We start from the raw sequence: 72,089 nt of genomic DNA on the forward strand, positions 1-72,089 counted from the left end.
AAGATCTGTTAACTTGTGGGACCAAAATATCTCGACCCACTTGTTCTATTGTGCCAGGTCTTTGAATATGGTATCCAATTAGTCCCTGCTCTTTCCCCTTAGGCCTGATTTTCATTTGTCCCTTTCAAGTATTTATCCAGTTCCCATTTGAAAGTTCCCTCTGACTCTTTTGGCAATTATCTTAAATCTGTTATCATCTGGTTATTGATCCCTGGACAGTGGAAACAGTTTCCCCTTCTCCACTCTAATAAAACCCTTCATAATTTTCAACACCTCTATTAAATGTCACCTTAACCTTCTCTGCTCTGAGAACATTCTCGCAGTCTCCCTTGATTAATGAAAAAACATTTTTCAGAAATCTAAATGAAACAACAAACAAAAACAGATTGTATTTTCTTTGCTTCTCGTTTAAAAGGTACCATTATTAAGCACTCTCTCCAAAATAGAACCTGCTGATTACATAGGAAATTCCATTTCCTTCTTCAGTCCCTCCCTTCCCTGGAGGGACAGGTAGTATTGAGGAGGCGGGGAGGCTGCAGAAGGATTTGGACAGGTTAGGAGAATGGACAAAGAAGTGGCAGATGGAATACAACGTGAGGAAATGTAAAGTCATGCACTTTGGTAGGAAGAATAGAGGCATAGACTGGGAGAGAATTCAGAAATCTGGAGTGCAAAGGGACTTGGGAGTCCTAGTCCAGGATTCTCTTAAGATTAACTTGCAGGTTCAGTCGGTAGTTAGGAAGGCAAATGCAATGTTGGCATTTATTTTGAGAGGACTAGAATATAAAAGCAGGGATGCGCTGCTGAGGCTTTATAAGGCTCTGGTCAGACCACATTTAGAATATTGTGAGCAATTTTGGGCCCCGTACCTCAGGAAGGATGTTCAGGTCCTGGAGAGGATCCAGTGGAGGTTCACGAGAACAATCCCAGGAATGAAAGGCTTAACATATGAGAAATGTTTGAGGACTCTAGGTCTATACTCAATGGAGTTTAGAAGGATGAGGGGGGATCTGATTGAAACTTACAGAATACTGAAAGGCCTGGATAGAGTGGACGTGGGGAAGATGTTTCCATTAGTAGGAGAGACTAGGACCCTAGGGCACAGCCTCAGAGTAAAGGGAAGACCTTTTAGAACAGAGATGAGGAGAAACTTCTTTAGCCAGAGAGTGGTGAATCTATGGAATTCATTGCCACAGAAGGCTGTGGAGGCCAGGTCATTGAGTGTATTTAAGACCGAAATAGATGGGTTCTTGATTGGTAAGGAGATCAAAGGTTACGGGGAGAAGGCAGGAGAATGGGGTTGAGAAACTTATCAGCCATGATTGAATGGTGGAGCAGACTCGATGGGCCGAATGGCCTAATTTCTGATCCTATGTCTTATGGTCTTATGGTCTTCCCCTGTTTCTGTTTGCTATTCACTGTCAGCGCCTTTCAGGTTCTCTGACACGTATCTCTGGATGCAATGATTTATTAGAAGCCTGAGCTGTTTCTATTGTTCTGTTACACCATTACATTGAAAATTGCTCATTTGTTTATTACACAGCAAAGAGCCTCTAAGGTGTGTGACTATCAGTCTTAATCGAAAGAAATTATTGATTGTAAATGGCCAGTCAGAAACTATTAAAAAAGCTTTGCAGATCTCATGTGAAATAACTAAGGAGTGATGCAACACTTTAAGGAAAGGTTTTGGTGGCATTACACAAATTTGTTTTGGATATGCGACAGAATTGTGCAGTGTAACGGATTATGTGGTTGTGTAAGTTAACCACAGAGGGTGGAACTGTTGCAGAATTGCACTAAGTATGGTAGAGGGTGTGAAAAATGACATTTCACCTGCTGGCCACAGGTTTTCATGCCGGATCGTCCGCTTCCCACCTCATTAATTATGCAGCCACAGGAAACACGCTGTCTCGCTGGTGGGCGGCCTCGGAATCGCCCGTTACCTCACCGTTTCCTCCCTCCGGGTGCCATATCTAAACTGCAGCCACGCACACAGTTCTCAATGCTGGCAGCCCAGAACTGCTCCAGTGAAGACATGGCCCTGAAAGCCAGGAAGAATTCAGTGACCCATCACTTGAATGCCTTTTGGAGATCCGCCATAGTGTCCGCCACCCTCACTCTGGCTGCAGGAGGTCCAACAATCTCACCACTCCAGCTCGGGAGTCAGTGGCAGTGGTGGTCAGTGCAAACGCTGCACAGAAGAGATTGATCATCCAGTGCAGAAAGAGGATGAATGAACTTATCCTTGCCATGAGGGTAAGACAACTATCTCATCACTCTAAAGTCACACACTCACAAGCCCATCACACATTCACTGGCATCTCACTCACTGTCAGCTCAAGGGACATCACCACTCACTCTCTCACACACACCCTCACATCCCCATCTGGCCTCATTTCCTCTGGAGACTTCTTTCTCAGCCCTCACCATCTTGAGGCCACTTGCACAGATCAGTACATGGCCCCACACACCCCAGGATACCCACCCCCTTACCCAGTACAGCCCTCACCCAGCCTCTTCCCTTGCCTGATTCCACTTCTCCCCCTTCCCCAAGCAAGCCTTAGTCATGCAGCCATTGAAAAGCCTTATGGCTGGTCTGGTAAGTATAGAGACCCACCCGTGAGCCCCCCTAAATGTGATGTGGTGCTGCCTGCGAAGCCTGGCGCTGATGACTGCAAGTGCTGCCCGAAGCAAGGTAGGCAAACAAACCTCGAAGTCCAAGCAAAGTGCAGCTTGCCAGGTGCACATTGCTTATGTACAGTTGTGAAACACATCAGCAATCACACTGACATGCCCGGATGAACCAGCATGGAGGCATGATTATGGTGAGCAGGGCTGATAATGTGATGCTAAAGTATTGAAATTAGGTTCCTGACATGCACGGCAGAAAAAGCGGCCCCACCATTGACCTGTGGAGCGGATGAGTGCAAACTGGTTTCACAATGGCGTGAAGCCAATTTTTGGCTTTCTCGCCATATTGTCCTCTCACACCGCCAACAGGAGCAGAAAATTCTGCCCTGAGGTTTCCTCAATAGAGCTGGATTCTGTGAACAACCCTGCTTTAAAACCCACCGGCCAGTCAGCATAAAATCCAGCCCTGAATCATAAAATCTCCAGTACAGAACGAGGTCGTTCAATCCGCCATATCTGTGCAAATATTTCCTGTTGGAGCCAAGGGATCGATTTTGACCTTGAGGTGGGTTTTAGGCAGGTGTTAGCAAGGGGTTGTGGGGGAGGGGAAAACAGTGAAATTATTCACTGCTGGAAATTTGATTTCTGGGACATGTTAACCGCCAAACCTCATTCAAATTTGACACCCAATTTGTGGCTGAACAGGAAACCTGCCCAGTCGTTTAGCGCAACTTTTGGGGCCTCTCCAGAGGTCGGCTAAAAGCATAAATACATGATCCTAAAGGAAGGTTGTATTCTTTGATCTCTAGAAATGTCTGCAAGGAGGATTGGGAAAAATTAACGAGTTACAAGCAAGCCCCAGATTCTCAGAAAACGCCCTGGAGATGCTGATGGAAGACATGTTGGTGAGGATGGAAGACACATGTCTCAGTGTTGAAGGGAGAGTTCCCAAACATACATAGGTACAGTGGGCCATGTGGTGTCTTTTCATGCAGCGTCATTCTGTTCCATTTGTGTAGAGATGATTTGCTGGCAGCAGCATTGGAGACAGCCTGCTGACTCTGCTGTCTTGTTGGCCTTGATGACCTTGGCGGTTGTCCTTTGGCCAGTGGAGCCTGTACTGGTCCCACCTGGGGAAGAGCGGCCAGTGCCACGGCTGGCATCTCCCCAGTCAGCGCAGCCTCATCAGATACCGTGGTCACTGGTGGAGGGGCGGAGGAGCTGCTGCTGTCATCCAGAGCAACCTGAGAGGAGCCCGCAGAGAGGACATGCAGTTCGTGCACCAACATGAAGTCGCTCTGAATCTCCCTGCAACTGTCCAGCCTGATTTATCTTAATCTATTGTCTTATTTCTCTTTACTCTAGATGCTTCTCAACAGCTTCAGAAACCTCAGAAGAGGACATTCTTTCAGAGGAGACACCCTCATGCACTGCATCACTCCCAAGCACCAGCACAATGATTGATACCAGACTAGGTTAAGGAGTAAATTAGTGGGGTCTGTAACATGGAGATGCATGCCGAACTAATGAGCATCAGCAGGCACTGGTGGCAAGGATAGCCCAGGACACAGCTCTCCAGAGAGCGAGGTCATCTCCCTTCTCTATTTGACATCATCCAGGACAAAGCAGCCCCCTTGGTTGGCACCCCATCCACAAACATTCACTCCCTCCACCACCAATGTACAGTAGCAGCAGTGTGTACCATCTACAAGATGTACTGCAGAAACTCACCAAGGCTCCTTAGACAGCACCTTCCAAACCCAAGACTACTACCTCTAGAAGGACAAGGGGAGCAGATACATGGGAACACCACCACCTGGAAGTTACCTTCTAAGCCACTCGTCATCCTGACTTGGAAATATATCGCCGTCCTTCACTTTGTCGCAAAAGCATAATAATTCTCATAATGTTATTGTGATTTATTATCAAAGTAGGTTAATATTGGGGTTTGGATAATTTCTCTGTGTGTATGTGTAGGATTTAATTGAATTGGAGACAGCTGGTCTTGATGTTTTGACTCATCAAAAGAAGCTAGGTTTGAAATGCTAAATACGAAAACATGGCTGAAGTCTTAGAATGTGCGGTGAGGAGAATTTGCATTTTTAGATAAATCAGGGTAGTTTGAATTTCAAAGAGATGATAGGATGTTACACCTAGACAGAGAAGCTAGGCCAAGCAGTGTATTTATTTTCCCAAAAGTTACTGATAATAATAGCAACATGAAAAGATTCATATTATGAGAAAGGTAAAGTTCCAAAGGCATATGGGAATAATGCGATTTACATTAAAAGGGAGAAACATATATAAAGGAAAATGAGGCAGTGTGTCAAGGAAGGCATTGTAAGCTCTAAAAGAAGTGTGAGAAGCCTCCAGTATTTGTGCATTAAGCCTGCTGTCTACAGAAACCGAAGCTGGGAAAAGCCACTTTGAATTCTACTGTCCAGTGTATTGCGTTAACTCGCTGGCATCTGTTTAAACATTTTCTATTTCTTTTACTGTTGACTTAATGGGGTGCAACTGGAAGCAGATTAATTAGGGGTTTTAGGAGTTATTATATCATTAATTTGTAGACCTATTTATATGCTTAAAATCTTTTTTTTTGTTAATAAATATTTAATTTAGTTTTTTTAAAACATTTCTGAAGTCTTGGTAGATTTAGTACTACTGAATTCAGGGCACACATCTCAAAATAAATACAAATTGCAAAACTGTTGTGATAGCAGGATCGAGTTTCCCTTGTGGATTCGATCTGCCTAGCACACATCATCTGCTATGTCATAACAATTGTGGCTGGGTCAAAATCCTGGAACTCCCTCCCTAACAGCACTGTGGGTGTGCCTACACCACATGGACAGCAACAGCTCAAGAAGGCAGCTCACCACCACCTTCTCAAGGGCAATTAGGGATGGGCCATAAATGGTGGCCTAGCCAGCGATGCCCACATCCCTTGAATGAATAGAAGAAAAATAAAGCTGTCGCGGTTTCTGCCAGCGAAGCTGGTATAGGCTTGGCTTATCCTTTTGTGATGTTCACATAACGGTTATACATTAAAGGAGCAAAATCCCTTTTGTTTCCAAAAGCTCCTTGCTTGTTCTCTAGTGCCATGATAATTAGATGAGTGTGGTCTAATATACCCTGGACATGAGGGAAGTCAGATACTGCTGAAAATTCCTGAGCCTCTATTTTCAGCTGCTGTTGTCCATGGGAAAGGTAATGTGCTGGATGACATTGGCACAGAGAGATGTCTAGTCCAGTAACCAGCAGGCACTGTTGCAACAAGTCACATAGATCAGCAGCAGCCTACCTGATGAAGCTCAGCCACCTGCTGCAGGGGTCCTTAGATACAGGAAACAAACTCTTGGCCTATGGGCGCTGTATGCTGAGTGAGGCCTATGAGGAGAAGCCTCCCTCACTTGCTATCTTATAATGAACCCATCTGCTAATTGGCCTGGTTGTTCATGCCACCCCTATAGGTGTGGCTCCTCTTCCTCTGGCTACTCCATCATAAAGCAAATGCTTCCAGTCATGTCAGTCAGTTTGTAAAGCTAATGCTGTGAGATTTTACTGACCGGGATAGGCGCTGGGTGGTTCTTCTGCCTCGTTAAGTTAAAATCCTGTTGGTGTCCTTAGTGCATTACAGGACCCCAATTCCCATTCATTACTGAGAATCTGCCTCTTTCTGACAGGCATATTTGCTACCAAAGTCATGTCCTAACTTTTAAATAACAATTGAATTTCTAATGAAAACAGGGTGCTAAGTCGGTTTTCCTTGTTCTAATGACACACCTACTCCATTCCCATTGGGTAGGTTGGGTTAAAATCAGCCTACAGATACTTTAATCTCACTTACGCACCTTTTTCCTGTATTTTTATATTCTTCATTTTCAAATACTTGTGCAATTTTTTTTTAAATAATATCAACTGCTGCTTGCGGTAAAACATCCTGATAACCCTCTGTCTTACTTTTTTTTATCCTTTCCCATTGGTTTTTCTAGTGACAATCCTGGGTCCATGCCCGGTGTTACAGAATTGCTAGTCTTCTATCTTCCAACGAAAAACCTCTCCTTGATTTTGTCCTTTATCCTAAGCTGGTCCAATGAAAAAGATCCAACTTCCTGAGCATAAACAAAATGGTCTGAAATTCATAAGTCAACAATGTAGGTTTTAATCAACAAATGAACCTCAATTGAATATTAGGTGTAATCTGCATCAACAAGTTACACATAGGTACATTTCCTACATTGCACTTTGTTACTTAAATAACAGTAACTAATCCATTTCATCACTGAATTGATATAATCCTTTAAGCACATTTGCCAGCACACTCACACAGCAGGCTTTATCCACTCCCATCTAAGATCAACATGCCCCTTCTGTTCATTGTGTAGTGCTTTTGAGGTGTGGCTCAGAATTAGCTTCCCTTCCCTGTCACTACTTTAGTGCTTACTTTGTAAGGCAGAAACTGCTTTAATTTTAAGTTTGTGATGACTAGAAAGTGTTGTGCCCATGCCTAGCTCTCAAGAGGCAATTTTATTTTATTTTTATGGGGGTAGAAGAGGGGAATTCAGATGCTCATAGGGAAGGTGTTTAGTGCTGGGGTTGATACTCTACTTCTTTCAAATCAAAGTATAAAACACTCTCAGATCTGTATAATTCAAGTTAAAAGCAAAACAAAGGAAGCTTCATTCACTCTTCTCAGCTAGGTACCTTAGCCCTGACTTCAAGACATTGCTCTCTGTCTTGCAGTGACTACACTGGAAGAAACCCAATTAGCTATAAAACACTTTGGAATGTTATGAGATGCTATATAAATGCATGTTTTGCTTTCTTTCATTATGATTTTCCCCCTGCCTGCAGTTATCTTTAAGTTATGACCAATTTGGAATTTGATTGCCAAATTGATGACATTCATTGACAAATTATGAAATATTTAACATTGTGGGACCACCAACCATCCACCAGAAGTCGTCTTGAAATTGTTTGACTCATTTGCCTTTGTGCTAAGGGATTTAATCCCATCAGTCTTAAGTAAACCTGGAACAAGAGAAGTGAGAGGATAGAATGTTAACTCACTTTTCCTTTAAAACCCCATTGGAGAGTTTAACTTCGTTTCCTAGGCAAAGATATAATTTTGACTTCTAATTTATACATTCTGGCTTCCTTTGTCAGTCACTTTCAGAAAGGGTTTTTGTATCACTGCCCAAATTACTGTCTCATAATACTCAGTAGAAAATATACTTAGTGGAGTGAATTAGAATTCCCTGCTAAATCCTCCCCTCAACTGTACATTATAAGCACTTTGTGACTGTAAGGTTGACTACAACATATGAAATCTTACCAAGGACAATTTGTTGTGGAGTTTACTTGATAGAAGTTGGAACTTCAACTCATGGCCTCTGAGGGTAAGAGAATGATTATCTATTAGAATCACAGAAATTGCAATACAGGAGCAGGCCATATTGGCCATGGCATCTGTACCAGCACTAGCTCTTCAAGTGGAGTTATTTTAATCCTTTCCTTTCTTGAATAGGGACATTTTTTATCCTCTGTCATAATTTCCATTGTCATGTCCTACTTGCAATGGCCAAAGAATAAAGCTACCCATTTGGGTCTGTGGAACTTGACAAGTAATACTGCACTGTGAAGGGATCAAAATTTTGTCCTCAGTGTGGCTGAGCTCTTGGCTTCAGTTTTAAGTGTCTCTGCAAATGAGAGCTGGCCAAGTGCAGTACTGACAGTGACTAGCCGAGAGTAGTGTATTCTATATTCTCAGTTACAAGAACTGCCTCGTCTGCAAGAGGAGGAGAATCAAAGGCACAGAAAAAAAAATAATGACGTTTGGCTATATACCTCAAGGGTTCACTTGATTCATTACGTTCTCACTAGAGGCAGCTAATATATTCGAAAGTAGGTTTAACAGGTTGGGCAACTTTGATGCTTGGCCAACATAGTAAATAAGAAAAGAGAACTTTCAGACATGCTGCAACCAATTACAGACAAATCGATGGTATGAATGTTGACAGACTCTTGGTATGCACCACAGTTACAGAAGGAGCACTGAAGAGAAGAGATCGCTTAATTGAAAGAAGCTTGACAACACGTGAGTCGGGTAGAAGCATTCTATTTTGGGAAAATAATGTTTGGGGGACAGAGAAGGAAGGAAGATTTGTTAAAAGAAACATTTAGGAAAGTTAATAGGTTTATGAAAGAATATACTTTAGAAACGCCTTTTTTTTAAAAGTGGTATTGTGAAAGGAAAGAAATATAAAAACAGACAACAAGAAAATGTGCTATTAGAAATTGTAGAAAGTGGGAAACCATTGCCTATGTACCACAGGACCTGCGCAAGCATCTTTTACTGTAGATATTGGCATCATGTGGCATTCATGTTGGCATTTGGTGGTCGAGTTGCTTTATAAATCGTGTCAGTTTTTGCTTGATATAGATAAATGTTTGCCTTTTTCATTTAATATAAATAGCATTGTTCTTGTTGCTTCATTCTCCTCCACATTTTCTTTATTGCAAATAATTTTACCAATTTTAACAAGTATTTTCTTCTTTTGATTTTAATCACTTCGGCTTAAATCTTGTTATTTTTAGTGACTCTGAAACTCATTGAATTTTACAGCCTAGAAAGAGGCCATTTAGCCCATTACTCTTGTGCCATTTCTCTGAAAGAGCTAGCCACTTAATCCCATTCACCTGGCTTTTATCCATACCCTTTTAATTTGTTCTTTTATTTACGAATTATACTTCCATCACTGCTTCTGATAGAGCATTGTATGTAATCTAATATTTCTAACAATCATCTGCAAAAAAATGTTTCCCTTAACTGCTCCCTTAATTCTTTTGCTAGTGGTCTTAAATTTATAGCTTTTAGAAATTAGCTGATCAATCAATGTATTTCCTAATTAACCTTATCAAAGCCTCTACCAGATCTCCACCTAATCTGGTTGTTTTAATGAAAGGAGCCCTTTATTACTCTAGTCTATCCTTTTAACTAAAGCCTCTCATCTCTGTTATCATCTCATTAAATCTTTCCTGCAGTTTTCCATAGTAATAACATATTTCCTAAAGTGAGCCATCTAAAAGGGAGAGGGAGAGAGAGAGTTGAGAGGGAGATGGACAGAGAGGAAAAAAGCATGAGAGGGGGAGGGAGAGGATGAAAGAGTGTGTGGGGCAGACTGTGTTTGTGGGGGCAGAGTGTGTGCATAAGTCTAGCTCACTCCCATTATCTGGGTTCTCATTCACCCTCACCTCCACACACCAGCATGCATTCTCATCCACTCTCACAGTGGGTGAGGGTGAGTGAGTGAGCAGCCAAGACTGTGAGTGAGCGGGACACACACACTCTCACCCTTTTACACTCTAATGGCCATCTTTATTTATTATTCATTGTTTTTTTGCTCAGTAAATTGATTTTTTTCACACCTCAGTATTTTCTAAAACTTCATGTTTATTGTTGTGCCAAACTTTACCTTTCTGAAATGTGCTCGTCAGCCCCATGAGTGAGAAAAAATTTGAAATGTGGACCCCCCCCAACACAAAAAGATTGAACAAGCCTGACCTACAGCCACACTCCGCTGCTACATGCTGCTACCTTTTAAGTATTGTGTAGTCCAGTTTGTCATAAATGCTATTTGCAATGTTAATTAGCAATGTGCCGTCATATCAAACAAGTTACTCTCTGTTTCATCAAGCTGCATCTATATGAACTATCTGCTGCACATGCAGTACCCAGGGAAAACTTGCTTTTGCCACATGTGTGATTTTCTGAAGTTTAGGAAGTTAGGAACATATAGGAACATGAGGAGGCCATTTAGCTCCTTAAGCCTGTTCCATCATTCAATGAGATCATGGCTGATCTGCCACTTAACTTCATATACCCTCCTCTGCTCCATGTCCCTTAAGACTTTGGGTTAGCAAAAATTCATCAATCACAGTTTTAAAATCAACAATTGATTTAGCATCAATTGCCATTTGTGGAAAAAAGTTCCAAACTTCTACCACCATGTAGAAGTATTTCCTAATTCCACTCCCGAAACATTAGGCTCTTATTTTTAGATTATTCCCCCTAACCCTAGATTACCCAACCAGCAGAAATAGTTTATCCCTAACTACCCTCTTTTTTCCCCTGAATATCTTGAAAATTTTTGATCAAATCAACCTGTATACTTCCAAATTCCAGAAAATACATCCCTAGTTTGTGTAATCTCTCTTTATAATTTAATGCTTGAAGACTAGGTATCATTCTGGTAAATCTATGCTGTAAATCTGCACTGCAAGTATTCAATTGAATCTATTCAGGCCCTCATACAAGGCCAATTAAGAGGCTTACGTCAGCTACAAGGGATCCCATTCACTTAACAGAGATATTAAGGATAATTTTGCAAGGGGCCACCGGTGTAAAACTTTGCTAGGCAGTGGTGTCTGTTTCAGAACCAGCCCAACAATATTATAATCCTGTCCCTGACCTACGTTCCCATCTATGGAGACTCCACACTGGAAATCAAGCTCGATAAAAATGATTCAGACAGCCTGTCAACGCCTGATAACTTAGCATTTCACAAGATGTTATTCTATTTATGCTCTTCCTATTTAAGGAAATATTGTTTGCTCCTTTTCAGCAAAGGTAACAGCATAGATAGGTGGCTTCTTGGAGACTAACACTGTGCTACTGTAACTCCTGCATCTACCAAAGATCCCCACACTGAGAAAGAACAAGCCGAAGTAACGGCAGCACATTCAGTATAACCCTGCTGCAGCAACTTCATAGCAATGGCTTATCATTTGCTGTCAAAATAATGGCAACGCTAATAATGCTCGCTATTACATACACAAGAGTGCTACATTAAGTTCAGATGAGGACAGATGCAGTTAAACATGGAAATCCAGAGGTTGCCATCCGAGTAGTGATACTTCACCATTAGATTCACAAAAACTGCATCTTACTATCTTCCTCATCATTGAAAACATGGAATGGTGTGAGGTGGCTGTGTTTTAATGGTATATCCAATTTAAACTTGTCCCAGAAAGTTAAACCTTGTCCATTTCAGCCTAAGTACACTTTTAACAAAATGATTATTGTTCATTATTGCTCATTAACCTGTTTGTATTGCAAATTAACCATCACAAGAACTGAGTTTCATTTCTTTAGGTTTTAATTGTTGGAAAGCTTAAAAATGTACAATTGTGTACCTGATTTGACATTGCATTCATCCACGTTAACATACTCTTCATGTCTTACATTGTTAATTTCACAATCCTTCAATCTGATTGGTTAAGGAGATACTGTTGCTTGCCCTGTTCACTCAGGTCTCAGATGCTCTGTTTCCCTCACTGCAACGTTATCAGCTCGCACTTTCAGCAACTTACCATATAAAACATTAAATGTACGATGTAAGGGATGCATAATTTGCTGATGTGAGACAGTTTTTTCCATTCTTAAAACTAAAATGGTGTGAGCGGTTTCTCAGTAGTAACACTCTGACCTCTTGTGGGTTCAAGCTCCAGTCCAGGGACTTGAGCACAAAGTCAAAGCTGACAATCCAGTGCTGTTTTGAATGAGCATTGCACTTCCAGAGGTGCCATCTTTCAAATAAAGTGTTATAAGAGCTTGTATTTATCCACTAACTTTAACATGCCAAGGTACTTCACAATAGTGTTATGGAACACAGTTTGACCCACATAAGGAGATATTAGGACTGATGAGATGTAGGTTTTAAGGGGCATCTTAAAAGAGTAAAGTGAGGTAGAAAAGCTGAGAGGTTCAGGGCCTTAACAACTGAAGGCTTAGTTGTCAGTAGTGGAGTGATTAAAATCAGGGATGTCCATGAGGCCAGAACTGGAGGACCTGAGTTATCTCAGGAGGTTATAGAGCCGGAGGAGATTATGGAGATAAGAAAGGCATGGAAGGATTTGAAAACGAAGATGAGAGGCATTGCTTAACCAAGAGCCAATGTACGTCAGTGAACACAGGTATAACAGGTGAAAAGACTTGGTGTGAGTTAGAACACCGCAGTAGAGTTTCTGATGACTTCAAGTTTATTGTTGATAGAGCATTGGAGGCCAGCCAAGAGTGTGCTATAATGGTCAAGTCTAGAGATAACAAGGCATGAATGAAGGTTTCAGCAGTTGATGAGTGGAATCAGGGGATGTAAAAGGGGTGGTAATAGGTAGTCTTAGTGATGGCTTGTACATAGAAGTCCATTTCAGGGTCAAATAACAGCCCGGTTTGCCCTCAGACAGTTGCCAAGAGAGTTGGAGTCAGTGTCTAGGGAACAGAATTAATGAGGGGGACTGAAGTCAAAGGCTTTGGTCTTCTCAATGTTTAGTTGAAGGAAATTTTGGCACATCAAGTACTTAATATTTGACAAGCAGCCTGACATTTCCGAGATAGCGGGAGTGTTGAGAATGGTGATGGTAAGGTAGAGCTGGGTGTTGTCAGCATGCATATGAAAACTGACACTGTAGCCAGAATTTTCCAGCCCCTCATGCTGATGGGATTTTCTGGCCCCGCCAATGTAAATAGAGGTTTCATTGCTCACCAGCACCACCGCGGGGGACCTCGCTGCGGTGGGGGTGGGGATGGGGGTGGGAGTGGTGGGGTGGCTGGAAAATTCTGGCCTGTGGTTTCAGATGATGTCACCAAGTTGCAGCACGTAAAACGGAAATAAGAGGGGCCAAGTATAGATCCTTGAGATTGCCAGAGGTAAGGGTGTTGGAGTGAGAAGATAAAATATTGCAAGTGATTCTCTGGCTATGACTGTTTAGATAAGAATGAAAAAAGGTGGGTCCAGTCCCACCCAGCTGGAAGAGAAGCATTGAAGGAGGATTATGTGAATGAAAGGCTGCAGGCATGTTGAGAAGGATGAGGATTTTGCATTGTTAATGCTGGGAGCTGACTCACTGATACCAAAAAGAATTTTGTCGCTCCAGTTCTGCTTTGGGCAATATTTGATTCTGGCCTTAAATAGTTTTGTTAAGTGAATGTATATAATAAGTTGCTGATCACATTCTATTCCTTCTCTCAAATGAATAAACATGGCTGAAAGGAGGTGAAATAACTTGAACTCAGTTCAAACTATAAGTTTTATCAAGTTGACATCCCAGAGCATGTACACGCACTTCTTGTCAATTATTGTCATCTATAGAAAAACTCAACTTGTCAATCAGACAAACTGCAGGTGATCTGGAATGTTCAGTGGAAGCAATCTGCTCAGCAAACCCTTATTCAAAATGTTGGCAACAGAACCATTAATTTTCTTATGTGTAATTTGAATAGACAGCAGTACTGGTAATTCTAACGCCCTACTGCTTAAGGAGTGTCACTCTTTTTAAAAGTGCTAAGAGAGTGCAAGATGATTATGATAAAGGAACACTTTCAGCTCATCTTAATTCATCCAACAAGAAAGAATCTGAAGTCTGCCCCGTTAATGCATATAATTATTTCTGAAATAATTCCAGGGACTTTGCTTCTACAACTCAATCTGGGAGTTTATGTTAATCATTCTGTGGGGCAGATTTTGACCTGGTGTGATTGTGTGAAGCGGGCGGTAGTGAATTGGCAGCTCTTTTTACCAGTCTATAACTAATATTGGCATCGAAGATTCTTACAGAGCAGGAAACCATATCCGTTCAGCACAAAATAAAATAGTACAGTTAATGGTTTTATTTTCTTTTAGTTTTTATAATCTGAATATCCTGTGGATTCTGTTACAGTTGCAGAAATGAATGTCGCTGTTGACTTTCAATGTGAGAAGAACAACCAAGAGCACAGGACTGCTGAGATCGACACCACCCGACTGATAGTCAGGAGGGGACAGTCCTTCCACATCACATTGCAATCCTACACTGATGAATATATAGACGACAGCACATCTGCACTCAGTGCTGAGACAGGTAGTTAGTCATGAATGAATTGAGGATGTTTAATGACTTATATGAAGGTTAAACATCTCCATAGTTACTCAAACTCATGCCCCACCTTTCTCAATTTATTTATAATATGTGTGAATGCACTAGTTTCTGTAGCTTTATGACAGCAAGTAATGCACAATGACATCAACGCATACCACAATACACTGTTAGATGGTCCCGTTGGTTCTTGTAGAAACTTGCAATGATGACTACAATGCGAAGGCTTAAACACTCCCCTGAAAGCAGTTACTATATACAAGAGTGAAATCAAGAAGCATTTTTCCATACAAAAGAATTGCTTACTCCTGTTCCTATCTTCTTATATTCCTATGTTTTATGCAACCAGTGATGGTGTAAACCTGTGAGGTCTATATCTCTTGGCTTCTCAGACATGGTTAGAAACAAGCTAGCCCTTCAGGCAGCAAGTTCCTACTTATCCTTTGCCTCCAACACCACCTACCCAGTTCACCTGAAGAAAGTCCTAGATTTGTTCAGGAGAGACTACTGACCCTGAGAGGGTCTCGGGAGACATGAGACACAGGCATTGGAATTAACTCTTATTATACATCTGGAAAAAGTAAAGATAAAGAAATGGGTTGCAATGGGTGAATCTCATATAAAGTTAATTCCATGGGAATTTGTCACATATTACTGTCATTGGTTGCATGTGAAGGACTGTCACCTTCCCAATTCCCAACCCCATCCACAGCTGCAATACTAAGTGATTTGAATATTTTTAAAAGATTTGAGGAGACAGTGGCTTTGTGAACCCCTTCCTTCTGTCTGCTCTTGTCTGTTGTGCACAATGACAGACCTTGATGGTAAGCACTGGCTTAGGTGACAGATGGCCTGAGGTAATGTGCCAATACACTTCAGAGAATGTAATGGTTCTTGAAGCAACCTTTGCAGATGTTGTGAGGTCTTAGGCTTCTTGCTGACTTCCAAAATCTTTTCTCCCTGTGGATCTCTGCATTGAGATGTGTGACCATGCCCTGTCAGGCATCTAGCACTGCATTTCTGTGACCCCATGTTCAAGACATTGCAGTCCTCCTATCCTACATTTGGTTGAGTCACAGCCCCAGACTGAAACCCAAACATCTTCCTGCTGCTTCCTTAGCTATTTCCTTTTGTCTTGCCTTACTGCAATGTGGATGTTAAGACACCTCCACAAGCAAAGCACGATTTAAAACCCAACTGCAGGGTGATTAAGCTAGCAACCTACTGGATACCCTACCACAAAGCTGTGAGACCCAATATTGTAGTTACGTATATCAGGAGATAACTTGATTGATATTAATGAAATAGGCCTTGGCGATCTGACGGTTGTGTACAACTGTTAAGTTTATAATGTTATCAAAATTATATTACAATAGGAAAAATGTCAAGTTTATGCAGAAATCACCTTCATTATCTTGCTATCAAAAAAGAACACAAAATATATTTTAAACAACTTTTTGAAACAAATTTCACATTTTTTGTTAAAATTGAAGAAGGTGAAGATTCTCTAGTAAATAGGGTTGACTGATTTGTTAGCATACAATTGCAGTCTTGTTGAATTTGGGCTTGATTCTTGTCTTACTTTAGGGCCAAAACCTTCAACAACATCTGGAACCAAAGTCCTGTTTGTATTGAATTCATTTAGTGCAAATGGTTGGAGTGGAAAAGTTACTTACAACACTGGAACCAGATTGACCTTGGACATATCCTCATCTCCAAATGCCAAGATTGGACGATATAGCTTATCTCTTCTAACTACAAAAGGAGGCCTAATCAGCAGCTGCAAACTTGGGGAGTTCATCCTACTCTTCAATCCTTGGTGCACTGGTATGGATCCTTTTAATACAGATTCAGAGAGATTTAGAACCAGGTGGTAAATGAGAAAGGGCCTATATTAATTGAAGAACAGGCCAACTTTGTGCAGTCCAGTTGTTAATGCAACATGTGTGATATACTAATGAGACACAGTATACATTATCACAGGGAGTGATGCAATATCTCGTTTTTGATCTCGATCTTGTTTTCTCTTTTAGACCTCATGGCAAGCTGAAGCCACTGTAAGATAGTCTCAATGAAAGTTAATGTATTCCTTGCCTCAGCAAGCTCTGTAAATATACTGTGTTGGCACAACGAGACCAAGAATATTAGAAAAACTTGTAGCCATAAGCATAGGCCTGGAACTTCAGGTCAGCAGAGGCATACACCGCTGACAGTGTTTAAAAGTGCACTTTTACTTTTGCATCTGGGACTTCCTCTCCTGGCTGCTGATTGGAGCAACCAGTGAAGGGATTCGCGAGCAAACAAAAACAAAAAATGCCGGAAAAACTCAGCAGGTCTGACATTTGTGGCAGGAAAGACAGAGTTAACGTTTCAAGTCCACATGGCTCAATAGTCATACTGAGTCGAAACGTTAACTCTGTCTTTTTCTCCACAGATGCTGTCTGACCTGAGTTTTTCCAGCATTTCTTGTTTTTGTATCAAATTTCAAGCATCCACAGTGTTTTGCCTTTATCCAGGGGTTTCACGAGGCCTTGTGGCAAAGTTTTAAGTGGCTTTTAACTAATTCAATTCTTGAAAACACTTTCCATTGCTCTTGCCTACAAGTGTTTACAAGTGATTTCAAGAGCTTACAAATAGTTTTGAATGCTCACGAGTGTTTACAGATGCTTTCAGGGTTTCCTTTATTCAAAATTTTAGTTCTAGCCCCCTTCCCTTCCATGACAACCTGGCTCCGTTCCTCCATCGCCCCCCTGCAAACTCTCCTCCCCACCGACCCCTGGCTCTACTCTCAACCACCTCCCCCCATCCCGGGCTCACCTCTGACATTATTGGGACTAAGGACCTGAGGGTGAAATAAGCAGAGCCAGGAGATGTGGTGGTGAGGAGGTGAGCAGAGCCAGGGTGGTGGGGGAGTGGAGAAGCCAATCTATACCTCCTTCCTGAAGCAGTGAAGAAAGCAAAGCAACATAGATGCACTGCTGAAATTTTAGTTATAAATGAGAATTGGGGAATGTTTCAAAATTCTGAGAGTTGAATTTAAAGCCTATTATTCCAGTATTTACAACCCCATCAAAGTGTTACACATGGATTCAATGCTGATGAAACCTTCATTTTGAATTTTGCAGCATGTCACAACAACAGATAATTGTGCAGAGTTCCACAGTTCTGAAATTATGGTCTCCCAGATTATGCAGAGTGCAGGTGATGGTGGAAAAGCCAACGATAATTTCCAGCCTGGTATCTCAAAGTGGACATTTAATTATAAACCCTACTTCCCAAACACACTGCCATTGATAGTAGTCATTATTCACATAAGGTCAATAATGCAAGTTCTTATGAAAGGTCATTGAACTGAAACATTAACTGCATTTCTCTCTCCACGCACACTGCCCAACCTGATGAATATTTCCAGCATTTTCTGCTTTGACTTCAGTTTTGTTAGTGTTTACTCATCCCCAAGGGGAGATCTACCTGTCAGATTCCTTACAATCGTTAAGCATATCCTTAGACACCAGTGGGCAACACCACAGGTTATATCACATTGCATTGGTTTAAAACTATGGGGCTAGAAGTTGGTTCGCATCTGAGTCAGAGCAGGATCTTGGTGCAACTTGTGTGTGTGTGTGTGTGTGTGTACCTAAGGAGGCAAACTGCTCCACTGGCCTTATGAGGATAGAACCAGCCTACCCTGGGTGTGGGAGGACCAGCAGAATTGGCTGCCTCCGATGCCAACTGAGGACATCAGGTGAATCTGGGGAGAAGGAGGTCATAGTGCATAGTTTGGGGTAGGACATGGCAGGCAATAATTTTAATGTGGAGAAGACAGGAGCATTTCAAGTTCTGCAATAACATAAGAGAATTTTTTTTTAAATTTTCCTGTCAGATGGCAGCTTCCCGCAATCCCTTTAAGAACCACAGATTTTTCTGCTGAAGAAACTGGCTACAATGCGCAGGGTGCATGCTGTGACCAATCACAGTCCAATTTTGCATGGGATCCTGAAGCAGGACTTAAGCATTTGCAATTCATCTAACTCTAGTTTCAGGCATATACACTTGACAGCTATGGAGAAGCCCTAACTATTATGAAGGGCAGTACGTATGAGCACAAGCACACCATCTTGGGCTCTTTGGCATCTTTTTTATGTCTGTAAAACAGCGACAGCATAATCCTATCTCTGGACTGTAGGTGTTTAAAAAATAAATGTAGATTTGTAGGATTGTTTTATTCAAATATCCTGTCAATTTGCTGATCATAAATGTTATTCCTCATATTCCTGCTATTGAAAGTTCTAATTCCTGACTTAGTCCTGAAGAAATTTTTTGTTAGTTTTTTTATTTCACATCTACAAATTACAAATGATTGGTGTCTTATTAAATCTATGCTTTCCCCTGTCAGGGGATGAAGTTTTTCTGGACAGTGAGGAACAACGAAAGGAATATGTACTGAATGAAGATGGGATCGTCTTCATGGGTAGTAATCGTTGTATTCAAAGTCGCTCATGGTACTTTGGACAGGTATTTGAAATCCTTGAACAATTTACTATGGATTTTTGTTTAAAAGTGAGCTGCATCATCTGTCAGTTTTCAAACTTGCCCCAAGTCCCATTCACTCATCACCCTTGTACTTCCTGACTTACATTGGTTCCATGTCCACAAATGCTTCAATTTTAGAAATCTTTAGATGGCACTGAGTCCAAACTGTAGCCTCTGCCACCATGAGCTATATTCATCCCTGTTTATGGAGTAGCATTAAACCTCTTGCAGGCTCAGAGAAATTTATCTTTGAATGTGTGCAATTGAAATTGCGACCTCTTGCAAAGGTTCCTACCAGTGATTCCAAAGTCAATTAGAATGCATTGAAGGTAAATGTAAATGTTGCAGGTGTTATATTGAATATAATTTTGCATCCCTCTACCACAAAACTGCAGCCCACACATTATTGTGGGCGATATTAATTTAACACCTTGGTATTACATTCTTATGTCTGTTTTTTTAACAGGGGCAATAAGCTATTTAAAATAAATCGGTCAATGCCTACATCAAATTGGCAAACAAAAAAATACATTTTGATCACTGATGTTGCCAATAGTAATTTCCAGGCATTTGATTTTTCCCCAAATTCTGCAACCAACTGCTCAATAGCAGAAAAGCTGACATTTCACGGGATGCAGGAATCCTTACATCTGTGTGACTAATAGATCCATAACAGTGATGGTTGAGAATCTAGTGATGTAACAGATCAAGACTGAAAAATGAGCCCCAAAACTCCTGAACTCTGGGAGCATTCTGGAAGGACAGTGCATTGCACTGTCGGTTGAAGTGAATTTGGAAGGATCCAACATAGGCCAGTGTTCCAATCCTTTTCATTCCCATCAGAATCCCAGCATTTCAGGGGCGGATACATAGTACCTCCACACATCTCCACACACGATGGGTTGAAGGGCTTCTTTCCATGCTGTAAAACTCTTTTGGGAATTTTCATCATTTACTCCATTAGAAGCCCTAGGTGCCAAGGACATGCTGAGTTCCAGTGTCTAACATTGGTAGAGCCATGAGGGGTGGGGGTGGCTTGCGAGGAGTTGGGCGTTCTTCAACATTCTTCAACATTCTTCAACATGCTGGTTTTGCAGAGGCCAATTGCATTGTTGAATCGGGCAAGTTTCAAGAGCCCCAGGAGCTGGTTAATGTGGCAGCGGGTGTCACAGCAAAGCCCATCCCCACCATGTTCAGGCAGGTACCCCAGTTGTGCCCGAAGTGCCTGCCAAAGACATTTAAATGACCTTAAACTTAGGGATTTTGATGGGGTCAATGTCAAAGGAAAGATGAAAGTTCCACTTTGCCTCAGATCTACACCCTATTGCTGGTTTTATCAGGTTTTTCAGGGTAATATTGTCAGATCTATTATGCTGTTTTTGCTTTTACAATATTATTAATCATTTGATAGTAGAGAACTTGAGCATTGCTGAAAATAGACATTTTGTCAAAACTTTTTGTCTTGCACCAGTCAGGACAATCTCAAAAGTACCAATGTCAGGGGAAGCAACAACTTTATACTGTATGAGAAGAGAATTGGTTGGAAAGTAAACTCTGATTTGTAGAGATGTTGCCATAAAGAATGCACTAGAAAACAGGGACCAATCAGAGTCAAGCTGCCTGGTTTAAATTTCAAACAATGCCTGGCAGTTAACTGTCAGTCATCATTAACTGCTGCATTCTCCATGGCAACGCCCCTAGCAATCAGAGTCCACTTGCCAACCAATCAGCACTCTCTTCCCATACAGTTTTTTTTATTTGTTCATGGGATGTGGGCATCGCTGGCTACACCAGCATTTATTACCCATCCCTAATTGCCCTTGTTCAGAGGACATTTAAGAGTCAGCCACTTTGCTGTGGGTCTTGAGTCACATGTAGGCCAGACCAGGTAAGGACATTATTGCCCTAAAAGGCATTAGTGAACCAGATGGGTTTTTGTGACAATCGACAATGGTTTCATGGTTATCGTTAGGTTTTTAATTCTAGATTTTTATTGAATTCAAATTCCACCATCAACTGTGGTGGAATTGGAACCCGGGTCCCCAGAGCATCACCCTAGGTCTTCTGGATTACCAGTCCAATGACAATACCATTATGTCACTGCCTTGTTTCTTCCCTGACATTGTTATTCTAACAACTGTCCTGATGAGTGCAAGACGAAAAGCTTTGACAAAATATCTTTTTTCAGCAATTTACAATATTATTCATTTTGCTCTAAATGTCACTTATACTTCCACAGTCTATAATATATCTAACTCTAGGTCATGAATAGAATATAAAACAGTCAGGATGAAATTTCTGTGCTTTGTGGCCCTTCCGCACAAAATCATCACCACTATTGATGATTTAGACACCATTGTTGCCACCTCTAACCTCACCCTCAAGCCCCTGGTGAATTCATCTTCCACTTTTAGCCAACAAGGTTTCTGCTAAAAGAAGACCTTTATTATATTCCTTCAGGAACAAATGATTACATCTGTCACAGAGAAAAGATATACAGGCAAATCAAAGAACCTGGAATCATACTCAAGGTGGAATCGTTTTGTGCTGTCAATGTTGGTCCCTTCAGCCAAATCTTCCCTGCAAGTTATTAATGTACAGGCCCCACACCCCATTGATTGCTAATTACTCTCTTCACTTGTTGTAAGATTTTGCAGCGGATCCTTCAGAAATCTTGTACCCTGTTTTTGCACATAATGAGATATCAGTTTTAAAGACTTGTCCTTTGAGTTCTTAAATGCTGAATCAATGTTGAAAATAAAACTTAGGAAGGCTGGTATAATATACTTTAATATATTTTACCCAACTGAACTGTATCTGTCTAAAACTGGCTGTGTTATTAGCATATGATCCGTCACTCCCAATTTTCTTTTATGTGCTCCAACTATGTAATGCTCTACATCCAAGTGCTCAAGAAGAAAATTGTTGCATGTCATGAGCGCATACTGTGTTGTGGAAGACATTTGCTGAGTGTACTGTGCAATAGATATCCAATGTCTCCAGCTAAGCGGGCTACTTGGCACATAGGATTTCTGACAAAAGCGAACTAAAATTTATTTAAATGAACTGATTGTGGAAAATCTCCTGGGGTTGGTTCATGGCCAAAGGGAGGGCATAAAGCCTGCCTTATCACACTTTCAGCTGTGTAGATGCCTCAGTGGAACCGCCTGGCCAAGATATCCCAGCACTGAGAAGCGAACCTCATAACAATATCACTGAATGTCATAGCAACTGAATATCAATATAACATTGAAACTAAGCGTATATTTATAATTGAATATAACAATGGTAGATATAAAAGACACTATCATCGCTGAACAATTTTTGAACAGTATTCGTGGAGTAAAGGAAATGTTCTTTCTTTTTTAGTTTGAAGAGAAAGTCATAGATATCTGCCTTATGTTATTGGACATGAATCTCAAATGCCTGAAATGCCCAGGGAAGGACTATGTACGCAGAAATGACCCTGTTTACATCAGCAGAGTTGTGACAGCTATGGTAAGCACTGTTAACATTACAGTTGATAGTGGTGAGAGTAATAATTCGTAGATAAACAATGTGATGCCCTTCACTAGGGTTTATTTTAAGTTTTCTTGTGTTCTCTAGTTTAATATTTCTGTCTGCTTAATCCCTTCTTCGAGATCATAACAAACATTGTGAGATTGTGATGTCAGTTGTGGTTTGGTTGTCCTTTGAAACACTGTAACCCACAATGAAGCTTTAAAGCCTTGCTGGACACCCTCCATTCACTTTTTCAGCACTCCCTTGGAAGTGACATGGAAATGTCAACCTTGGATCAGTCTGTAGTACTCTCAGCGCTGAGCCACAATTTTCTGATTCAAGTTCCATTTCGAAGATTTGAGCACAAGGTTTAGACAGACTTTTGGAATACAGCATTGTTGGATGAGGAATTAAACCAAAAATTCATCTGCCCATTCAAATCGATGTAAAAGATCCAATGGTGCCATTTTAAAAAAAAAATTACAGGAGTTCTCCCTGATGTCCTGACCTATATTTATTCTTCAATCAGCATCATTAAAAACAGATTGTCTGGCCATTACTTCATTCTTGTTTGTGGGGCATTGCTGTGGACAAACTGGTTGCTGCATATCCTACAGCAGTCACTTCAATGTAGTAGTTCAAAACCTATGAAATACTTTGGGACATCCTGAGATTTTGAAAAGCATTATATAAATGCAAGTTCTTCCCTTTCTCTATAAATCACCATGAAAGGTAATGGAAAACAAATCAAAGAGATATTTGGAAATATTAGCATTTAGTCTTGTTTGAATTATCCAGAGGCTCTATTTTGGTTATTCATTGATCAAAAGCACTGTCTTTCTAGCCACCTTGCAATCTGGCTCTCATTTATACTTCCCTTCCCATCTCTTAGTTCCTATTCTTGCTTTATGAGTTTATTTCTGTTGTGCTTGCTCAACCCTTTTAATATTTAAAAAGAAAATGAAATCTAAGGTAAAAATGGCCACTCAGGCAATCAAGCTCACTCCTTTTTTACTGTGGGCCTGGAAGGCTCCAGTAACCTGATTTATTGTGACTGTGTGTAATCTGCATTTTATAAAAATAATGAAACAGTCATTCAACATAATGTAATTCAGCATCATTAAATCTTTTTACAAAGTTTACTGTCACTCTTTCAGATAACAGCAGCCTTGATCCTCAGTTTGAGATAGGGTGAACTAGTCAATGACCTTACAAATTGCAACAAAGAGCCAAGAACCTTGCAAGTGGAGAAGTGTGTAGTTCTCCCTTCATACCATGGGGGAATGAAGGAAAGACTAAACTCATTTTGATAAAAATTTAATGAAAGGCTGTAACCTTTCTATTGCAATAACCTTATGATCACATTGTGTAATGGATTTCATTGATAGTCTCAAGAATAAAAACGACATTACAATGTTTGTACAGATTCACTGTTCTAACTTTTACAGGTGAATTGCCATGATGACAATGGGATACTTGAAGGCAGATGGGATGGCCCATATACTGGAGGGGTGTTGCCTTGGAATTGGAATGGAAGCGTTGCCATCCTTCATCGGTGGCACAATCGTGGCTGTCAAAAAGTTCAGTTTGGGCAGTGCTGGGTGTTCGCAGCGGTGGCCTGCACAGGTACAGAGGGGAAGAGGGAAAAGCAACTTTATTCTGAAATGGAATCTAATTTTAAACCTCTACATGCTGATGGATTGAAATATATCTTAAAGCATTTGAAATATATTTACATGACATATTCAGACGCTTAGGCCAGGATTTTCCACCCCCACCAGTGACAGAAATCGTCTCGGGCGGGACCAGAAAATTTGGAGAGCGGCCAAAATTCCATTGACTTTGGGTGGGAATTTCCAGTCCCACGGTTGGCGGGACCAGAAAACTCTGCCTTTAGATTCATTTACATGTCATGGAATGTGTGTTTATGAGAAAAAATATTTTGTAATTCTTTTAATAGTGGTGATTCAGTGACCCTTTGATTGTTAGATTAGAAGCCCAATTTATCACCAATATCATGAACTGGTTCTGGAAACACAAACATCATGACCTAAATTTTTCAGACAGCGGGTGGGCTCAGTGCGAGCAGGCAGGGGCAGTCGCGGAGCCAATCGCCACCCGTAATTGGCTCCGCAATGCTATTTTACGCAGGCGGGCCAATTAAGGCCCGCGGGGGGGGGCGCTCACAGAAAACTCCGAAGACTTCAAAAGTATCAAATAAAGATTTCTAAATCCAGTTTAAAAAAAAATGTCCACATAACACAAGCAGTCACCTGAGCAAAGACATTATAAAAATTCTATGCATAGATTTTTTTTTTACTTTAATGATGGAAACCTCATCCCTCCCTTGGATGAGGTTTCCTGAAAAATGCAAAGGCCGCCTGGCCAATTTGCCCACCAGCCAACCATAACATTGGACAGGAAGCAATAAAGTCCCAGTTCATTGCACCGTTAATGGGCGTAATAGCCCTCTTAATTGTCGGCGGGCGGCTTTCGAGTTTTGCACACGCCCGCCGACCAACAGATCGTGCGAGTGCGCAATGACGTCTGGGCGGTCACCCGATGTCATCGCGCATTATTTTACACACGAGCATGTCAGGCGCGCACCTGCATGCCGAGCGAAAAATTCTGCCAATAGAATCATAGAATGGTTACAGCACAGAAGTACGCAATTCGGCCCATCATGTCTACCCTGGCTCTCTAAAGGAGGGTTTCACCTGGTGCCACTTCCCTGCCATTTTCCCGTAGCTCTGCAAATTTTGCCTTTTCAGATAATGACCTAATTCCCTTTTGAAAGCCTCAATTGAATCTGCCTCCACCACATTCTAGATTCTAACCACTTGCTGCATGAAATCTTTTTCCTAATGTTGCCATTGCTTCTATTGCCAATTACCTTAAATCTGTGCCCCCTGGTTCTTGATCCTTCCGCCAATGGGAACAGTTTCTCCCTATCTACTCTGTCCAGACCCTCATGATTCTGAATACCTCTATCAAGCCTCCTCTCAATCTACTCTCCTCCAAGGAGAACAGTCCCAACTTCTTCAATATTTCTATGTAACTGAAGTTCCTCATCCCTGGAGCCATTCTTGTGAATCTTTTCTGCACCCTCTTGAATGCGAACCCATCTTTCCTGAAGTGTGGTGCCCAGAACTGGAAGCAATACTCCAGTTGAGGCCGAGCTAGTGTTTTATATAGGTTTAACATATCTCCTTTGTTTATGCCCTAAGATAAAGCCTAGAATGTTGGATTTGTTAATAACCATGCTCTCAACCCAGGCCCCTCTACTTCTGGCCCCCCTTTAGAATTGTACCCTTTATTGTACGTTATCTCTCCACATTTTTCTGACCAAAATGAATCACTTCACACTTCTCTGCATTAAATTTCATCTGCCGCTTGTTTGCACATTCCTCCAACATGTCTATCTCATTTTGAAGTTTCCTCCTCATGGTTCACAATACTTCTAAGTTTCATATCATCACAAATTTTGAAATTGTGCCCTATACACCAAGGTCTAACATATAACACGAAGAGCAGGGGTCCTAACACCAGTCCCTGAGGGACTCCACTGTAAATGTTCATCCAGTCCAAAAAACAATCATCTAACAACTATTTCTTGTCAGTCGGTTACAGTTCCTTTTATTGCTACTGTCCTTTTTATTCCATGCACTTTAACTTTGCTCACAAGTCTGTTGTGTGGCATTGTATCAAATGTCTTTCGGAAGTCCATATACACCACATCAACAGCATTACCCTCGTCAACCCTCTCTGTTACCTCATCAAAATGTCAAGTAGGTTAGTTAATCGTGCTTTTTCCTTAAGAAATTAATGCTGGCTTTCCTTAATTAAGCTGGATTTGTCTAGAGACTATTCATTTTTTTCCCCAAATTATCATTTCTAAAAGTTTCCCCACCACCAAAGCTAAACTAACTGATCTGTAATTGCTTGGTTTATCTTTACACTTTTTCTTGAACAAGAGTATAACATTTGCAATTCTCCAGTCCTCTGGAACCACTCCTGATTCTAAGGAGGATTGGAAATTAAGGCCAGTGCCTCCTCAATTACTCGCACTTCCCTCAGTATCCTAAGGTGCAAGTCATCCTGTCCTGGTGCCTAATAAATTTAAGTACAGACAACCTATTGAATACCTCCCCTTATCAAATTTAAACTCTTCAAGTGTCTGAACTGCCTTCTCTTTCAGCATGACCCAGGTAGCATCTTCTTCATTGGTAAAGACAGATGGAAAGTATCAATTTAATACCTCAGCATCTATGCATAAATCTTATTTTTGGTCCTTAATCAGCCCCACTCTTCCTGTTAATATTTATCTGCCTGCAGAATATTCTTCGATTCCCTTTTACGTTAGCTGCTAGTCTCTTCTCATACTCTCTGTTTGTTTCTCTTATTTGCTTCTTCAAAACCAATATTCGGTTTAGTTCCCAGTTGTGTTATCCACCTGATATCTGTCGTAAGCACACATTTTCTGCTTTATCTTACTCTCTATCTCTTTCATCAAGGAAGCTCTGGATTTGTTTGCTCTACTTTTCCCCTGCATGGGAATATAGCTTGACTGTACTCAAACTACCTCTTCTTTAAAAGCAGCCCATTATTCAGTTACAGTTTTGCCTGCCAACCCTTGATTCCAATTTATCTGGGCTAGGTCCGTTCTTACCATCATTGAAGTTGGCTTTCCCACAGTTAATTATTCTTATTCTGGATTCTCCCTTGTCCTTTTCCATAGCCAACCTAAACCTTATGATATAGTGATCACTATCCCCTAAATGTTCCCCTGCTGACACATGATCCACTTGGCCCACCTCACTCCCAAGAATCAGGGCTAGAGTGCCTCCTTTTTGTTGGACTGGAAACATTCTGTTGTAGAAAATTCTCCTGAGCATACGCTTGGAACTTTTGTTTTTCGCTGCCCTTTATACTATTATTATCCCAGTTTATATTTGGATAATTAAAGTAACCCATTAAGTGTAAAACCCTGTAGAAACCTCATAAACACTGTTTTAAACTCTTTCACTAGCATTTCTGTCGCGCTTCCGCTGAATGGTGCACAATCGGGGGAAACCTACAGAAGGTTTAGAAATTTATAGCAAAAAAGTGGTGGAGGGTAGGGGCAGGGTGCAGCGGGGGCTCATTTAACCCGTCATACCTCTGCCAACTCTCTGAAACAATAGCCACTCAGTGCCATCTCCCTGCCCTTGCCACATTTCTTTTCAATTATTTATTTTTCTGTAGTAGGATACATGCAGGCTATAGTGATAACACCATGGAACTAATGGGCTTCAGTTTCATGAGGGCATTGAGAGCGACACAAGTTCGATACAGCTTGAGGAGGAGAGTGTATGTTGCCACAGCAACTTGGCCTCCCCGAGTTATCTGCATCATCTCCCATCCATTTCTTTTTCAAATATTAATCCACTTTTCTTTTCAAAGCCGATGTGAATTCTGCTTCTGTCATTGTTTCTGGTTGGGCACTCCCATTTCACCAATGCTCGGTAGATAAAAAAATCTTCTAGCCATTCCTTTTATTCTTTATTAAATTCACGTCTTCGGGTTATTGATTCATTGGCTGGTCCCAATGGTTTAATCCCTATTTGGCTGATCAGAACCTCTCAAATTTTAAAGAGTCTATCAGATCTCCTTCTACTGAAAATAGTCCCAGTTTCTCTAGTCTTACCTCATAACTGAACCCTCTTATACCTGGAATCATTTGGTAAAGCTCTTCTGCATTCTTTCTATTGCTGTAATATCCTCCCTAGAATAGGGTTCCTCAAACTGGCAATGATGCCACACGTTTTCCCCTTATTGAATTTGAGTGTATTAGACCTCCTGGTTGCAGGACAAAGAGAAAATTGAGTAGGCTTTCTAACCAAGTGCACTCCTACCTATCCCATATTCCTCTATACACTGCACTTGAGCCAATAGCTATCAAACAACCACTCCGGCACTCAAAATTAACTTTTACAAGGGTGGAGTCTCATCCCTATATTGTTATTGCAATGCTCCTAACTTCTCTCTGCTGTGCCTTGCTGTTAATTTGGGAATGCAGATTTCAATTGGGTCCCCCTTCAATCAGCCCACAAGTGCAGTGGTTGATTCCTCCCACAAGCTCTGACAGCCCTCCCCTGCAGAGTTTTTTTCATAGTTTCTTTTTTAACTTTGCATAGTGTCAGGGTGGAAAATGGTGGTGCTGAGGTTCTACTACCAGACCAGCTTCCACCACCCCCCGTGTGACTGTGGAAATCCCTCTCATCATCCTAAAGGAGCATAATTTACGGGTTATCCTCCCTCCATTCACTCTCAGCAACCTCCCCACCACCCGCCCCTCCAATCCTTGATCCCATTGTCATTGTGGTGAATATCCCTGTCTTACCTCCTGAATACTTTGATGTTGCTGTGCCCCATGTGGATCTGACCCCGCTCCATCTCAAGGCTTATTGCACAGTCACATATAGGGACCCCCACCCCCCCACACACATGCCATGAGACACTGAGTGCCCGCCCCCAGATTATCTGTTCCCAATCTATAGGCAGCAGATGCCTCCCCTGATTGTGACTGTGCCACCTGCGGCCCAGTTTTATTCCCAAAGCCCCATGGACTGGCATGTGTGAGGTGTGCACACACCATGCTAGGTGCGACTGACAGGCCCTCCCCTCCCTCAACTGGGACAGGGCAGTCTTTCCAAGCTCAGGCATCTAAAATGTAGCGCTTCTGCACAGGACTGGCTTTCCATTCTGGCCCCGTCTAGCTTTTGGACTTCTGCACTAGATTCTCCATTCTGGCCCAAAGGACATATAACCCACCCCGGTCCCCCCAGTCATGTGTCTGAGTGCAACCTTACCCAGTCTTGCCTCCCCCTCCAGCCCCTTCCTTTGCCTATATCTTGTCTCACACTCCTGACATCCCACCCACCCCCCCACCCCGCAACCTTAGTCAAGCCTTTGCCTTCCATCACCTTCTCTTGTCTCTGTTTTGTCTCACACCCACCCCAGTCAAGCCTTTGGCCTCCAACACATTTCAACCCACCCGGCCTTACCACTCATCTGGTATGTTTTGGCTCTCAGATGCTTTGGCTCTCAAATGCCCTTGAAGTTGTTCTGGTCTTGCCTGTGCAGCCTGGCATGGAGTCAGAGCAGCCTCGAGCACAGCACACCTTGAAGTCACAAGTGAAGTGCAGTTCGCCAGGTGTACATCAATTATATCCGATCGTGCATCACGTCGGTCCAATTAGGCACCGGTGTGGCCTTTTGATCCGGAATGGTGGCATGAGCTGTCTTCATAATGAGCATTCATGATATTCTAATGGCAGAGTAGGAGACGCGTGCTGCTGTTAAAGTCAGGAGTAGGCAATTGCAACGTGATTTTATGTTGGCGTAAAATGGATTTTTGAGATTCCTTCATGTTTTCCAATCTCGCCCACCATTATGCCCGCTGCTGACACGACTGGAAAATCCCGCCCATGGTCTGTGTAACACTACTTGTAGAAGCGCTATGTGAGCATGTTTTTTCCCACTGCATGACCGGGAATGAATTTGGAGGTGGTAGCCCCGCCCATCAGCTGGAAAGTCAATGATGAGTCTGCCTCTCCTGGGCCTGGAAGCCATGATGATATTTTTCATGGCTCAGGTGATTCATTGCTTGAAACCCTGGCTTTCGCCCCCATAAGCAGGATGGCTCCCCTCCAAGAGGAGCCAGCCCAGAGGGCCATCAACTCTTCATTCCCTGCAGCACCATTGGGAACAGTGGCCATTGCTGGAACCGCAGCCAGTCTCTGGCCCAGACACAATGGAGGCTTGGCAAGTGGACCAGGCTTGCCAGTGTCAGTCAGGCAGGCCCCAGGGTAAAATCAAGGGGGCCTTGGTGATCGGGAAGCCAGGGTGGGCGGTGATCAAGTGAGGACAGCCCTCTCTGCCGGGAGGATCCTTGGTGAGCACAGAGTGTCTGTACAGGAGGGACCCCTTCCCCCTCCCCGCAAATTGCCTACCATGTGCAGCCAAGCCATTAAATCCAGGAGTGGACAATTGCACTGTGATTTTATGTTGGTGTACAACAGACTTTTGAGATTCCTTCATATTTTCCGATCTCGCCCACCATTATGCCCGCTGCTGACATGACCGGAAAATATATACCAGGGTATACCAGATGGTTTTGCCATGTGGCGGAGGCACCTCTCTTGCTGGCAGCGGGAAGAGATCCTTAAGTGGCCATTAATTTGACACGTAAGGGCCTCCTTGGCCCAAGGGCATGTGGGTTGTCTGACACCTACTCTGCGCAGGTACAACAGTGAATGTAGGTAGATGACAGGCACGGCACCCCCTGCTATCCTGCCCAATTTTACACATTCCCCACACACTGGCCAGCTGCTCGCAAGGGTGGGGGTGATGGGGGTGGGGAGTGGGCATAAAACTCCAGCCCATGTCTCAATCAGGATTCTTCAATCTGGTTGAGGAGACATACCATAGATCTCCTTTAGAGGACACGGTGTAATTTGAATCATTAATTACTACAAAGCACGCTGTAAAAGCCCACAGAAATTCTGTAACCTGCTCTACGACCAATGAACCATGAGGTGAACGCCCCTTGTTCTCTGGTGGTGCTGTGTTACAATTCACTCAGGGGGTCTGAGTTCCTGTGGCAAGATGCATTTTTACATCCCTGGTGTAGTCAGAGCTACAGGTTTTGATGGTAGAGGCTCCAACTTTCTTTACATCACAAGGAAGACCAGGGATCTCTCCTGCTGTTACTGCCTGGCATTTGCTGAAGCCTGCAGGTTGATACTCAACCTGTTTGGCCACGTTATGAACTCACCTTCCATGGCTATCAAGTCCTGGACTGGGAGTCAAACCCACAGCTTCTGGCTCAGAGGTTAGGATCCACCCACTGCTCCACGAGACCTCATCCTTTGTTCTCTACTGACCACAACATCCAAGCCAGTATGTTCAAGTTTTATAGCAGAAAAATCTTCCCCTTACTCTAACTGAGGCCTAACCAATGATTTACATTGTCTCACATTACCTCTTCCCCTACTTATAAGTGTTAAAATCTTTTTTTCACACTTTTATCAACTAAATTTTCCTATATATTTAAGCTGGAAGTCAAACAACATCTCCACTATGTCTCCAGTTAACCTAGAAGCCAGATAATATCAAAACATGGGTCACTTTATGCAGACTTAAAGCACAGATTTTTGCACAGTTAGATTATTTAAAGAAGCAACTACATAGACAGTTATTGTAAAGTACAAATACTAACCTAGATTACAAACTAGAATGATGTATTTCCAAAGAGAAATCATTCAGCCTCTTGCTATGATATGTGATTAATTATCTGCAGCTGCACTTAGAGCTACTGCATGTTGGCAGTGTGACAGAAATGTCAAGCACTGAAATAGTTATGCATAAATTTGTTTCAAATACAAGGGATGCATTTAAAGATTATCCTTAGCAGTAATTTTGACAAGCTTAGCAAGTCAGTAGTAATTAGTAAGGTCGACAGTTGAGATATTCCCATGACAATCCCAGGAAAGAAGAAAGAAATCTTGCATTTATATAGTGCTTTTCACAGACACTGGATGTTTCAAAATAATTTACAGTCAATGAAGTACTTTTGAAGTGTGGTCACTGTTGTAATATAGGAAGTGTAGTAGCCAATTTTGCACACAGCAAACTTCCACAAACATCACTGCTATAATGACCAGATCATCTAGTTATGTGATGCTGATTAAGGGTAAACATTGCCCAGGACTTCAGGGTTAGCTTCTCTGCTCTGCCTCGAAATTGTGTCATGGTACCTTTTACATCCCACCAGAAAAGGCAGATGGGGTCTCGGTTTAACATCTCATTCTAAAGACAGCACCTCCAAAGTGGATCCATGTCCACCATACCATACTGCGGCTGTTCACCACCTCTGCGACCTCTAGCCACACCTGTTTGGTGAGGCCAACTGGCATCCTCTTGCCATCCTCTGGAAAGAGCATTACCCCATCCCCCTCCCCACCCTGTGCCCAGCTTCCAGCATTCCCTTACATATCACTCTGTGAATCACTGGGCTGCCTTTCCCCTTCTAACATCCAACTTCCACTTCCTTTTATCTCCACAGATTTGCTGTTCAAAATGATTTGTGCAGCCCCTGCCCTAGCAACTGGTTTGCCATGAAATGCACTGTCCTCAGTCAGGGTTCTGACTGCCCCTCACGCCCACTGCTCCTAATAGGATGCCCAAAAATGCTCATTACTCGCAAGTGCAGATTTGGTCCCAATACACTGCCAGATTCTGAGTGTGTAAGATTCAGCCTATTGTCTCCCTAGGCCAGTCTATACAATTTGCTCAATACTCCACTGTAATTTATCTGCATTGTGCTACCCAATTCTCAGCTATGTTGTCACAAATGTTAATTCTGCTCAATAACAGGAAGAATATAGAAGAATATTTTGAATGGGTTAAGTTTGAAGACTCTGCTCTTGGCTCAACACTTTGTTAGATGCAGTGTGAGTTTTTAAAATTGGGCTAATAATTTACAGCACTAAGCCTGTCTAACATCACTGCTATTTAATAAGCTTGCACATCAAGAGGAGACAAGCAACATTTACCCAGTTCATCCTACTACAAGATTCTAATGTTTCTCATGCCAGATGTTGGTGAGAAAAGTGGCTGTTGTTAGATGTCAGCCTTGGCTCAGCGGTCACACTCTCACCTAAAGCACAAGGCCCTAGGTTCAAGCTCCAAACCATAGATTAACGCATGTATCCTAGGAAATACTGAGGGAATACTGCACTGCTGGAGATCCTGCCTTTCAGTTGAGATGTTGAACTATGTCTGCCAGCTCAAGCTTGACGTCAATGATTCTCTTGAAAGAAGAGCAGAACATCAGTTCTCCTGATGTCTTGCCTAACATTCATCCCCCAACCAACAGAACTAAAACAAATTATGTGGTCATATCACTCATTGCTAGTTGTGCGAGGTTGCGGTGTGCAGATTGGCTGCTATATGTATCCTTACATTAAAACATTAAGACTACAATACAGAATTCTTATCTGTGAGTCATACTGAGGTTGTGAATGGTGCTATATAAATGAAAGTTCTTTCTTGTTATATTGATTGGAGGTTCATTGATTTAAAAATATTTTAAAGAAACTAATGTTCATTTTTCTGAAAAAAAAATCCTAAATTAGCAAATACTGTATTAAGATGCTGGCAGCTTGCTCAGATATCTGATACTGCCACAATTATAAATATGTGCAATTAAGCTATGATGAATTAATTGCTCTTTTTATTCCTTTTTTAGTTTTGAGGTGCTTAGGAATTCCTACTCGTGTTGTCACAAACTTTAATTCTGCTCATGACAGCAATGGGAATTTAACAATTGACACATTATATGATGAATATGGGAGAAAACATGGAAGACAAAGTGAAAGCATTTGGTGAGTCAAATTAGTGTAAAAAATACAGATATATGAGTGCAGCATATAGGTGAGGAAGAAGAGAGGACCAGGAATGAATCCTTGCAGAATTATTAAGGTGCATGCCTGGGAAGGGAAGCCATTGCCAGAGATACTCTAGCAATCATCAGCAAGGTCAGAGAATCAAATGAGCACAGTGCCACTGAGCAGGACAATGGAGAAAGGTCATTAGAAATGATGTTTGACCATGTCACAGGTTGCAGAGAGATTGAGGAGGACAAGGAGGAATAATAAAGCATTATTACAATTACAGGGAACGTAATTTGTGACTTCGATTAGGACTGTTTTGGGGTTGGAAAGCAGAAGGATCCTGAATGGAGAGATTCAAACAAGAAATTCTGCGAGGAATGGGCAAGGATTGTGGAGGTGGCAACACATTGAAGAAGCATGAGAGAGGAAAAGGGGCATGGGGATGGGATAGTAGTGAGGTCAAAGGAAGCATGCTTCTGAAGGGCTTTGAGAAGGTTTAGACATAGAAGAGGGGACTGACTGAAGGATCCATTTAGAATGTCTACAATCATGGAAGCCAGGAAGGGAAGTTAGGTGATCAGGAATTAAATGACAATGGAGTCCATTAAACAGCAGGTAGGACTTGTGAAAGAGTGGATCTTGAGAGGCCAATGGGCGAGATGGGTAGGAAAGAGATTGGGGAAGATTAGCTTAGTTGGAAGAAAACAAGGTGGAAGTAACAGAGGCAGCTGAATAGATAATTATTACCTTATTGAAAAAGAAATATATGAGCTTCTTGGATTTCTTAGAGGGGATGATGGAGGAAGCAGGTGAAAGGAATTTAAGGTAGCAATTGGCAGTAGAGAAAAAAGCTTATGGATATTTTTTCCCTCCAAACTTCTAGAGTAATGGTCAGTTTTTAAAAAGGAGAACTTGATGTAGTTGATTCAGTTATGGGTTAGTTCTATTTTTATTTTACTAAAATTTATTTATTTTTGCCAGTCATTTGTTTACAATTAAAACTTGCATTTGTATAATGTTTTTAATACAGTAAAACTTCCCAAGCCGCCGCACAGGAGCATTATCAGACAAAATGTGACATTGAGCCACATAAAGAAATACCAGGATCCAAAAGGTGGAGGGTTTAGAGTGTCTGAAAGGAGAACAGTTTTAAAATTATCTTTGATTGTTCCTCTCCTTTTAATTCTGATACCAAACCTAGTTATGTTAAGGACACTATTTTCAAAGAGTTGGAATATAAACTGGATAATTTAATTGAATTTCAAAATATAACAGCAAAACACTTTGTAATAGTGATCACTGATATCAAGACAGATCATGTGTAGATAAATCATAACTGACCTTATAAAATTGGAATGACTGATGGTCACTATTAGATAGACCAAGTGTTCATCTGTCTTTTATTTCCCTAATTAAGCACACAAACATAACAAAATGATTTCTGTCAGAATTTTAGTAACATGGAGATTTTTCACTGTTGCTGCACTTTAGGAACTTCCATGTCTGGATAGAGAGTTGGATGGCACGAAATGATCTGAGGTCAGGTTATGATGGTTGGCAGGCATTGGACCCAACCCCACAGGAGAAAAGTGAAGGTACAGAGAGGAATTCCAACATCATAAACTATAATAGTGCACCTCAACCAGTTCATACCTTTTCTCTTAGTAGTGACTTAATTACTGTTGTATTGAATGTGCTGTGTCATGCATTAATATTCTATTGGCCCAACATAGGCCAGGCAGTTGGGCAGCATAAGATTCTCAGGGGGTAAATCAGGGAAGGCAGTGGTGTAGTGGTATTGTCACTGGACTGGTAAACCAGTGACCCAGGATAATTCTCCGGGGGCCTGGGTTCAAATCCCATAATGGCAGATAAAAATCTGGAATTAAAAGTCTAATGATGACCATGAATCAATTGCTGTAAAAACCAGTCTGGTTCACTAATGTCTGGCCCACATGTGATTCTGAAATAGCCTAGCAAGCCACTCAGGTGTATCAAAGCACTAAAAAGTCAATAAAAAGGAATGAAACCAGACAGACCACCCAGCATTGACCTAGGAACCAGACCATCCCTGTTATGCCCTGTCACAGTGGTATACAGCCAGAAGGGAGTCAGCATCAAAACCTCCAGCTGATTACCATCTATACCCCCACCTGAATCAGTACTCCTCCTATGTTGGGAAGCACTGAGGGTGGAGAGGGCACAGAAGGTATTCTGGATGGGGGACTCCAATCCCCATCCAAGAATGCAATACAGAGCTGGCAGGTGGTAAGGGGAAAAACATACTTATCCTCACCAACCTGCCTGCTGCAGATGCATCTTTCCATGACCATCTCCCCAAGGTGGTCACTCCTACTGATACTAAGTCCTGTCCTCACATTGATGATACCCTCCATTGTGTTGTGTGGCACTACCACCATGCTAAATGGGATAAATTTTGAACAGACCTAGCAACTCAAGACTGGGCATCCATGAGATGCTGTGGGGCAGCAGCAGAATTGTACTTGAACAGAATCTGTAACCTCATGGCTCAACTTATCCCCCACTCTACCATTACCACCAAGCCAGGGGATCAGCCCTGGTTCAAGAAGATTGCAGAAGGACATGCCAGAAGCAGCACCAGGCACACTTGAAAATGAGGTGTCAACCTGGTAAACATGGGATTACTTGCGTGTCACACAGCATAAGCAGCAAGTGATAGACATAGCTAAGTGATGCCACAACCAATGGATCAGATCCAAGTACTGCAACATCCAGTCATGAATGGTGGTGGACAATTAAACAACCTCCTGGGGGAGGAGGCTCCACAAATATCCCCATCCTCAATGAATGGAGGAGCCCAGCACAAAATTTGCTACAATCTTCAGCCAGAAGATGATCCATCTCAGCCTCCACCGGAAGTCCCCAGCATCACAGATGCCAATTTGATTCAATCTACGTGATATCATGAAATGGCTGAAGGCACTGAATACTGCAAAGTCCATGGGCCCTGACAATTTTCTGGCCATAGTACTGAAGACTTGTGCTCCAGCATTTGTCCGTGGCCCTAGCCAAGCTGTTCCAGTACAGCTACAACACTGGCATCTACCTGGCAATGTGGAAAATTGCCCAGGTATGTCCTGTACACAAAAAACAGGTCAAATCCAACTCAGCCAATTACAGCCTTATCAGTCTACTCACCATCATCAGAAAAGTGATGGAAGGGGTCATCAACAGTACTTTCAAGCAGCATTTGCTTAACAACAACCTGCTCGCTGTTTGGGTTCCACCAGGTTCACTCAGCTCCTGACCTCATTACAGCCTTGGTTCAAACATGGACAAAAGAGCTGAACTCCCAAAGTGAGGTGAGAGTGACTGCCCTTGACATCAAGGCAGCATTTGACTGAGTGTGACACCAAGGAGCCCTAGCAAAACTGGAGTCATTGGGAATCAGGGGGAAAACCTGGTTGGCTGGAGTCATACCTATCACAAAGGAAGATGGTTGTGGTTGTTGGGGGTCAATCATCTCAGTTCCAGGACATCACTGCAGGAGTTCCTCAGGGTAGTGTCCCAGGACAAATCAAATCAGCTGCTTCATCAATGACCTTCCTTCCATCATAAGGTCTGAGGTTGGGATGTTTACTGATGATTGCACAATGTTCAACACCATTTGCAACTCCTCAGATACTGAAGCAGTTCATATCCAAATGCAGCAAGAACTGGAGAATATCCAGGTTTGGGCTGACAAGAGGCAGGTAACATTTGCACCACATAATTGCCAGGAAATGACCATCTCCAACAAGAGAGAATCTAACCCTTGCCCCTTGACATTCAAAGGCATTACCATCACTGAGTCCCCCACTATCAACATCCTGGGGGTTATCAATGACCAGAAACTGAACTGGGATAGCCATATAAATACAGTGGCTACAAGAGCAGATCAGAGGCTAGGAATCTTGCAGCTAGTAATTCACTTCCTGACTCCCGAAATCCTGTCCACCATCTACAAACATAAGTCAGGAGTGTGATGGAATACTCTCCACTTGCCTGGACGAGTACAGCTCTCAAAACGCTCAAGAAGCCCGACACTATCCAGGATAAGGAAGCCTGCTTGATTGACACCCCATCCACAAACATTCACTCCCTTTACCACCGACAGTGGCAGCAGTGTGTATCATCTACAAGGTGCACTGCAGGAACTCACCAAGGCTCCTTACGCAGCACCTTCCAAACTACGACCCCTACCATCTAGAAGGACAAGGGATACGTGGGAACACCACCACCTTGCAGTTCCTTTCCAAGCCACTCACCACCCTCACTTGGAAATATATTGCTGTTCCTTTACTGTTGCTGGGTCAAAATCTTGGAACACCCTTCTTAGCAGTACTGTGGGTGTACTTACACCACATGGACTGCAGCAGTTCAAGAAGGCAGCTCACCACCATCTTCTCAAGGGCAATTAGGGATGGGCAATAGATGCTGGCCTCGCCAGCAATGCTCACATCCCGCAAACGAATAAGAGAAGTCCTCTCATCAATAGAGATAGTGGAATAAATTATTAAGCATTATTTAATCACACTATTTTCAGTGTTTCCTACCATGAGGTTCTCTCTAAAGTAACTCAATTTCAACAAAATTGCATGGCAGAGGAAGCAAATCTTGAAAAATAAAAACAAACAACTATATTTTAATAAAAGTGTATAATTTTTGAATAGACTAATGTGAGATGACTGTAAGGGCTCCTGAAAGATTTTATTAAATCATGGTAAGGATCATTTAAGTTCATTTGGGTTGTTTCTCAATTTTTTTTTGTTTTTTAGGAATTTTTTGCTGTGGACCAGCTCCAGTCAATGCAATCAAAGAAGGAGCTGTGGATATGAAGTATGACGTTCCCTTTGTTTTTGCTGAGGTCAATGCTGATCAAATATCTTGGATCGTGCATAGAGATGGCAGAAAAAAAAAGATACATGTTGAAACTCAGCATGTGGGCCAGAATATCAGCACCAAAAGTTGTAGCAGAGATGGCCGTGATGACATCACCCACAGTTACAAATATCCTGAGGGTAAGGGAAAGAAACAGACATTTTAAAATGTGATTTTTTTTTAAAGTTTAACTACTGTTCTCGGTTACATCTTGATTCCAATTTTAACAATCCAGTTGTATGGCAATGGATTCAACTACCAGATCACATTTTATAACTTGAGCGAACAGCTAGTTAATAAAGAGAGCAGAAAAATAAATAAACCACTGATATCTTATGCAGCCTTATTTTTCAATCTATTTAGGTTCTGCTAAAGAAAGAGCAATTGTTTCTGAAGCTGACCTCACAAATAGACTGTGCTCCCCGCCGGAAAAGAAACTCCATGTCCATGTGAAGACTGAGAAATCAATCAACAATGGATCTGACACTCAAGTTCTTGTAACCATCTCCAACCGCAGTTCAACGAATATGGTCTGCAAACTTAACTTCAATGCTCTTATGAAGAGCTATGATGGAAAACTCTTGCGCCAAATTACAGAAAAGAATCTGGAACAAATTGCTGTTCAAGCCAATGAAGGTAATGGAACAATTATTGATCTTGCATCTTTCTTGTCTTCATTTGCTGTTGTAACAAGCTGTTATGATTTGGTCATTAAAAAAGCAGAAAATGCCAAAATTTTGCAGCAGGTTAGGCAGCATCTGTGGGTAGAAAAATTGAGTTAACATTTCATGTCTGTGACCTTTCATCATAATCTGGTCATACCTGTCATGATGCCAGAAACATGTGATGTTTATATGTAATCTGTTTAAATTATCAGGCTTGCCAAATGATATAATTTAGTAACTAGTTATGGCAATATCTAACAGCAACTTGAAATTAAATGGCATGGATCCATAACCCTCTATGTATCTTTGTCATAGATCTAGATAGCCATCCACCATACCCCAAGCATTACGCTAATTTATATGTAAATCTCCTGATTGGTTCAAATGTCATATTTGAACTGCCTTGTTTCCTTCTGATTGGCTGGTATCCATAATATTCGCCATTCTCCTCACACACCACGGCCCCCACAAATATCCCCTCACCCTGCCGCGCGCACACACACACACACACACACACATACACAGAGATAGACATATAGGACAGAATTTTCCCCCCTTCGGGGGGGAAGTTCAAGAGCGGGTGCATGCAGGCACGCCTCTGATCGGGGGCGCGCCGCCATTTTACGTGGGCAGGCCAATTAAGGTCCACCCAGCGTGACATCCGCCAAGAAGCACTATGCGCTCCCTGTGCGGGCGGGGGCAGATTCCCTAAGCCAAGAGTGCACTCTTTCGCGCATGTGCTCGAAAGAGCGCACTCATCTCCCTGAGGCTAAGTGCTGCCTCGGGGAGATCGGCTCCAAGTGTAAAAGTGTTAAAAATAGAATAAAATTTCCCTGACATGTCCCCTCATGTGACACTGTCACATGAGTTGGGACATGTCCATCACTTTCAGTTAAACTTTTATTAAATTTTTAAAAACCTACATGAAACCTCATCCTGCCCGTGGATGAGGCTTCATGCTCTCTCTGAAGCCCGCCAGGGCTCCCAGCCTGCCCACCAACCTTAAGGTTGGACGGGCAGGTCCATTAATTACTTTAATGACTCTGTCAATGGCCTCAATTGGCCATTGACAGGTCAGCGGGTGCACAGCTGATTCGGCCGAGCTCCCGCCGACCTGAAAATTGAAATGACGCGGGGTGACGTCGGGAGTTCCCATCATCCCGCGTCGTTTTACGCCCACCAACCGGGAAATCCTGCCCATACATACACACAGAGAGAGAGAGAGAGAGGCACACACATAAACACAGACCACAGACAAACAGAGAGAGACAAACAGAGAGAGAGAGACACACACAGAGATGCACAGACACGCACACAGATACACACACAGACAGAGAGCAAGACACACACACACACACACAGACAAACAGAGGGAGAGAGACACACACACAGGCATACACACAGACGCACAAACACTCACACAGACACGTACACACACATACACACAGACACACATGCAGACAGACACATACACATGTGCACAAACAGACACACACATGGACACAGACACAGGCACACACAGACAGACAGATGTGCACACGCGCACACACGCACCCAGGTACGCCCATGCACGTACGCATGCACATGCACGCATGCACACAGACACACGCATGCACACAAACACACACACACATTTTATCTAAGCAAAATGATATAAATAATTATATACAAGTGATTATTTGTTAATGTAATTTACATTTATTGAAGTATTCACATGCTTATTTATTATGTGAAAAATAGATTTCTTCAAATCTTCAAACAATCCCCTTAACTTTCAGCATTGGAAATATCTGTAATAAGGTTTTCCAGAAATAATAGAAATGTTCATCATAGACATCCAGATTAGACATTCATAAAGCATGTCATGACTTTGTAGCTGCAAGTAGTAAAAATAATGATTGCAATTTCTCAGGGAAACCAGTTCTAAGATGGCCAAATAAACCAGAGTTTGTTTTACTTGTGCAAATTTCATTCCTTTCTTCCCCTATCTTACCTCCACCACTGCTGAAATCTTTATTCATATCCTTGTCATCTCCAAACCCAACTTTACAGCCAATTACATCCTATTCCACCCTATCCAACCTCCAGCTCTCCACTTTACAGAAATTCCAACTCATCCAGATCTCTACCATGCACATCTTATCCCATTGTAAGTCCATTTTATACATGCCCCAGACCTACTGCTTCAGTGCATTGAATTCAAAATCCTTGCTTACACATCCACCAAAAGCTTTATTCTACCTTATCTTCGCAACCTTCTTCAACCTTGTGTCTTGATTCACATCCTCCATTTTTTAAGAGTGTGAAATATCGCTTCTCACCCTTGTCCCCACTCCCCACCCAACCATCCTCCTCACACCATCTTTGGTGATTATGCCTTCAGCCATCATGGCCTTAAACACTGAAATTTTCATTCAACAACCCATTGATTTACTACATCTCTCCACACCTTTAAAAGCTGTCTTAAACCAATCTTTTCAACCTTGCCTTATTTGATACAAATAACATTGATAGGACTAGAAAGGAGGTTCTGCTGAAAGAATTTGAACAGTTATGAGCTAAATTAATAAGCAGAAGATCCATGGTAATAATCTTGAGGTTGCTATCTGAGCCATGGGCAAACTGGCATAGGGTAAATAGAGTCAAGGGGTTAAATGCGTGGCTCAGAGAATGGTGTGTGAGGAATGGGCTTCAGTTCATGGGGCATTGGAACCAGTACTGGGATAGAAGGGAGCAGTTCCGATGGGACAGGCTTCACTTGAACCGTGCTGGGACCAGTGTCCTGGCGAACCGAATAACTAGGGCTTTAGAGAGTGCTTTAAACTAAATAGAGGGGGGGGAGGGGGTGTTCTGGAAAGGGGATGCTTAGGCTTCCAAAGCAAAAGGACATGGCAGCCTTGCAGGGCAGCTAATTAGGTATTGATACCCAGAGTGTGACAGGAAGGGACAGAGTGTCCAAACATTTTTTAAAAAGCAGCAAATAGAGTCAAAGGGGGAGTCACAGATTCATAGAGGTCTACAGCACAGAAAAAGGTCCTTCAGTCCATCAAGTCTGCGCCGGTCAAACAAGTGCCTAACTATTCTAATCCCATTTTCCAGCACAAGGCCCATAGCCTTGTATGCCATGGCATCGCAAGTGCATATCCAAATATTTCTTAAATGTTTTGAGGGTTTCTGCCTCTACCACCCTTTCAGACAATAAGTTCCAGATTCCCACCACCCTCTGGGTGAAAAAAATTCTTCCTCACATCCCCTCTACACCTCCTGCCCCTTACCTTAAATCTATGCCCCCTGGTTATTGATCCCTCCACCAAGGGGAAAAGTTCCTTCCTGTCTACCCTATCTATGCCCCTTATAATTTTATACACCTCAATCATGTCCCCCCTCAATCTCCTCTGCTCCAGGGAAAATAGCCCCAGTCTATCCAATCTCTCCTCATAACTAAAACTCTCCAGCGCAGACAACATCCTGGTAAATCTCCTCTGCACTCACATCCTTCCTAAAATGTGAATTCCAGAACTGCATGCAATACTCTAGTAGCTGTGGCCTAACCAGAGTTTTATACAGTTCCAGCATAACCTCCCTGCTCTTATACTCTATTCCTCGGCTAATAAAAGCAAGTATCCCATATGCCTTCTTAACCACCTTATCTACCTGTCCCGCTACCTTAAGGGATTGATGGACATGCACACTAAGGTCCCTCTGACCCTTGGTACTTCCCAGGGTCCTACCATTCATCGTGTATTCCTGTGCCTTGTTTGTCCTGCCCAAGTGCATCACCTCACACTTATCCGGATTAAATGCCATTTGCCACTGATCAGCCCATCTGACCAGCCTGTCTATATCCTCCTGTAATCTAAGGCTATCCTCCTCACTATTTACCACCCCACCAAATGGTAAAAAGGCAAAATTAATGGCTCTTTACTCAAATGCACAAATTATTCAGAACAAAATAAATGAATTAACGGCACAAATAGAGATTAGTGGGTATGATCTTATAGCCATTACAGAGATGTGGTTACAAGGAGATCAAAGCTGAGAACTAAATATGCAGTGGCATGTGACTTTTCGAAAGGCAGGAAGGAATGGGTGGTGGGGTAGCTTTGTTAGTACGAGATGGAATCAGTACAAAAGCAAGAAAGGATCTTGGATCGGAAAATGTAGAATCCATATGGGTGGAGGTAAGAAATATCAAGGGGAAGAAGACACTGGTGGGAGTAGTCTATAGACCTCCTAACAGTAGGTATACTGTAGGACAGAGAATAAATCAAGAGATAATGAGGGCATGTAAAAAAGGCAGTACATTAATCATGGGTGTCTTTAATCTTCATGTAGATTGGGAAAATCAAATTGGCAGGGAAAACCACGAGCAAGAATTCATAGAATGTATTCGGGACAGTTTCTTAGAACAATATTTTGTGAATCCAACCAGGGAACAGGCTATTTTGGATCTGGTAATGTGCAATGAGGCAGGTTTAATACATGATCTCAGAGTAAAGGATCCCCTAGGAAACAGTGACCATAATATGGTAGAATTTAGCATTCAGTTTGAGAGTTAGAAATTTGGGTTGGAAACAATTGTGCTACAACTAAATAAGGGTGATTACAAAGGAATGAGGGCAGAGTTGACTGGAATGGACTGGGAAAGGAGTTTAGCAGAAAAGGCGGTTGATGAACAATGGCAGACATTTAAGAAAATAGTTCATGACTCTCAACAAAGATTTATCCCAGTGAGGAAGAAGGATTCAAGGAAGGGGTTAAACCAACCATGATTAACCAAGGAAGTTAAAGAAGTATCAAATTGAAAGAAAAAAACATACAACGTGGCAAAGATTAGTGGTAAGCCAGAGGATTGGAAAAGTTTTAAAAACCAACAAAAGATGCCCAAAATAATAATAAGGAGGGACAAACTAAACTTTGAGGGTAAACTAACAAGTAATATAAAAATGGACAGTAAGAGCGTCTTTAAATGTATAAAATGGAAGAGAGAGGCCAAAGCGAACATAGGCCCCATAGAGAATGAGGCTGGGGAAATTATAATGGGGAACCTGGGAATGGCAGAGGAGTTGAATAAACACTTTGCTTCAGTCTTCATGGTAGAAGATACTAATAGCATTCCAAAAATATTAAATAATCAAGGTGCAAAAGGTGGGGAGGAAATAAATACAATAACTATCACTAGAGAAAAAGTACTAGAGAAACTAAGGGGGCTAAAGGCCAATAGGTCACCAGGACCTGATGGATTGCATCCTAGGATATTAAAGGAAGTAGCTACCAAGATAGTGGATGCACTGATAGTAATCCTCCACGAATCCTTAGATTCTAGAAAAGTTCCAGAGGATTGGAGAATGGCCAGTGTAACATCCTTATTCAAAAAGGGAGGGAGACAAAAAACAGATAACTATCGGCCAGCTAGCTTAACATCTGTCATTGGGAAAATGTTAGAGCCTATTATAAAGGATGTAATAGCAGAGCATTTAGAAATACATAATCTAATCAAGCAGAGTCAGCATGGATTCATGAAGGGGAAATCATACCCAACAAATGTATTAGAATTCTTTGAGGTAACAAGCAGGATAGATAATGGGGAACAAGTAGGTGCAATATATTTAGATTTCCAAAAGGCATTCGATAAGGTACCGCACATAAGGCTACTTAAAATATTACAGCCCATGGTGTTGGAGGTAATATATTAGCATGGGTGGAGGATTGGCTAACTAATAGAAGACAGAGAGTTAGGATAAGGGGAGCATTTTCAGAATGGCAATCTGTAACTAGTGGAGTGCCATAGGGATCAGTGCTGGGGCCTCAATTATTTACAATATATATTAATGACTTAGATGAGGGAAGTGAATGTACTCTTGCCAAATTTGTGGATGACACACAAAAAATAGATAGGAAGGCAAGTGGTGAGGATGACACAAGGAGCCTACAGAGGGAGAGAGACAGTTTAAGTGAGTGGGCAAAAACTTGGCAGGTGGAATATAATGTGGGAAATTGTGAGGTTATGCACTTTGGCAAGAAGAATAGAGGAGCTGAATATTATTTAAATGAAGAAAGACTGCAGAACCGTCAGCACAGAGGGATTTGGGAGTCCTTGCACATGAATCCCAAAAGCTAACATACAAGTTCAACAGGTAATAGGGAAGGCAAATGGAATGTTGGCCTTTATTTCAAAAGGAATGGAGTATAAAAATAGGGAAGTCTTGCTAAAATTATACAGGGCACTATTTAGACCACACCTAGAATACTGTGAACAATTTTGGTCCCCTCATCTAAGGAAAGATATACTGGCATTGTAGGCAGTCCAGAAGGTTGACTAGGTTGATCCCGGGTATGGAGGGATTTTCTTATGAGGGGAGGTTGAGTAGGTTGGGCCTGTACTCATTGGAGTTCAGAAGAATGAGATGTGACCTTATTGAAACATATAAGATTCTTAGGGGAATTGACAGGGTAAATGCTGAGAGGTTGTTTCCTCTTGTGGGAGAGTCAAGGACCAGAGGGCATAATTTCAGGGTAAGGGGGTGCCTATTTAAAACAGAGATGAGGGGGAATTTCTTCCCTCAAAGGGTAGTGAATCTGTGGAATTCTTTACCGCAGAGGGCTATAGAAGCCAGGTTGTTAAGTATTTCAAAGCTGAGATAGACAGCTTTTTAATCAGTAAGAGAATCAAGGGTTGTGGGAACAAGGCAAGAACTTGGAGTTGAGGATTATCAGATCAGCCATGATCTCATTGAATGGTGGAGCAGACTCGATGGGCCGAATATCCTACTTCTACTTCTACATCTTATGGTCTTAACTCCTCAACCAATTCCAGACCCCTCTCCCCTTTATGAAGTGTTGTAGGACTTAAAAGATATTACATAAATATAAGAAAACATTATTCCACTGAAACTTCTGGTATTTTTTTAACTTGTTGCTTGTTCTTAAATTGTCCTTTCAGATGAAACAGTGGCTCTTGAAGTGGCTTACTCACACTATGGTGATTACCTTGAACATCATAATTTGATCAAGCTGACTGCTTTAGCATTTGATATGGTGACAAAAGAAAGTGCAATGGCAATGAAGGATCTTCTTGTGAGCAATCCTGATATCACAGTTCAGGTAATAAACTGCAGCAACATCATCAACTGTATCTTCACTATTGAACCCATAATTGAACTGGCAATCTTTCGATATTTCAACTTTTGGATCACATTCAGTGGTCCTCCTGCACTTACCCTCTATAAATAGCCAGCTTGACTTTTTGACATTACCTTCTAGAACACAATATAAGATTTGAACTATAATATTACATTTGATTATTTTCATTAATGACTAAATGGAAAGAGGAATAAGACTGTATTGGATAACATTAAGCACTTGGAAACAAACTGAGCTTTAGTGGGATTTCCAGTGGAGCAAGAGCTGCTCCAAGAAATTTCCCAGTTAGTTGTTTCCTCCAATTTTTCCAGTTTATACTGACATTCTGTTCCATCATTCCCATAAATTCAATGTGGCGTTCTTCTCCATTTCTAACATGGGTCAAGCTGACCTTCTTTAAGCTGCACCCTCTCCACTCCCCCTTGGTTAATGTTAAAGCTATCCTTCCTTTAGCCCAAAGCACTTCGAGCTTCTCCTCTTCTTCCTTTCCTCAAAGTACTGGCCAAAAATGTGTCCCCTTTAATCATTCCCTTCCCTTATTTCCCTTGCTTTCTCCTTTCCCTCCCCCCTCTTTCTCACTCCTACCCAAGTCCAACACCAAATATGGTTGCTTTCTACATATGTAGAAACTTCAGTTCTTGCACGTATCCCTACCTATAGTATATGGTGGTGGGCAGGATCACTTCAAGTTAGCAGCAGGTCTCAGACAGGAACAATGTCGAAGGGGGAAGGATTGCAATGACTTTTGTAATCAACCATTGAACTGAGCCCCCAAACCGCTGATGCCAAATTGAAACCTGATGGTTGGCATGCAGTTAAAAACTTTGAGTTCTCAAATTAATGACAGAACAATAGTCCTCGAAAGGGAGAAGTAGAAGAGGAAAGCATTCACCTTCGGGGCAGTTTAGGTAGGATTTTGTTTCACTTGAAATCGGCAAATGTTCAGCTCCAACACCACAACACTTTAATAAACATGGGTTTGACTGATTTCAACCATCTGGAACAATAAGAGTTAACTGTAACGTTAACATTGATTTATTTCTTCAGATCCATGGTGATCCTATTGTACACAAACCACTGACAGCAGAAATCTGCTTTACAAACCCTTTGCGAGTGCCTCTGAACAGGTGTGTCTTCACCGTGGAAGGAGTAAATCTAATTTATGGGACGGAGCAGTTCAAGTAAGTGGAAAAACATGGTTACTAAAAAAAAAATCACACAACAGGGCAAACAAATTATTCATTTTTGGCATACATAAGTCCCCATTATTTGCCTTCTGTCACACATTAGTACCTCTTTCTTTCTGTAACTATACATATAGGATTAGAAAAAACCCAGGTTGATTTGAAGACAATAGGATCCAGAAGAAGCATTAGACAATAAAATTCCAGACGCAGTGAGGTCATAAAACCGGTGGAAAATCCAAGTGTGGATTTACTTGCCAATCCACCAGCACCTGTTTCGTTCCCCTTCCAAAGTTACATTTTACTCCTATTATGGCTGTGACTAATTTCTGAAGGAATGGTCAAGTCACCACTGCAAACACAAGAATATTTTGGCTTTATTTGAATATATGTTTGATTGGCAATTTTACTTGTGTTTAAGAGATACCAATAAACATTTCTTTTGTCCAGTTTAAATTGTGAAAGTGTGGTAATTTAAAATCAGAGGTCCAGTCCAGGGAAATATTTACTCTTCCACCTTCAATGGTCAGGGAAAATCATGTGAGGGCACAAGACATGACAAATGTCTGAAACAGAGTGATGAAGGCTTTCCATTTACGGCAATTGCTTAAAATGGAATGATCAGATCAGCAGTTAAACTTGACAACAGGGCACAGTACCCTACTCATATGGTACAGTCCAAGCAACCCAGAGGTTGTAAGCTTTAATCTATCCATGCACATATTGTGAAATTGAATGAAATATATCCAGTGATTTATGGACTAGCACCAGGAAAAGTGACTGCTGGATTGTTATAAGACCCAATTGGTTCACTAGTGCCCTTTGGAGAAGGGATCTATCACTCCAACCTATTTGGACCTATATGCAGCTCCAGTTCCACACTGTGTGGTTGACTTAATTTCATCCACATCTGCTGTATTCCACACTATTTCTATACATATAATGGAAATATCTGATCCAATTTAGTTATAATATAGATGGATGTAAAGGAAATTGCATTTGTAATGTACTGAATGATCAAATCTGTTTTACTGAGAAAAAAAAATTGAGGTTGGGATGGCAATAATTTGAATGAAAAGCAAAATTATTTTTCATTTAATTGATTGCAAATAAATATATAACACATGGTTAGGATTCTAATGTTTTTCTGTGCCTACTGTAATGGATAGAAAGAACAAATCCTTTTCTGTGAAATGGTTCCTTGAGCACCAGGTGCCCTCGCTACCTCTCTCGGGTGTTGGTTCTTCATGTATGATCCTAAATAATGAGTGTTGACAAACCACTTAGCTGTTGAACAATCAGACTCACCATATACCTGCCCTCATCAAACATTTACACGTGCAGATTTTCCATTAATAACACTTCAATACAGAGCAGTCATGCGAGCCTTGGATGGATTCTCTGCCTATAGCCCAGAGACACAACGGCTCCATTGTCCCTATCTAGCTGAGATTAGTTCATTTGGAAGTCACCAACTGATTGGAGGGCCAGATTCTTGTGATACAACAAACAGCAAGCAAATAACTGCATGTGATTAATTAATTTACTTTTCAGTCAGGCTAAATCATGATTAAATCCCCACTGTTAGCACCTACCCAGAAAATTAAATCTACTATATTCAATTTCTATTGAGGGAGAATGAGCAGCTAGGGGCTAAATTAGAAAGCAGAACCACAAAGGTAACAATCCTGGATTATTACCAGAGCCATGAGCATAAGGTAAATAAGACCATGGAGTTGAATGCATGGCTAAAAGATTGGTGTAGGAGAAATGGGTTTTGATTCATGGGGCACTGGCACCAGTACTGGAGAAAGAGGGAGCTGTACCGTTGGGACGGTCTTTGCCTGAACTGCGCTGGGACCATGCCCTGGCAAATCGTATAACCAGGGATGTAGAGAGGGCTATGGACTGAGTAGTGGGGGGCAGAGTTCATTTGTGGGGGATTTGGAAAGTTAAAGAGAAAGGGCAAGGCAACAGTGCAAGGGTAGCAATATGGGCAATGGTAACCAGAGTGTGAAAGGAAGGGACAGAGCGTACAAACAAAGGAGTGCACCAACAAATATGGTCAGAGTAGGAAAAATGGCTTTAAATTAACTGGGGCGGGGAAGAGAGTTTGGGTGAAGGGAGATTTAGAAATCCAAAGGTAAAAGTTGAGGCAATAGGAAAATGTATCGATATGGATAAAGACAAGCTGAGTGAAACAGGCAGAGGCAGAGAGTTTAATAGCAATTTTGCATCAGAGAGTAGGATTCCATGCAGAGAATAGTAGCAAAAAAATAAAATTGAAGTAACTATCTGAATGCACAGAGCATCTGCAGTAAGATAGATCAACTAGTGGCACAAATAGAAATAAGTGGTTTAGGCCAGTGCTTCCCAAACCTTTCCCCACTGTGACCAAATTTTGAAGCTTGAAAATTACTGTACCCCCAGAGTGAGAGCCAGGTTGGGGGCTAGAGATGTGAGAATGGTGATGGGGGTGTGGGAAGTAGGAGATTTGTGAGAATGAAGGGGGAGATATTTATGAGAGCAAATTGTTTAAGCTGCAGGTTTTTTAAAAAAAGCACCTACCTTTTCATTGGCTTTTTTGGAGCACGAATCAGGCCTCAAAGATCAGTCAGTTAGACCATACCCAAGAATTTAAAAGGGTCTCACAGCTGTTAGCGCTCAGCCAGAGCTCCACAGTAGCCATTGCTGCCTCGAAGTTGGCAACCCCTAACTCTCATCTTGTGACCCCACTTGGGGTTGTGACCCATAGTTTGGGAAGCCCTGATTTAGACCTAGTTGCGATTACAGAGACATGGTTACAAGGTAGCCATTGGGAAATAAATATCCCAGGCTACACAATATTTTAAAAAGACAGGCGGAGTGGAAAAGGAGGAGGAGCAGCTCTGATAATAAAGGATGATGTAAGGGCATTAGTGAGAAAGGATCTTGACTCAAAAACTAGGAGGTAAAATCAACATGGGTGGGGATTAGGAATAGCAAGGTTCAGAAACCACTGGTGGGAGTAGTTTATAGGCCCCCTAACATTAGTTGCACTGTTGGACAGAGCATTAAACAAGGAATTATTGTAGATTGTAACAAAGGCAACGTAATAGTCATGGGGGGCTTTAATTTTCATATAAATTGGACCAATCAAATTGGCATGGTCTGGAAGATGAGTTTGCAGAATGTTTTAGTGACAGTTTCCTGGAGCAATATATTGTAAAACTAACCAGGGATAAAGTTATTTTAGATCTAGTAGTGTACAATGAGGCAGGTTAATTAGTAACGTCACAGTAAAAGATCCACTGATAATACAGTGATCATAATACAATTGAATTCCACATTTAAGTTTGAAAACAGCATACTCCAATCACAAATGGGTGACGTGGAGGAGCGGTGTTCCCATGCAGTTGCTGACCTTATCATACTAGGTGCTAGAAGTCACAGTTTTGGGAAGTGCAACCAAAGAAGTCTTGGAAAATTGCTGCAGTACATCCTGTATATGGCTATAGATCACTGTAACCATTGTGTGTCAGCAGTGGAGAGGGTGAATATGCAAGGTGGTGGATGGGGTGCTCATTAAATAGATTACTTTGTTCTGGATGATGTTGAGCGTCTTGAGTGTTGTTGGAGCTGCAAATTATCCGTGCAAGTGGGGAGTTTTCCATCACATTCCTAACTTGTAGATGATGGAGAGATTTTGGGGAGTCAGGTGAGTCGTTCACTGCAGACTACTCAGACTTCTGACCTGCTATGATTGTCACAGCATTGATGTTGCTGTGTCTGAAGGATTTCCAGAAATCTTAGGGCCAGTTCTTCTCTTGAGGTCCCTGTGGTACACTCAATAAGCAGAGTGTATGGGAGAATAATTGTACCTGCTGCAGGATCAGTGTGCTTAAACATCCTGGCCTGGAGGAGCCGCAACTACATTCCTAGCTGCCAATATCTGAACCGGAGAGTAGCACTCATAAGACATGTTGACATGAAGATAATGTTAGGTTTGGGGATGTTGATGGTGGGGCGCTTTGCTTACATTCTGTCACCTTCTTTTTACACTATGCTCATGGGATCTTACAGACCCTATGGTCTGCAGAAGGTTCCAGCTTAAGCAGCACTGTCAACTTTTTGTTGCATTTCTCTATTTGGATGTCCAGTAGGCATGCTAAAAAGAAACTGAAGCAGGAAATTTAGGAAGGCCCCTTTGCCAATTTAGCATGCTAACATTGGGCCTGCATGTATTACAGGTGTTTACCCAATTACACCAATTTTAGCAGCCCTGGAAATCCTAAGGAAGCATATGGGCCTCACATTAACTGGCCTTCGCTTCCATATCCTTATGTTTGTGACCTGAGTATTCCCCAGGCAGAACAGAAAGGAAAATCTCTGCTCTTACTTTTGAGTTGATTTCTTTATTTTCATCATTTGTCAATGACTTAAGCATGTGCTTCTGTAAAATTTGCTGTGGAGCTTTGTGAGTTCCCCTACTCTTTGAAGGACAAAACAGAAGCAAGGGAAGGATAGCTGTGCTGATCAGACATGAGGGATTAAAAAAAAGTTAAAGCTCTTTTGGATTGATAAATTCTGAGAAGTTGGTGAGATTTAGCCATGAGAACTAGCTGAACACAAACAGAGGATCTGAGACATGCAGAATAAAATACAGGCTGACATTATCAAATCAGCCATTAGAGAAGCCGAGAATGATTTTGGTTTGGTTCTTTCTTTAAGTTTTGCATTAATGTAAATATTTTCAAGATCTCTAAACCCTATTGAGAGGTTGTTTACTATACCCAAAAACATTTCTTTTACACAACACATTTCTTTTATATTTTTTCAGGGTCGATGAGATAAAGCCAAAACAAACGATGACAATAAATGTTGAAATCATTCCCAAGAAAGCAGGCCTACGAAAGTTAATGGTGGATTTTGACTGCGACAGAATGAAGGATGTGAAGGGATACAAGAACCTCACTGTCCAATGTTTTAACCTCTGATTTACCTCTCACCTCCTGCATTGCATATTTTGTGCCATTACACGATATAATTGCATTTTAGTACTTTACTCTGCACATTTGGAAATGCTTTTTAATCAAAGTTACTCAGGCTATGGAAACTGTACATGTGATTGTGCATTTTTAAGATGACTAATCTATGAGATACTTGGGTAGAATTTGGTCCCCATCATTGGCAATTTCTGGGCAAAAGCTAAAAGACTCAGGCTGGCCCATTTCCAAGCAGGATCTCCCGTACCTGATGGCAGCCAGTGATTTCAGAATGCTTAGGTCACCCATCTAAAACAGGTTTTCAGCCTCTTGAATATGTTGATCAGTGGTGCAGCATCTCATTTACAACCTGATACCAAATTGGGGAGAAACACTGAACTTGACATTCTTCCCTCAGTGGCCTACAGGTTTACAGCAGCTTAATCAGCGGCCCTTAGAGGGAACAGCTGGAGGCAGGCAAACTGAATGTAAATGTTCATTTTTGTTTTTAAACTTACCTTACTGAGGAGCCCAGAGGAGAATGAGTACTCCTCCTTCCTCTATATCAGTCCTGTGGACCAATGCTTGCCGGTATTCTTCCCGTTCCTGTTTGCCATCCTGTCCAGGCTTCATCTGAGGCTGTCTGAGTCAGCAGATGCAGGCCCAGCGGGTCAGCCGATGCAGGCCCAGCGGGTCAGCTGATGCAGGCCCAGCGGGTCAGTTGCACCAGGACACCCCATTAGCATCTGCAGCTCGCCAGTATCATAAAGGTGACGACCAAAGCCCAATTTCTGGGAAGCCTTGGGCCTTTGTTTTCAGGCGCACCTTGCAGAAAGACTGTCTATATTGTGTCTATTTTTTTTAAATGCAGAAGCAATTTCTTGGCTACGCTTTTAAAACCTACCTCTCAATGTTTTACAGAAAGTTTTTGACTCACTTTTGTTTCTCTGATAGGGCTATACACAAAGGGGTGACTGTATGATTATATAAATGGGACATTAAATGGCAATAGGAAATGTTGGTCAGGTTAATATTTAGGAAATTTAATATGATATTTAAGGAAGATTATTAAAATAGAAGGTATTGCACAGAATCCTTATGGTGATTAGTAACTATTACAATTTGAGATACTCCCCTTTTTAAACTTAAATTTTGAAAACTTTGGTTCTGAAATTGAAATTTTTCCAAATGATCCAACATGGCCAATATTAACATACCCATATTATTACTATGAATATTCCTTTTTAACTTGCTGATATGCACACCTTTGAAATTAGGGACAATAAGCAAATTTCTGCAGGTTCTGCAAATCTGAAACAAAAACAGAAGAGAAATATTGAGCAGGTGAGGGAGTGTCACGGAGAGAATAACCAAGTAATTTTGGCTAACAAATCCTTCTGCGGAACTGGAACCTACAAATAGTGACAACTAAATCCTGTTGAAAAGTTCACATTGTGCTTCGGAGTGATGAGTTTTCTGAATCTGGATGTAACAAGGGTTTCCAGACATTAAGGGATGTTAGTGCCATGCTATTATATCTCTGAATTGATAACTAATCCATTCAAAGATTAAGATGACTTTGCAGGGATCAACCTCCTTTTGACTGCTACACTTTTTTTTAAAATTGGGAGGGCACTGACCAAAAAAAAGAAGCCAAATGTACAAGGAGAGGACAATACTTGCCATGAGATTCTACTACCTGATGCTTGTATTATGGACTCCTATCTTGGTCTATGCACTACATTCTCTATGAAATTATACATGACCTTCCCTAGTTTGACCAACAAGATGAATCATTCTCATCTAATTATGTATCTTTATGTATCTTCTTCATTTTAACTTTATGAATTCAAATGTTTGTGATCTTTATACTCCTGATATATGTACTACTTATTGATATCCTGGGTACTGGGCTCTGAATTGAGTATATTCAGGAAGAAAATAAAGCCAATGTTCATGAAAGAATTCTGAATTAACTGTATTAATCAGGGTCTATTTCTTGCATTAATAATATAATTTAACTGGGGAACAATCTGAGAATCAACAACCATTTACATTTATATATCACCTGTAATGTAAAAAGAATGTCCCAAGGCACTTCACTGAGACACAAGGGGCTGATTTTTTCCATTGTGGCTGAAGTCCTGGCTCTGGGGCTGAAAGCAGGAGGCAGCCCCACTTCAAGGGCTGGCAGCTCAGTAGCATCATCAGCAGCACAGCTAGCTGTGGCCCTTTCTGAGACTGCACTTGCAATGGCCGAGGTGCCCTCAAAAAGGGATAATAGGGGGGGAGGGGGGGCGGTTGCTAGGACCAGGCTGGCAGGCCCTGATGATTGGGTTGGGGTGGGTGGGGGGGTGGCGGCGGTGGTCATACGGACAAAGGTATGAGGTGTGCCGATGCCATATGGGTGCCACTTACCATCAGGGTGCCCATCTGTGCAGCATGTAGTTTCTAAAAAGGATGGCCCCCTTGGCCCCCTTTCCCACAGATCCCATTGGGAAACCATTAGGTTTCACTGAGCAATCTCCCTGACACAGCAAAATGCCCACGAAAGCAGGACATGGCCCTTAATTTGACACGCAATTGGCTCAATTGGACTCCTGGTGGGCAACTTTTCCACCACTTGCAAAAAGCTGGAAGACATCAGGCACACCCCCAATGCCTTCCTGCCATGGTGACCAAAAGCCTGGTCAAAGAAATAGATTTGAGCAAAGAGTGATTTAGGAAGACAATTCCAGAGTATGGGGACCATGAGCTGAAGGAATGGCCAACAATGGTTTGCAAAAATCTCTGGGAATGCAAAAAAATCCACAGTCAGAGGAGATTAAGAGGGATTGTAGAGCTGGAAAGGTTGCAGAGAATAGGGACGTGTAAAAGCCATTTATACTCAAGGATGAGATTTTTAAGTTGGAGGCATTGGGAATGGGAGTAAATATAGCAAATCAGAGGTGACAGAGGAGTGTCAATTGGACAATCTTTTCCACATCTATTCTGAAGACAATGATTTGTGCTTTGGCATGCCATTGAATTGGTTATTCTATTTGTGTAAGACCAGATGGACGTTCCTCATTATATGCAATGTAGTTAATTCCCATCCTATTCTCAACCAACATCCATACTCATTTTTTTCACAGGGGTTGCTGGATAGTGACTGACATTTAGTTCAAGGACACTGGCCTCAATTTTTACTGGGAGATAGGAACAGTGCCCAAGTGGATCACAGACCAATACTGTTCAGGTGGTATACACCCTGCTGATTTTTGTATTATAAATGTTTCACAGATGGAATATGCTAATGTATGATGTGAGTGATGATGTACCACTAACATTAGTCAATCATGTGTTACACTCTTGAGAGAGAGACAGAGAGAGGGAGAGATTGGAACACCATGCTTAGGAGCAATGTGCCTACTCTGTGACCTGGTTAGAAGTAATACTAATAAACAAATGTTAGCAGATACCAGGGTATGCCTACAGTCTAAGAACCAAGTACCACGCCTAGAATCCACAGATAGACAGACCATCTCAAAACATGGTGGTAGCTGTGGAGACATCAATGTAAAAATAACACATCAGTGTCATCAAAGGAGCCACAGAGTGAAGAACATGTTGATATCAACTTGTAACAAATCTACTGGAGGAAGAAGCACACTGGAGAAAGGTAACGATGACCATCCCTGGTGAGCAGTCCTGCCCCTACTCTGCCCATTTGACTGCCTTGAAGGCCCACAGAGACACCAGCAGCGGGCATTATGGAAACACCATTTTCTCCGTTTTCAAGCAGCATCAGGCCTTCACGCGAAAAAGCAAAAGCTGCAAGTCAGTTCCTTCCTTCAGGCTATAGGTCTGGTAACAGACAATGTTCCCTTAGGCAGGAGTCCACAATGGACTTATAGACCATACTCAAAGCCTTTGACACTTATTTTAGCCTGAAGTTAAATGTAATAATTGAATGAGAATGTTTTAATCAGCAGTCACGATGACCTGGGCTATCAATTGAATTATTTTTAACTGACCTACATCACCTAGCTAGCTCTTGCAGATGTGGGGCACTGAAGGATGAGTTTATCTGTGATTTCACAGCCATGAGTGTCTGGAATGAAAAACTCTCTGACTTTCTGCAGATCAAAGATGATCTTACTTTGGATCAAACGGTCCAGTACTTGAGGCAGGCTGAGCTTAGAGAATTTAACCGGGCTATATTTCAGCACAACTCTGAAGCTTCACATGACTCCATTGACTGGATGGTACCAGCCCCACCAACAAGAAAAGCCAGCACACCAGGTGAAAGGACGGGAAGCTCCATGCTGGCAGCCATTGTGAGATGCTTGCATTGTCGTGTGTAAACCTAACATAGATGCCAGGACTGTCCAGGAGGATGCACAGAATGCTTCCAGTGTGGAAAAACTGGACAGTTCAAGTGTTTCTGCAAATCCAGAAATTTAATTGAAGTAGAAGACAAGAAAGAGTTAATGAAACACACTCCATTCAAAAGGTGGAAAGTCAAGATAAAGACATAATTACAAAGTTCCATGGGGGAAGTTGATTGTCTTTGTCCAGGCTATTGGTCAGTTACAGAGCAAGTTCAAGACTCCAATACCATCTTTAAAATTGATACTGGAGCAGCTGTTAACATATTAGCAGATGATCTCAACTGGCTTCAGCCAATGACCTTTCATCCTTCAGTCATCAAATTGCAAGGTTCAGGCTCCATAGACCTTCCAATTAAAGGCTGGATTATTGCTCCTCTTCGCTATAAGGGGCAACAGATCGTTGATTCTCTTTATGTTCTTCACAATCTATGTACATCCTTGTTGAGTGGTAATGTTCGCATACTTCTAGGAATCCTAGAAAAAACCAGATGATATTCATCATTTGAATGATGCACAATCTTCAACCTTTTATTTAGAGCCAGTAGAGCTACAGCCTTCAGAAGCTGAGGAAGTTTATTCAATCAGCAGCAAGTGTTATGACACAGCAGTTTATAAAGGCTGAGCTATTTAAAACCCCAGAGGGAAACTTTAAACAACTGTCATAACCTATCTTTCAATTGTTATGTTTTGAGTTGCAACTCAAAATTCAGGAATAAGTCCACCAGTTCTCAAGAGGTTTTTTATATCAAACTCGATGAGAGATTTATTAATTTACAACAAATTAAACACATACACATGGCTACAAATTATTACTATCATAACTTTTTAACAAATTCCAAAATTAATCTCCACTAAGGCAACAATAACCAATAGATTTAACCAGACATCAGGCAGACACAGTGGTAGGCTTATAGCTGCTTAGATCTTACATGCCTCTGACATGTACACACAAAACTCCTTTCTGTTATAAAAGCAAAAACAAGCCTACCAACTCCCACAGCTACCTCGACTACAGCTCCTCACACACCGCTTCCTGTAAGGACTCCATCCTATTCTCTCAGTATCTTTGCCTCCGTCGCATCTGTTCTGATGATGCCACTTTCAAAAGCAGTTCCTCTGACATGTCTTCCTTCTTCCTTAACCGAGGTTTTCCACCCACGATGGTTGACAGGGCCCTCAACCGTGTCCGGCTCATCTCCCGCACATCCGCCCTCACACCTTCCTCTCCCTCCCAGAACCATGACAGGGTTCCCCTTGTCCTCACTTATCACCCACCAGCCTCTGCATTCCAGAGATCATCCTCCGCCATTTCCGCCAACTCCAGCATGATGCCACCACCAAACACATCTTCCCTTCGCCCCCCCTGGCGGCATTCCGCAGGGATCGTTCCCTCCGGGAGACCCTGGTCCACTCCTCCATCACCCCCTACACCTCAACCCCCTCCCATGGCACCTTCCCATGCAACCGCAGAAGGTGCAACACCTGCCCCTTTACTTCCCCTCTCCTCATCGTCCAAGGGCCCAAACACTCCTTACAAGTGAAGCAGCATTTCACTTGCACTTCCCTCAATTTAGTCTACTGCATTCGTTGCTCCCAATGCGATTTCCTCTACATTGGAGAGACCAAACGCAGACTGGGTGACCGCTTTGCAGAACACCTTTGGTCTGTCTGCAAGCATGACCCAGACCTCCCTGTCGCTTGCCATTTCAACACTCCACCCTGCTCTCATGCCCACATGTGCATCCTTGGCCTGCTGCATTGTTCCAGTGAAGCCCAACGCAAACTGGAGGAACAGCACCTCACCTTCCAACTAGGCACTTTACAGCCTTCCAGACTAAATATTGAGTTCAACAATTTTAGATCATGAACTCTCTCCTCCAACCCCACCCCCTTTCCGATCCCCCCCCCTTTTTTTCCAACAATTTATATAGATTTTTCTTTTCCCACCTATTTCCATTATTTTTAAATGTATTTCCATCCATTGTTTTACCTCTACCTTTTAACCTATTTCGATCCCTTCCCTTCACCCCACCCCATCCCCACTAGGGCTATCTATACCTTGCTTGTCCTGCTTTCTACCCTTAATTAGCACATTTCTTAGATAATATCACCACCTTCAACACCTCTTTGTCCTTTTGCCTATGACATCTTTTGGCTATCTCCACCTATCACTGGCCCTCTATCCAGCTCTACCTGTTCTACATCCCCCCCACCACCCCACCCCCCCCACCCCCCAAACCCTTAAAACAGCTTATATTTCACCTCTTTTCTATTTTTACTTAGTTCTGTTGAAGGGTCATACGGATTTGAAACGTTAACTGTATTCCTCTCCGCAGATGCTGCCAGACCTGCTGAGCTTTTCCAGATATTTTTGTTTTTGCTTTCCTTTCTGTTATACTCAGCCTTCCCCTTTGAATGTAAATCTTCATTGTATCACCAGGCCCTTTGAACCCTTTTCATAGTACCAATTTATTAGTAATATAAATATTGCTTCGTGTCTCCTGGCTAGGTGCAAGATTTCACTCCCACTCTTGAATGCTTTATTCAACAAAATTCAAATGTAACCTCTACCTCTGTTTACATCTCAAAACTACTATACATCAAAGCACCCAGACTAGCTGGCTTTAATCTAATTAACACACACAGACTAAACCTCTATTTTTAAAAAATAATTTCCAATAGCATTATATACATTAATATCTCTTCCTGACAGCAAGCTCCATTCTTTCACAGAGACCCCAGATGGAGACTGAAGTTATGAATCTCTCGGTACTTCATGAAGTAAGGCCAGAGTCTAACCTGTGGGCGTAGGCACACAAGAGGGCTGGTTGTAGGACAATATCAATGGATTTCCATATTGGTATTCTCGTTGTGACGTGCTAATGCAATATCTCCCTGTACCCAGTTATGCACATGAATTGGTCCATCGTAGCCCATATAGCTTCCATTGTACAATTGGCTGTTGCATTAAACCTGCACCTCACTTCTTTCTGTCTCAAATATCGGATGTGGACACACTACCGCAGAGGCCTCTACACTGCATCTCTCTAAAGTGGTGTTTACTATATTACCCTCTATCTCTATTGCATATGACGGTATATAATGATACCTTACATAATAATTCCCCCCCAATTACCCCAATATTTTCTACTCTGTATAATGTCTTAGTGGGCGTTGATTCTGGTACAACTGAGATTGCCAAAACAACGCTGATTAACATATCATTATTCACAACACTCATAGTATCAGTTCTATATACATGCATTAGACCCCTGAGCTGGCAACCAGTCAAATCATGATTCTTATGTCGCAGCAGATAAAACAAGTGCACAATTGTTATCCACAGGGCACCTCACCCTCATGAATTTGTCTCAGGTTTTCCCATGTCTGCCTGAACATCCATGCAAGTGTTATTTCTGACTGCATCATCTGAGAGGTTTCTCTCTACATTAATCAATTTGTTAATGATCCAAGCATGGCTCTCTTGGCTAAGTTCTGAATTATCCATGTCAGGTCTTGGTCTGCATTGAGTTGCCTGTCCTGGACCCCCTGTTCCATTTCCAGAGTTTTTTTAAGGTGAAAGCTTAAGGTCCAGACCTTTTGGCCCATTGTTGCCAAATCAATCGAATTTACTATTGAGGTCCCTGTTTTAAATGCTGTGGCGATGTCATTAGCCAGACTACGTTTTAGCCAAATTTTTCCCTGAACAGGGGCTGCAGCCATAGGCCACCCTCCACTATTAGACCAAGCCGCCTGTATTGTCACTTGTTTTACCAGAGCTGCATACAGTGCTCGGGTATGATCCGAGCACCGCCCTGGCAGGCTAATATCGGAGATGTTTAGGATGACAGGTATCAGCATACACATGGTGTATATTATCATATAAAAGTTTTGTCTGCTTTTATCAAAAGTAGTCCATTCTCTGTCCCAGGGCTCGAAGCTAGACAAGGGGGATCAGTTAATTGCGGCCATGGTGTTTTGCCTCCACTTGTTAAGTCATTTAGCGCTGTTGTTGTAGCATCATTCCTGCAGATTCAAGTACAAGACCTCCCAGTCGTCACTGGTTGGTCGTGATTAGTTTGTAAAATAAGGTCAGTTTTTAACATGCTTCAGTTGTGACCAGTGCTTCCAGCGCTTCTTCCCTTTCATATCCACACAGGTGCAAGTATCGCTAATCATTATTATCTCATAAAGTCCTATCCACTTGGGTGTGAAACCTGGTTTCTCGGGCGTTACCTTCACCATTACCTTATCTCTCACTTCTGGCATGTCCTAGGGGAGCTGCCCCCTTATCTTCTTCTCAAACAACATTTTATTATCTCAGAAGTAACCCACTAGTTAATGTCTGACATTTTTTTCATTTTGAAATGATCCCAGATTCATTAATTCTGCCAAAAATTGGATTTCTTCCAAACTTTGCCTTGAGCTTAATTTGAGCTTAGCTTTATATTTTGGAAGCAGACTGACAAATACAAAAAGCTTGCAGGATTTGAATTAGTGTTAATTGTTGTAAAATTTTTTAAAATAAAAATTCCCTTTTGAGAACTTTATCGGGAACCAAACCTCAAATTTTTAAACTTTGTAAGAACTGTAATTTACACAATCAAAATGAAAACTACCTTTTTCTCATGGGCAGCACTATCCCCCCGTTGGGGGTGTTGTGCTGGAGCAGGCGGATTCCCAATCAGCGCCCCCAGTTGGGGGCGTGCCACCATTTTATGTGGTCGGGTCAATTAAGGCCCGCCCAGAGTGACGTGCGCCGGGAAGCACTATGCGCTCCCTGTGCGGGTCAGGGGGGATTCCGAGAGCCGGGTGTGAGCTCCTTCGTGCATGCGTGTGAAAGAGTGCACAGATCTCCCTGGGGCAAAGTGCTGCCTCAGGGAGATCAGCTCAAATGTGAAAAACAGATTAAAGACACTGTCACGTGAGCAAGGAAATGTCCATAACTTTTATTTGAAGAGTATGTTAAGATTTTAAAACCCTCATGAAACCTAATCCTGCTCATGGATGAGGTTTCATGTTTTTTCTGAAGGCCGCCTGGGCTCTTCGCCTGCCTGCCAACATTAAGGTTGGACGGGCAGGTCCATTAAGTGTTTTAAGTACCTCACTAATGGCCTTAAGTGGCCGTTGACAGGTCGGCGGGCACGCCCACCGAACTGAAAATCTAAATGACGTGGGGTGACGTTGGGACACACGCCCAACGTCACCTGCATCGTTTTATGCATCGGCGAGCGGGCCCCGCCCCCACTCGCCGACCAGAAAATGCTGCCCCATGTGTATAAATTTGCATCCTGATTAAAAGTCCCACATGTTTATCAAGACATATTCTTCATTTTGGATGGCATCCTAGTTATTCAAAAGTAACTTGTCAAATGACACTGCACTTTTCACATCACAAGATTGTCCCAAATTCGAATAACAGTGCTGTTGGGCTGCAGATTTCCTTTCATTTTTAATAATCTCTTCTTCAAAGGAAACCCCTTTTTATCCATACAAACCACTTAGACCGTGAGTCTTTTTGTTTTTCCTAGGTTCGTTTTAAATTTCAGGTAACTTTTTCCTCAGAATTTTTAGAATACCAGCTCCTATGAACTAAAATTAATTCATCAATCCCAATCAACTTGGAAGCTGGTGGAAAGAGTTACTCCCTGCTAGTCTGCAAGGAGGTGGTGCAAAAGCTGGTTCATCTCAAACAAAGGAAAACCCTGTTCTACCTTTACAATACCTTTGATTGTGATTTTTGCCAGAAATTTCAACTGGAATCTTATACTCAAAACATTGGAATGTTTGAGTATACTTTTCTGAGTATACTTTTCCTTTAATCTAATATGAGGCTTTTGACTCTAAAGCGCTGAACTCCATGCACAAATGACGATTTAGGGAAGTAAACACATTAAAGTTCACATACAGATGTTTCCTTGCACATAAACACTTCATTGCACACAAATACACACATATATAACATTAATCTTAACAACTTAAAACTTTCATACTCTAAATGAAACTTCAAGTAGAAGTGGGGGTAAAAAGGGATCTTCGAGGCTTGAAGCTCACATTTCCTCTGCTCCTGCCTATCACAGCTTATTAACCCCACCAGGGGTGCCCCTCTCTTTCTCTCTCCCTCCCCCTTGCTCTCTCCAGAACAAACAGCTCTTGTGACTTAGATCAATTCATTTTTAAGTTATTTATCAAAAATTCAGTGGAGGACCTTTAGGGTCCCACCTGTCCTTCCATATTTTCTTAATACGTTTTTATGATGTCCTGCCATGAACCTCGTAATAAAGCCTTCCAGTCCCCAGTTGAGGTCCAAACTGTCCTCTTTCTCCTTCTTCTTTCCCGAAAACATCTTGGCCAGAATTTTTCTGTCGCCGAGTTGGGGGCGGGGCCTACACGCCGACGTGAAAATGACACGGGATGACGTCGGGAGGAATTCCCAACGTCATCCCACCGCATTTAAATATTCAAGAAGGCGGACAGACAGCGAAATCAGCTGTCCATCAGCCGACCTGTCAATGGCCAATTGAGGCCATTGGCAGGGTAGTTAACCCAATTAAAGGCACTGCCCGTACAACCTTAAGGTTGGCAGGCAGGCCAGGAGCCCCAGCGGGCTTCTGAAAAAATATGAAACCTCATCCACTGGCGGGATGAGGTTTCATGTCTCTTTTTAAAAAGTTTAATAAAGTTTTAGTCATATTTATTAACATGTCTCATCTCGTGTGACATTGTCACATGAAGGGGACATGTTAATAATTTTTTTATTTTTCTATTTTTGATGATTGTAAAGCTTTCACCGATCTCCCTGAGACAGCACTTAGTCTCAGGGAGATGTGCGCTCTTTCACGCACATGTTTTCCTTTGTCCCTGCACGATCTCTGTTTCATAGGAACATAGGGACATAGGAACAAGAGAAGGCCATTCAGCCTGTCAAGCCTACTCTGGCATTCAACATGATCATGGTTGATCAAACATTTCAATGACTTTTACCCACACTATCCCCATAGCCCTTTACATTACTGTTAATCAGAAATCTATCTACCTTAAACATTCTCAATGACTGAGCTTTCACTGCCCTCTGGGGTCGAGAATTCCAAAGATTCACAACCCTCTGAGTAAAGAAATTTCTCATCATCTTGGTCCTAAGTGGCTTCCCCTTATTTTGAAATTGTGTCCCTTGGTTCTAGACTCCCCAACCAGGGGAAACTTCTAACCTGCATCTACCCTGTCTATTCCTTTAAGTATTTTGTAAGTTTCAATGAGATCACCTCTAGAGAATACAGGCCCAGTTTCTCCAATCTTTCTTCATAAGATAGTCCCGCCATCCCTGGAACAAGTCTGGTGAACCTTTGTTGCACTCCCTCTATGGCAATAATATCCTTTCTGAGGTAAGGGGACCAAAACTGCACACAGTACTCCAGGTGCGGTCTAACCAAGCTTCTATACAATTGAAACAAGACTTCATTACTCTTGTACTCAAATCCTCTTGCAATAAAAGCTAACATTCCATTAGCCTTCCCAGTAGCTTGTTGTACCTGCATGTTAGCGTTCATTGACTTATTGGCAAGGGCATCCAGGTCTCTTTGTACATCTACACTTTCTAATCTTTTACCATTTAGGAAATATTCTGCACATCTGTTCCTCCTACTAAAGTGGATAACCTCACATGTTTTCACATTATATTCCATCTGCCATGTTCTTGCCCACTCACTAAGTCTATCCAAATCCTCCTGTAGCCGCTTTACGTTTTCCTCACAACATACATTCCCGCCTAGCTTTGTATCATCCGTAGACTTGGAAATATTACATTTGGTCCCCTCATCCAAATCATTGTTATATATTGTGAACAGCTGGAGTCCAAGTACTGATCCTTGCGGTACCCCATGAGTCACAGCCTGCCAACGCGAGAACAATGTGTTTATTCCTACTCTCTGTTTTCTGCCTGTTAGCCAATCCTTAATCCATGCCAGTATATTACCTCCTATCCCATGTACTTTTATTTTGCTAATCAACCTCCTGTGGGGGGCTTTATCAAAAGCCTTCTGAAAATCCAAGAATACCATGTCCATCGACTCCCCTTTATTAATTTTGTTAGTAATGTCCTCAAAACCTCCAACAAGTTCGTCAAACATGATTTCCCATTCACAAATCCATGCTGACTATTGGACTCTTAATTATACTAATTTCCTTCATCTCCTCATTGCCCCTAGTCCCTTGGATCTCTAAATCTGGGAGATTTCCTGTATCTTCCACACTGAAAACAGGCACAAAGTAATCATTTAGCTTCTCTGCCATTTCTCTATTCCCCAATGGATCCACATTTGTCTTAGCCAAACACTTCCTTTTTACATACCTATAGAAGCTTTAACAGTCCATTTTTATGTTTTCTACTACATCACATTTATATTCTATTCTCCCTTTCTTTACCAGTTTCTTGGTCGTCCTTTGCTGTATTCTAAAAGCCTCCTAATCCTTAGGTTTACTACTTCTTCTGGCAACTTTATAAAGCCTTTTCTTTTAATCTTATACAATCCTTAACTTACTTTGTCAGCCACGGTTGACTGACTTTTTTAGGGTTTTTGCACTTTGAAGGAACGTATAGGTGCTATAAGCTATATAATAGTTATTTGAAGACTATACATTGTCTATATACAGTCATACCTTATAATATATTTTCCCAACCCACCTCAGCCAATTTGTCCCTCATGCCTTCATAATTTTCTTTATTCAACTTTAATACCCTTGCTTCAGAGTGAACTACCTCACTTTCAAAAGTAAAATTCTGACATATTGTGGTCACACATCCCTAAATATTCTTTTACAGCAAGGTTATTAATTAGCCCTTTTTCATTACATAATACTAGATCTAGAATAGCCTGTCCTCTAGTTGGCTCCACAACATACTGCTCTAGAAAACTATCCCTAACACACTCCAGAAACTCGTCTTCCACAGTATTAGTGCTCATTTGGTTTATCCAGTCTATATGAGATTGAAGTCAGCCATGATTACTGTATTGCCCATGCTACATGCTTCTCTTATCTCCTGATTAATACCATGCCCCACATTACCACTACTGTTTGGTGGCCTATAAACAAATCCTACCAATGTCTGCTGCCCTTTGATGTTTCTTAGCTCCACCCAAACAGATTCCACACATTGTTCTTCCAATCTGAGATCCTCTCACTAATGCACTGATCCCATCCCTTATTATCAGTGCAACTCCACCTCCTTATCCTCCTTGTCTGTCCTTTCTAAACATCAAATATCCTTGAATATACAGTTCCCAGTCTTGATCACCGTGCAGCCATGTTTCCGTGATGCTAATCATATCATACCCACTTACTTCTATTTGTGCAATTAGGTCATCTACCTTATTGCAAATGCTGCACACATTCAGGTAGGGTGCCCTTAACTTTGTCTTTTTGACATCACTCCACATTCGAAGCATATTCAATGCTCTGCTTTGCTTCTCCTGCCTTTTAGTCTCACTACTACTTCCTGTTACCAACTTTACTTCCTTCCAATTTGGGCCTCAGGATCCACCCCCCCCACCCCCCATCCCAACAGGCTAGTTTAAACCCACCCCAACAGCATTAGCAAATTTCCCTGCGAGTATACCAGTCCCAGTCCTGTTAAAATGTGACCCGTCCAGCTTGAACAGGTCCCACCAGCCCCAGAGCCAGTCGCAATGCTTCAGAAATCTGATTCCCTCCCTCCTACACCAATTCTCCAGCCATGTATTTAATCGATCAATCCTCCTATTCCTATACTCACTAGCACGTTGCACTGGGAGTAATCCTGAGAATACTGCTCTTGAGGTCCTGCTTTCTAATTTCCTTCCTAACTCCATGAAAACTGATTTTAGGACCTCGTCCCTCTTCCTACTTATGTTGTTGGTACCAATGTGGCCTGCGCGGCTCTGGCTAACTCTTGCTTTTCTTAGTCCCTGCGCAGGGTAGGCGATAGGCATAGTGGTATTATCGCTGGACTAGTAGTGCAGAGACGCAGGGTAATGCTCTGAAGACCCAGGTTTGAATCCCGCCAAGGCAGATGGTTGAATTTGAATCCAATAAAAATATGGAATTAAAAGTCTAATGATGGCCATGAAACCATTGTCGATTGTTGTAAAGCTTCACTAACGCCCTTTAGGGAAGAAAACTTGCCATCTACATGTGACTCCAGACCCACAACAATGTTGTTGATCCTTAAATGCCCTCTGAAATGGCCTAGCAAGCCACTCAGTTGTGTGAGTGCTACAAAGTCACAAAAAAGGAATGAAACTGGGCGGACCACCTGGCATCGACCTAGGCACCGGAACTTGAAATGACGACGGCAATCGCAGCCCTGTTGACCCTGCAAAGTCCTCCTTACTAACATCTGGGGGCTCGTGCCAAAATTGGGAGAGCTGTCTCACAGGCTAGTCAAGCAACAGCCTGACATAGTTATCCTCACGGAATCATACCTTACAGATAATGTGCCTGACACCGCCATCACCATACCTGGGTATGTCCTGTCCCACCGGCAGGAGAAACCCAGCAGAGGTGGCGATACAGTGGTATACAATCAGGAGGGAGTCCCCCTGGGAGTCCTCAACATCGACTCTGGACCCTATGAAGTCTCTGGGCATCAGGTCAAACATATCCCCCACTCTACCATTACCATCAAGCCAGAGGATCAACCCTGGTTCAATGAAGATAGCAGGAGGGCATGCCAGGAGCAGCACCAGGCATACCTAAGTATGAGGTGTTAACCTGGTGAAGCTATAACACAGGACTACTTGCATGCCAAATAGCATAAGCAGCAAGTGATAGACAGAGCTAAACGATCCCATAAACAACGGATCAGATCTAAGCTCTGCAGTCCTGCTACATCAAATCATGAATGGTGGTGGACAATTAAACAACTCACTGGAGGAGGAGGCTCCACAAATATCCCCATCCTCAATGATGGAGGAGCCCAGCACACCAGTACAAAAGTTAAGGCTGAAGCATTTGCGACAATGTTCAGCTAGAAATGCTGAGTGGATGATCCATCTCGGCTTCCTCCGGAGGTCCCTAGCAATCCAGATGCCAGTCTTCAGCCAATTCGATTCACTCCATGTGATACCAAGAAATGACTGAAGGCACTGGATAATGCAAAGGCCACAGGCTCTGACAATATTCCAGCAATAGTACTGAAGACTTGTGCTCCAGAACATGCTACACCCTTAACCAATCTGTCCCAGTACAGCCTCAATACTGGCATCTACCCGGCTATGTGGAAAATTGTCCAGGTATGTCCTGTACACAAAAAGCAGGACAAATCCAACTTGGCCAATTACCACCCCATCAGTCTATTCTCTCTCGTCAGTAAAGTAATGGAAGGGGTCATCAACAGTGCTATCAAGTGGCACTTGCTTTGCAATAACCTCCTCACAGGTGCCCAGTTTGGGTTCCGCCAGGGCCACTCAGCTCCTGGCCTCATTGCAGCCTTGGTTCAAACATGGACAAAAGAGCTGAACTCCCAAGGTGAGGTGAGAGTGACTGCCCTTGACAAGAAGGCAACATTTGACCGAATGTGGCATCAAGGAGCCCTAGCAAAACTGGAGTCAGTGGGAATCAGGGTAAAACTCTCTGCCGGTTGTAGTCATACCTAGTACAAAGGAAGATGATTGTGGTTGTTGAAGGTCAGTCATCTCAGCTCCAGGACATCACTGCAGTAGTTCCTCAGGGTAGTGTCCTCGGCCTAACCATCTTCAGTTGCTTCATCAATGACCTTCCTTCCAACATTAGGTCAGAAATGGGGATGTTTGCTGATGATTACACAATGTTCAACACCATTCGCGACTCCTCAGGTACTGAAGCAGCCCATGTCCAAATGCAGCAAGGCCTGGACAATATCTAGGCTTGGACTGACAAGTGGCAAGTAACATTTGCGGCACAGAAGTATCAGGTAATGACCATCTCCAACAAGAGAGAATCCAACCATCACCCCTTGATGTTCAATGGCATTACCATAACTGAATCCCCCACTATCAACATCCTGGGGTTTACCATTGACCAGAAACTGAACTGGACTAGACAAATAAATACTGCGGCTACAAGAGCAGGTCAGAAGCTAGGAATCATGTGACGAGTAACTCACCTCCTGACTCTCCAAAGTCTGTCCACCATCTACATGGCACCAGTCAGGAGTGTGATGGAATACTCCCCATTTGCCTGAATGAGTGCAGCTCCCACAACACTCAAAAAGCTGGACACCGTCCAGGACAAAGCAGTCTGCTTGATTGGTGCAACATCCACAAACATTCACCCCCTCCACCAACAATGCACAGTGGCAGCAGTGTGTGCCATCTACAAGATGCACTGCAGGAATTCACCAAGGCTCCTTTGACAGCACCTTCCAAACTCATAACCACTACCACCTAGAAGGACAAGGGTAGCAGACAGATGGGAACACCACCACATGGAAGTCCCCCTCCAAGTCACTCACCATCACTGGGTCAAAATCCTGGAAATCCCTTCCTAAAAGCACTGTGGGTGTACCTACACCACACGGACTGAAGCGGTTCAAGAAGGCAGCTCACCACCACCTTCTCGAGGGCAATTAGGGATGGGCAATAAATGCTGGCCCAGCCAGCAAAGCCCACATCCCATGAATGAATAAGAAAAATGTCTCAGGGCAGAATTTTCTGCCTGTCGGGTGGGCGGGCCAGGCCCAATCTCCGGCGGGCGTGGAGCTGATCCCCGCCAGTGAAGTGGGCCACACTGCCTTTTTACGTGGGTGGGCCAATTAAGGCCCATCCAGCGTTACGTCTGGTGGGAAGCACTATGCGCTCCCTGTGCATGCGCACAAAAGAGCGCACATCTCCCTGAGGCTAAGTGCAGCCTCAGGGAGATCGCCTGGACTTTGAAAAATAGAAAAAAAATCCCTTACATGTCCCCCTCATGTGTCAACGTCACGAGTTGGGACATGTTCATAATTTACAGAATAACTTTATTAAAATTTTTAAAACCCTGCATGAAACCTCATCCAGCCGCTGAATGAGGTTTCATGTTTTCTTTCCTTGCCGCCGGGGCTCCTGGCCTGCCCGTTAACCTTAAGGCTGGACGGGCAGGTCCTTTAATTGGTTAAATGATCCTGCCAATGGCCTCAACTCCACCTTCCTGAAAATTTAAATGGGGCAGGATGACGTCGGGGGTTCTGCCCGACATCATCCCGCGTCATTTTACGCGTCGGCGAGCGGGCCCCACCCCCTGCTCACCGACGGCAAAATTCTGCCCTCAGTTTCCTGGCCTGCATGGCTTTGACTAACTCTTCCACTCACAACTTCGAGTGGTCTGACCTGTTTGCGCGGCTTGCCTGTCTCATTTCTGATCCTCTTTAAAACACATCTGCTATTCTCACGTTCTGCTTTTCTGCTTATACTTTATTTTTACTAAAAGAAACTTCTAACTAAAATCATTTAACCCTTTCAATGTCCATCTGCATGAAGATCCGCTAGACCTGAATTGGCTCTTCCTAGGGAGTGATGCGGAAGAAACCGTTGCAGCACTGAGTGATCTGTTGGAGGCTGAGGTGCTAGAGGATTGTTCATTTTTCCAGTTGAGGGACACAACATATGAAGTCTCTCTTGTCTTTTTAAAGGAGTCAACTGTGTTTCTGGTGGCTGAGCCGCATTCAGATCTTTGTTCCACTGAAGCTACCAATGTATTGCCTAGTTTACCTCATGTTGTCCGTGAAGAATCTTCCAGAGAGGATGCCTTGCCTGAGTCCATGTCAGTGTCCATAGAGGAGCACACTGTTAAAGAGCTGGTACCTTCCAGGGATAAAAGTCACTTGGTACCCATTCTTCAGCCCCAAATGAAAGTCTTCTCTTCAGAGTTGGATATCAGAACAGAAGCTGCAGCAGAATCTTTAGCACTTCTGAAGCTGCAGAATCCTTTACAGCAGCCTTGTCCCTGAGCTGATTGTCTACAGGAAATTCATCTCATTACAGGAGATGAGGTTGTCTTGTCTCATATTCTCAGAAATTTCCCCTATTGCCCATAGTGGAGTGACCTCACACAAAGAGAAGTGTTGTTCCCTTACTACTGCCAACAGAAGGTAGATGGTCCTCCCAAAAAATTATTGGGAAATCATCTCTTCTTCTTTCCCTGATAGTCTTACGGGAATTTGGTTGTTTTTTCCTTTGTTGTCTAAGTTCTTTGAAATCTCGAATCTTCAATGCTTTTTCAGTCATCAATACAGCCAAGGATGGCACAGCTGTGACAGTCTTCCCTGGAGTTGAAGATCATTCCTCTTCTGAAGGTCTTCCCCTGTGTGCTTTGAGGGAGCAACAAGTTCCTCAGAGTGTCCTGAGTTCCTCCCTTCTAGTCCCCAAGGATCCAAAGGTCAATGCTCTTCAATCTTCTCTCTTGGATCAATCTTTTGTTGAAAAGTCTTCATTGTTCTTGCAGTTCAGTCAGCCTGAAACCTACACCCTGCTACCCAGCAATGTTGCTAAAATACGGTCCTATTCAGAAGATGGTGATGTCCTACCAGATGCAGAAGAAAGCTGGAAGACCCCGAAGGGCCAAGAATTCTGTAGGAGATTGAATCCCCCATCATTATGACTTGGGGAGAGGAAGAGTAGGAGTTGGAGTTGGGTAGAATCTGTACTTGTAAAGAGGAAGTTACAGAAATGCAACATAAATAGTTAAAGACATCGGTGGGATTTTTCACCCCCACCCACCACTGGGATTGTCTGGTCCCATCGAAAGTCAATGAACCTTTGGCTGGGCTACCAAATCCCCAGCCAGGACAGGGCAGGAAAACCGCAACCACAGTTTCATGCTGTTGTTGAAAGTGTGATGGTATACTTGG

At 42.3% G+C, this 72,089-nt stretch overlaps 1 protein-coding gene across 1 annotated transcript; it reads left to right on the plus strand.

Moving 5' to 3' along the window:
- Nucleotides 1–8,588: 8,588 nt before the first annotated feature.
- On the plus strand, nt 8,589–53,970 carry LOC144688612 (protein-glutamine gamma-glutamyltransferase 2-like). Its single transcript, XM_078555387.1, has 13 exons — nt 8,589–8,731; nt 14,353–14,532; nt 16,135–16,374; nt 18,944–19,062; nt 22,450–22,578; nt 24,030–24,207; nt 33,875–34,010; nt 35,511–35,614; nt 38,819–39,061; nt 39,285–39,557; nt 46,530–46,690; nt 47,777–47,910; nt 52,733–53,970. The coding sequence occupies exons 1-13, from the start codon at nt 8,641–8,643 to the stop codon at nt 52,887–52,889; spliced, it is 2,145 nt and encodes a 714-aa protein (XP_078411513.1). The 5' UTR covers nt 8,589–8,640; the 3' UTR covers nt 52,890–53,970.
- Nucleotides 53,971–72,089: the final 18,119 nt, after the last annotated feature.

Source organism: Cetorhinus maximus, chromosome 13, assembly GCF_964194155.1.
Source record: "Cetorhinus maximus chromosome 13, sCetMax3.hap1.1, whole genome shotgun sequence".
NCBI lineage: Eukaryota > Metazoa > Chordata > Chondrichthyes > Lamniformes > Cetorhinidae > Cetorhinus > Cetorhinus maximus.

Coding starts and splice junctions, on each gene's coding strand:
- LOC144688612 (XM_078555387.1), top strand. CDS start 8,641: ATGAATGTTGACAGACTCTTGGTATGCACCACAGTTACAGAAGGAGCA. Junction 16,375..18,943: donor CTTCAATCCTTGGTGCACTG/GTATGGATCCTT, acceptor TTCCCCTGTCAG/GGGATGAAGTTTTTCTGGAC. Junction 22,579..24,029: donor GCAGAGTTGTGACAGCTATG/GTAAGCACTGTT, acceptor TAACTTTTACAG/GTGAATTGCCATGATGACAA.